The sequence below is a fragment of the Erythrolamprus reginae genome, chromosome 10, assembly GCF_031021105.1.
Source record: "Erythrolamprus reginae isolate rEryReg1 chromosome 10, rEryReg1.hap1, whole genome shotgun sequence".
Taxonomy (NCBI): Eukaryota; Metazoa; Chordata; class Lepidosauria; order Squamata; family Dipsadidae; genus Erythrolamprus; species Erythrolamprus reginae.
Genome location: NC_091959.1, coordinates 1,286,279 through 1,357,251, shown reverse-complemented (window position 1 = coordinate 1,357,251; position 70,973 = coordinate 1,286,279). Strand labels below are relative to the sequence as shown.

General features: G+C 44.1%; 3 protein-coding genes across 7 annotated transcripts; 1 reads left to right on the top strand and 2 right to left on the bottom strand.

Moving 5' to 3' along the window:
- The first annotated feature begins 30,271 nt into the window (after positions 1–30,271).
- GCNT3 (glucosaminyl (N-acetyl) transferase 3, mucin type) lies at positions 30,272–35,169 on the top strand. Its single transcript, XM_070762156.1, has one exon. It carries the CDS (start codon positions 30,377–30,379, stop codon positions 31,724–31,726), a length of 1,350 nt encoding a protein of 449 aa, XP_070618257.1. The 5' UTR covers positions 30,272–30,376; the 3' UTR covers positions 31,727–35,169.
- A 6,886-nt stretch (positions 35,170–42,055) lies between these two features.
- Positions 42,056–49,867, bottom strand: GTF2A2 (general transcription factor IIA subunit 2). The gene is made up of 5 exons (XM_070763330.1): positions 49,674–49,867; positions 48,131–48,267; positions 47,654–47,758; positions 45,103–45,229; positions 42,056–42,389 (listed from the first exon to the last, which is right to left on the bottom strand). Exons 2-5 carry the CDS (start codon positions 48,200–48,202, stop codon positions 42,364–42,366), a joined length of 330 nt encoding a protein of 109 aa, XP_070619431.1. The 5' UTR covers positions 48,203–48,267; positions 49,674–49,867; the 3' UTR covers positions 42,056–42,363.
- Positions 49,868–51,095: 1,228 nt separating this feature from the next.
- BNIP2 (BCL2 interacting protein 2) lies at positions 51,096–65,957 on the bottom strand. 5 transcript variants are annotated; one of them, XM_070763590.1, is made up of 11 exons: positions 65,893–65,957; positions 62,430–62,570; positions 61,908–61,966; positions 59,906–60,073; positions 58,773–58,949; positions 58,570–58,672; positions 57,402–57,533; positions 57,105–57,191; positions 56,905–57,003; positions 55,230–55,265; positions 51,096–52,898 (listed from the first exon to the last, which is right to left on the bottom strand). In XM_070763590.1, exons 2-11 carry the CDS (start codon positions 62,522–62,524, stop codon positions 52,850–52,852), a joined length of 1,005 nt encoding a protein of 334 aa, XP_070619691.1. In that variant the 5' UTR covers positions 62,525–62,570; positions 65,893–65,957; the 3' UTR covers positions 51,096–52,849. The 5 variants fall into 5 exon arrangements, with proteins under 5 accessions (XP_070619691.1, XP_070619690.1, XP_070619692.1 ...); XM_070763589.1 differs by having other exon boundaries at positions 65,880–65,956; XM_070763591.1 differs by having other exon boundaries at positions 62,430–62,555; positions 65,880–65,956.
- Positions 65,958–70,973: the final 5,016 nt, after the last annotated feature.

Here is a 70,973-nt window from a genome sequence, read left to right as displayed (position 1 = left end):
AATATCAAAATGGGTGAACAGAGCGGTCAGGCGGGATGGAAAGCAAGTAGGATGCTTGGCTGCATAGCTAGAGGTATAACAAGCAGGAAGAGGGAGATTGTGATCCCGCTATATAGATTGCTGGCGAGACCCCCATTTGGAATAATACTGTGTCCAGTTCTGGAAGCCTCACCTACAAAAAGTGATGGAACAAATTGAAGGGGTCCAAAGATGGGCTACAAAAATGGTGGAAGGTCTTAAGCATAAAACGTATCAGGAAAGACTTCATGAACTCAATCTGTAGAGTTTGGAGGACAGAAGGAAAAGGGGGGACATGATCGAAACATTTAAATATACTAAATGGTTAAATAAGGTTCAGGAGGGAAGTGTTTTTAATAGGAAAGTGAAGACAAGAACAAGGGGGCACAATCTGAGGTTAGTTGGGGAAAAGATCAGAAGCAACATGAGAAAATATTATTTTACTGAAAGAGTAGTAGATGCTTGGAACAAACTTCCAGCAGACATGGTTGGTCAGTCCTCAGGAACTGAATTCAAACACGCCTGGGATAAACATAGATCCATTGTAAGATAAAATACAAGAAATAGTAGAAGGGCAGACTAGATGGACCAGGAGGTCTTTTTCTGCTGTCCATCTTCTGTGTTTCTATGTTTCTAAGATGTTTGCGTCTCTATGGCCAATGTTCTCTAGGCTTCGACTCTGGTTGCTTCAGAAGCAGAGGGGGTCAATTATTAATTATATTATTAACACCATCATGTATTCTACCAAGTCCCTGAGAATTGACCAATGGGGCTATTATTCCTTCCCTCCCTCCCTCCCTTGCGCTGTGCATTTGAATGCCATAATTTTCCATAGATTAGGAGACAATGCTCTTAGTATGCATTGATTTTTCTTTTGACTAAGTGCATGGTGCTCCCTACTCAGCAGGTTGGGTGCCCCTCCCCCCTTCCACCAACCATCATTAGAAGCCTGGAATTTAGTGATTGATCCTCCTGGGCTCCTTTTTCCTCTCTCGTTCAAGGAGCAAATGACTATTGATGGAACGTTCCAGAAAATGCTTTGCTCTAACAGAGAAAGTAAATTGCCGCCGTTCTGTCTTTTAGGCTTCTGTTTGCTTTGGGGGATGTCGCCCCTGTTTAAAAACCACGCATGGGGCTCTTGGCTCTTAGGTATCGTTTCCATCCCATGCAGTTGTCCAGTCTCTGATATCTTAGGGCTAATTCTAGGGAAGGTCCTTCTCTGAAACCTTGCACGACTTTTGCACTCCCTGTGGAGCATTGGAATTTATTTATTTATTTATTTATTCATTTATTTATTTATTTATTTATTTTATCAGATTTGTATGCCGCCCCTCTCCGTAGACTCGGGGCGTCTAACAACAATAAGAAGACAATATAAACAAATCTAATATTTAAGTTAATTTAAAAACCCTAATTTATGAAACCAATCATACATACAGACACACCATGCATAAAATTTATAAGCCTAGGGGGAGGGAAAGTCTCAATTCCCCCATGCCTGACGACAGAGGTGGGTTTTAAGGAGCTTACGAAAGGCAAGGAGGGTGGGGGCAACTCTGATATCTGGGGGGAGTTGGTTCCAAAGGGTCGGGGCCGCCATGGAGAAAGCTCTTCCCTTGGGTCCCGCCAAATGACATTGCTTAGTCGACAGGACCCGGAGAAGGCCAACTCTGTGAGACCTAACTGGTTGCTGGGATTCGTTAAGACAACTGAATATATATATATATATATTCAGCAAAAACATGTGATACATACAGTAAATATATTGCTATCCTAGTCTCCCTTAATTTTAAAAAAGTCAGCAAAAATATGTGATACAGATAGATAGACAGACAGACAGACAGATATAAAAATATAGGAATTTGGTTTTAAGGAATTAAAACAATAAATATAGGAAAAATTATGGAATTAGGATTAGGCAAAGTATTTTGCAAAATATCTGTTGTTCAACAACTTTGAATATTTATTATTTCCCTTTCCTTCTTTCAGAATTAAAAAAAGATCCTCCTAAACAATGAAATATTTGGTAGGCAGGGTGTTTTTTCCCTCTGGAAGGGAGGGGGCGTTGAAAGGGAGCTGTCCAGCAATGATTGCTGATTAATCGTTTACTGGATGGATTTTGGAAAGTGGTTCAGATATAAAATCTATTCTTTAGCAGACTTAGAAGATCCAACATTTGAACTTGGAAAAAGAAGGAATGTAGGTCTATTCCTGCTACTAGATTGCATGCTGACCCTTAGTCTCTTGTTGCTTTGGCCAATAATATTTATTTGATCTGGGGTGTATGGGATGTGGAGGGAGGGGTATCACTCCTGGGGTGTGTCGTGTCCTTTTACAGCAGCTCTTTTAGGGCAGCTTGTTCACCTATGGTCCCCACCTGTCACTCAGCTCTCACCTGTGGCTCCTAGCAGCTGTAGCATGCACGGCGGCCACACCCTGGGAAATAATTCAATTCAATTCAATTTATTAGATTTGTATGCCGCCCCTCTCCGAAGACTCGGGGCGGCTCACAACAATAATAAAAACAATATTCCAGCGAAAACAAATCTAATATTAAAAAGCACATAAAACCCTATCATATTTTAAAAAAGCAAACAACATATACATACCCAAACATAAATATAAAAAAGCCTGGGGGAAAGGTGTCTCAACTCCCCCATGCCTGGTGGTATAGATGGGTCTTGAGTAATTTACGAAAGACAAGGAGTGTGGGGGCAGGTCTAATCTCTGGGGGGAGTTGAGGGCCGGGGCTGCCACAGAGAAGGCTCTTCCCCTGGGGCCCACCAAACGACATTGTTTGGTTGACGGGACCCAGAGAAGGCCAACTCTGTGGGACCTTAATTTTGACAGGTTGGCCAAAACAGCTTGAGAGTAGCTGATGGGTCATTGACGAGATAGGGACTTGTCTATGCTGAGCATGTGGAGACAGATTCTGGTGGACTGAGCGGATGAAACCTACTAGAATAGGTCAACAGTCATGAAGGCGGTCTCTGCAAGCGATGTGGTACACTAAGAGCATGGAAAGACATGAAAGATGCCCTGGTCAACCACTAGAAGTAGGTGAGCTCTGACTGCCACCCTCCACTGCTTTGTGACTATGTCCATCATTGGAAAAGGTTTCAGGAGTAAACCTACCCAAGCTTCATGCTCTGGGGAGTCCAGAGCATGATGCCAGGGTCTTTCAAGACTGAAAGATGCCAATACCAGGCTGACAACAGTTCATTTAGCGAATGTTCAGAGTTAGAAAACTGCCTTTCGTTCCGTCCACTCTGCGGCTGTGGGCTACGACGTCTCTTATCTGACTGTTCCCAAGGGAGCATCTCTTTGCTCCAGTCTCCCAAAGCCTTTCCCATGCACCACTCCACATCCCCAAGGTCAATTCTTCCCCTCCTGATGATTTTCAAGGCATCTAAGAACGTTCTGTGTAATGTTACACCTGAGCAGTCCAAACCTTTGTTCCCTAAATCACTTTTCTTTGGAGAGGTTCCCAAACTGGATCTCAAGAGTTGGGAACAAGGAATCAGCCTTCGCCCATTATAAACAGGGATGAGCAGCCCAGAAGGTCTAAACAAGGAACAACCCAAAGAGGTTAATAATGACCAATGCCGTTGAATTAGGGTTTATCAGATGAGGGCATGGTGGTGACTGGTTTGGGCAAAACTCAGAAGCAGTTTTTCATGCAGCTGTTGATAAAAATAGGAGCACCAACATAGTCACCCATGTCTGGTGACAGATATGGAAGGAGGAGGAGGAGAAGAAGAAGGAGAACAGGAAGAGGAAGGAGAAGAAGGAGGAGGAGGAGGCAAAGAAGAAGAAGAGGAAGAAGAGGAAGGAGAAGGAGGAGGAGGAGAAGAGGAGGAAGAGGAAGAGGAAGGAGGAGGAGGAGGAGGAGGAGGAGGAGGAGGAGGAAAAGAAGAAGAAGAAGAAGAGCAAGAAGAACAGGAAGAGGAAGGAGGAGGAGAAGAAGGAGAACAGGAAGAGGAAGGAGAAGGAGAAGAAGGAGGAGGAGGAGGCGAAGAAGAAGAAGAAGAACAGGAAGAGGAAGAGGAAGGAGAAGGAGGAGAAGGAGAAGAAGAAGAACAGGAAGAGGGAGGAGGAGGAGGAGAAGAAGAAGAAGAAGAAGAAGAAGAAGAAGAAGAAGAAGAAGAACAGGAGGAGGAAGGAGGAGGAGGAGAAGGAGAAGGAGAAGAAGAAGAGCAAGAAAAACAGGAAGAGGATGGAGGAGGAGGAGGAGGAGAAGGAATAGGAGGAGGAGAAGAAGAAGAAGAAGAAGAAGAAGAAGAAGAAGAAGAAGAAGAAGAAGAAGAAGAAGAAGAAATCAGCATCACGTATCACAACCATCCACGTATTACCTTTGCAACATGTACTAACTGCTTAGCCCCTTGTACTAAAATGTCACTTTGGTAATCAACTAAAAGATATGCAAACAAAAAATGAAGGGCAAAATCTACAAGCCAAGAATCACCATCTGCTTTCATGCTGAAAGGCTGTTGCAGCTAGAAGGATTATCTAATAAATTTTCCTGCAAACACAAAGTCCCTTTGCAGCTGGAACACCTGGGCATCAGCTGGTGAAGAGAAGGCGTCTTCTCAGCCTGTGTTGGCTTCCCCTAAGAACAGAGGGTGAACTTTAAGGCTTGTGGACTTCAACTCTCAGAATTCCTCGACCAGCTAGTTGAGGAATTCTAGGAGTTGAAGTCCACAACTCTTAAAAACTCACAAGGCTTGAGACGCCTGCCTTAGAAAAACACATACTGTAAAGCTAATGTGCTTTATGTTAATCACCCCTCACTTTTTCTTCTACAGTTCAAATATAAATTGTAGGAGATTTGTGGGGTTTATTTTTATTTTGTACTCATTTTATCACCCAGGGAACAACTTTATCAACACTGCAATAGAGCAGTGGGTTTTATATTCTATGATTGATACTGATAGTTATTAGTATATTATTGCATTTATTTGCTTCGCTTTATTTTTGTTCTTGTGAATTGTTGCTGATGATTGACCAAGTGCTGGTCATTGACCACAACAACACAAGAGCACACAACAGATTTAAACTTAATATTAACCACTCCAAACTTGACTGTAAAAAATATGACTTCAGTAACCGAGTTGTCGAAGCGTGGAACTCATTACCGGACTCCATAGTGTCATCCCCAAACCCCAACACTTCACCCTTAGACTATCTATGGTTGACCTCTCCAGATTCCTAAGAGGTCAGTAAGGGGCGAGTACAAGTGCACTAGAGTGCCTTCCGTCCCCTGTCCTATTGCTCTCCTATATCTCCTATCCCTTTCTTCTATTCTTATATCTCTTCTTCTATTCTTTCATTGATATGTTCTATTACTATATCTTCTTTTCTATTCTTTCTTAGATATATTTTACTATGAGTATCTCCTCTATAACCTTCATCATGTATTTTACTATGTGTATACCACTAAAACCCTCATTGTGTATTGGACAAAAATAAATATAAATAAATAAATAAAAACAAATAAATATTATTGATTGATTGACTGAGAGTTCAAATAAGCCCTTCTCTTTTTTGAAGATTTCAATGCAGAATCTAAGCAAAACAACCCAAGGGAAATTTTGCTGTCCACACACACATACAAATTGCTGGTCTTCAGGTGACACATTTCTAAGCTTTGTGAAACATTTCTCAATTGTTGGCCAAGATCCCAAAAGGGGATATTTTGCAAGGGGGAAAGGTCTGTTTGGGATTTTTTTGCAAGAGGAAAAAAATTGAAATACTCAGAAAAGAAAGAAACGACCTCTTTGAAAAGAAGAGCTAAACATCTACAAATAATTCCTTTCTTCTGATTTCCACTCTTCAACATTCGTCCACAAACTTCTACATTCAAATCTAGTCAACCCTATCACCACATAAAGAAAGGGGTCAACCTATTCTCCAAAGCCTCTGAAGGCACAATAAGAAGCAATGGGTGGAAACTGATCAAGGAGAGAAGTAACCTGGCACTAAGGAGACATTTCCTGACAGTGAGAACAATTAATCAGTGGAACTACCTGCCTCCAGAAGTTGTGGGTTGGACTAGTCCAAAGTCCCTTCCAACTCTTTCATTCTGCTAACACATTTTCTTCCTCACTAGCCTCCAATAACTTATTTTGATGTGTTTGTTTCTGTGAAAGAAAAATAGAAATGAAGGCAGGGGAGATGTACGAGTTCTAGAAGCTAAGGAGGAATCAAACTCCTAGGTTGGTAGTCACTGAGGTCAACCTCTTCAGAAAGTCATAAATATTTATGTTTTTCATGGACCTCTAGTGCCCTTTTTGGACAAGAATCTTTTGGCACATGCATCCTCTTGGACCAGCTATGACCTGAGGTGGTGGTCATCTTCAACTGGTCAACGTTCCTCCAGCTGCTAAGCATGTGACTTTTTAGCTTGGTTTTCAAAAACTAAAGAATTTCAACATAGTCTTCTGAAGCCTGTAGGAAGCGATTAACAGCATAGAAACATAGAACCATAGAAGACGGACGGCAGAAAAAGACCTCATGATCCATCTAGTCTGCCCTTATACTATTTTTTGTATTTTATCTTAGGATGGATAGATGTTTATCCCAGGTATATTTAAACTCAGTTACTGTGGATTTACCAACCACGTCTGCTGGAAGTTTGTTCCAAGGATCTACTATTCTTTCAGTAAAATAATATTTTCTCATGTTGCTTTTGATCTATCCCCCAGCTAACAGAGGAGTCAAAATTTCATTGTACCATTTGGCTGCTCAGAAAGTGAACGTTTTTCTTGGAGATTGTTGAGAAAGTCTTGAGAAATCTTGAGAAACAAAATAAAAAGGATGCCAACGCAAACATACTAGCAGCAACACTACAAGTTATCTAAAGCAGGGTTTCCCAACCTTGGCGACTTGAAGATATCTGGACTTCAACTCCCAGAATCCCCCAGGCTCTAAAGGACATTCACAACTTATTTTCAGATGGTCTTTCTCATATATTTTCTATTGAAAATATAGTTATCGGCATCAACAAACTCACTAATACAACTCCCGAAAACGGACAACTGAAAAAAAAAATACATAAAGCAATTCCTTATCTTCAAAGAATTAATTTCACTTCCCTGTAGAGCGTCTTTGACTTAAAATGTCTGTCATCAATTTTTACACCTGGAATCATCTCATAAATAATGTTCAGAAATTATGAACTCCTCCGAAAATCTAGGTTATCCACCAGCAAATATGCAAGAGAAAACAACCTTCATCATTTGATATCTTCCTCCGAGGAGACTCCGAAAAATCCAAATATAATTGGAAATATTGGTATCAAGAACAACAGATGTTTGTCTAGGTTCAACTAAATGTCTATTTTTTTTAAATAAAAAAAAGGCTGCTTGGAGTGATCTCCAAATGCCCCTTTTTGCATAGTGGAAAATACAGCCTAATTTGTTTTATTAACTCCTTCCATAGAAACATAGAAGACTGATGGCAGAAAAAGACCTCATGGTCCATCTAGTCTGCCCTTATACTATTTCCTGTATTTTATCTTACAATGGATATATGTTTATCCCAGGCATGTTTAAATTCAGTTACTGTGGATTCACCAACCACGTCTGCTGGAAGTTTGTTCCAAGGATCTACTACTCTTTCAGTAAAATAATGTTTTCTCATGTTGCTTTTGATCTTTCCCCCAACTGACCTCAGATTGTGCCCCCTTGTTCTTGGGTTCACTTTCCTATCAAAAACACTTCCCTCCTGGACCTTATTTAACCCTTTAATATATTTAAATGTTTCGATCATGTCCCCCCTTTTCCTTCTGTCCTCCAGACTCTACAGATTGAGTTCATGAAGTCTTTCCTGATACGTTTTATGCTTAAGACCTTCCACCATTCTTGTAGCCCGTCTTTGGACCCATTCAATTTTGTCAATATCTTTTGGTAGGTGAGGTCTCCAGAACTGAACACAGTATTCCATATGTGGTCTCACCAGTGCTCTATATAAGGGGATCACAATCTCCCTCTTCCTGCTTGTTATACCTCTAACTATGTAGCCAAGCATCCTACTTGCTTTCCCTACTGCCTGACCACACTGCTCACCCATTTTGAGACTGTCAAAAATCACTACCCCTAAATCCTTCTCTTCTGAAGTTTTTGCTAACACAGAACTGCCAATGCAATACTTAGATTGAGGATTCCTTTTCCCCAAGTGCATTATTTTACATTTGGAAACATTAAACTGCAGTTTCCATTGCTTTGACCACTTATCTAGTAAAGCTAAATCGTTTACCATATTACAGACCCCTCCAGGAATATCAACCCTATTGCACACTTTAGAGTCATCGGCAAATAGGCAAACCTTCCCTACCAAACCATGTTAATTGGACATCACAACACAAAACACAACACAAAACATACAGTTTTCCTTCACAAGAAAAAGAAATACTTGGGTAAGCTATTCTGCTAGCACAGTGTTTTTGAAACATCTGAAGCCATTTTGAAATGGGTGAAGTTCAACTCCCAGAAAACCCCCGCCACCCATCTTAAACATGGCTAAAGTTAGAGACCACCAAGCTTTTAAAGCCAATAGGATTTAGAATATAAGAACATCTGATTGAATCTGATTAAAATGGAGCCTTGGGCAAAATGGAGTCCCGATTTTAATGTTTTTCAGCATCAGATACACTTACAATCCACTATGCCACAGGTCAACCAGCCCTTTATAATTCTGGCATGCGGGACTTCAAGGAGGTTGACTCGGAAATCTCCCAAAACCAAATCTGTTAATTTAGCAAACTTTCAATCAGCGTGAAAACTCTTTAAAGCTCTGGTGCTCCTCGGCCATAAACTAGGCTTCCGGAATGGTCCATCATACTGTCCAGAAGATCCTAAGCCTGGAAGACAAAATCTGGAGCCATTGATGGTAGGAAGTGGGTGTGAACTCAGGTATTCTACATCATAGCTACTCAATTGAGCCTGGACAAGGAATAGACACTTTATCCTAGATATAAATTACCCCAACTAACCTACCTCTGAGGTTAGTTGGGGGGAAAGATCAGAAGCAACGTGAGAAAATATTATTTGACTGAAAGAGTAGTAGATGCTTGGAACAAACTTCCAGCAGACAGGGTTGGTAAATCCACAGGAACTGAATTGAAACATGCCTGGGATCAACATAGATCCATCCTAAGATAAAATTCAGGAAATAGCATAAGGGCAGACTAGATGGAACAGGAGGTCTTCTTTTGCCGGTGACCTTGTTTATATTTGTCTAGCAAGATCTACATAGATTTGATAGATTTGTCTAGCAAATATCTAATACTTAAGGGGAAGTAATCTGGGAAATTATATGGATTTATATAACCTTTCAAACTTTGTAATCTTAAAATGAATGGACTTCAACTCTCAGAATTCCCTGGCTGAGGAATTCTGGGAGTTGAACCCTGCACTTCTCAAAACTGCCAAGTTTGAAAAAGACTGCTTTAAATGCATAGATGATCATTTTCCTTTTATGGTACTAGAGCACTCCATGCAAAGAAATTAAACAAGGCACTTTACTGAATACTTCCATAAATAATATCCAACAAATAATGTCCATTTTTTTTCTTTAAAAAAAAAAAATCTCCATCCTGCCTGCCAGCATCACAGTCTCATTCAATCTCTGCTAGAGTGTTATTGGAGCTTTAATTGAAGCATTATTTATTCTGGGCTTCCCAGCCTTAAAAATATTTGCTATCAGAAGCCTGTTTGCATTAGGTGCTGCCAAAGCAAACGCAGGTTAACTGGTTTAAATGTTGACTATTCCTAAATCAACCTGGCAGAGAGAAAATCGAGAGGATAAAATAGAGAGGAATTAGAAAGACAATTTCTGTTGCTTTTTTTCCCCATCAGAATCTTGAACGGCAAGAAAACTGCTGCCATCATCAGAGTTCATTACATTTTATAGAGAAATCTGATTCAGTTATGCAATGTTAATAGCTAGTCCTCTTATTTGCATACCTAGGTGATATAAAACAGCCATAAATATGTATAGGCAGGGACCCAAAAATTTTTTAAAAAAAAGATTCATGGTTAGAAAAATAAAATTATCCTACCTTTCCCTTGACCATTTTGGATTTCTTTTGAAAAGTTAAATGCTTCAGGAAAAAACAATACAATCATTTTATGGACATAAATTGACATAAATGATTGAAACATTTAAATATGTTAAAGGGTTAAATAAGGTTCAGGAGGGAAGTGTTTTTAATAGGAAAGTGAACACAAGAACAAGGGGACACAATCTGAAGTTAGTTGGGGGGGAGATCAAAGGCAACATGAGAAAATATTATTTTACTGAAAGAGTAGTAGATCCTTGGAACAAACTTCCAGCAGACGTGGTTTGTAAATCCACAGTCACTGAATTTAAACATGCCTGGGATAAACATAGATCCATCCTAAGATAAAATACAGGAAATAGTATAAGGGCAGACTAGATGGACCATGAGGTCTTTTTCTGCCGTCAGTCTTCTATGTTTCTATGTTTCTATAAATTTACAGCCTGGCCAAGAATTCGTGTGAGATGCAAAATACTTTCCCATAGACCTGTTTACCTACAAAGAAGCAACTTAACTGTTTCTGGCACGCTTCGGATTTAACGATTGTGCTACTGAAACCTTTGACATAAAACACGTCCTGTGGCCAAGATTTTAAACATTTATAGCTGTGGTGCTTCCTTTAGACCTGACCAATTTAAGCTACCGTTTCCTGCAATCATTTCAGGGCTGCGTTTCATTAGGAAATCCTCCTGGTAGGCTTAAAGAGAATTTAAAATACTTCCCAACCGTCTTTTATTTATTTATTTATTTATTATTTATTTATTTTGTCCAATACACAATGAGGGTTTTAGTGGGTATATATCTATATACACATAGTAAAATATATGATGAAGGTTATAGAGGAGATACTCATAGTAAAATATATCTAAGAAAGAATAGAAAAGAAGGTATAGTAATAGAACATATCAATGAAAGAATAGACAAGATATACTCATGTGCAGAAATGGACGAGATGACAAACTTACTTAAGGGAAATAGAATTAACGAATTTAAAAGTATGTGGTGTAATTGGCACGAATGGATTCAGAAGAAATTTCTTGTATAATATGATACAAAATTGCAGTACAAATTGTAAATAACAAATACCTTTTGAATGTTTTTATTCTGTTCTTTATTGCGTAGTATTAAGATAGTGTTACTTATAAGACCTAACTTAACTAAGAACGATTGTAATAGGTAAAAAAGTTGGACAAGATCTGTATACTGAATAAACAACATGTGATATATGTATTTAATGAAAACAAGGAATTTTTTTTTTTTTAAAGAGAGAATAGAAGAAGAGATATAGGAACAGAAGAAAGGTATAGGAGATGTAGGAGAGCAATAGGACAGGGGACGGAAGGCACTCTAGGGCACTTGTATTTGTCTTCTCTGAAATGCCATTCGCTCTTATCCGAACTATCCCGAGGAAGTCCTTTTTTATACGGTATTAATTATAACAAGACAACAAAACTTTCCTATTTATTTTCTCTTTACATGACCATACTTGTCTAGTATATTTCCAAAATAACTGATCAATGAGACACTAGTAAGCAATACACAGGATTCAAGGAGATTTAATTCCCAACTAAGCAGACATGGGGTTGCAGCATTTAATAACTCCTAATTTATCAGTATGACGGTGGGACACCTTAAAACCCTTGGATAATCTGAAATTTACCAGCAAAGCGATTATATAAGTACACCGACGGAGAGTGATGAATGCCCGTGCGCATAAAGGTTCTAAGGTAAGCATTATTTGAAAAGGCACAAACTTTTGTCTTGTTTTTTCCAGATTGCAGCGTGATCACATATCGTGGAAGAGAGAAGCACATTAGCAAATATTTCTGGAATTCATCACCTCTGTTTCTGATGACCAGCCTGTATCCTTGCTTAAGTAGCCGGAAGGATAACACCCATGGTGTTATCGCGTGGAAATTTCAGCCAGTCACTTTGAGATTTGCAAAAGGGCGTGTGGGGTGGTGGGGGTAATTTTTAGCTATCCTTTAAAAAATGGAAGGGAATCTTTGCTGTCTGGAAGGACAAATTGTACTTAGCAGTCTGCAAATGCTGACGGTTAAGAATGGAAAACAGCTGGGGCAAGAATTGTACTTAGAGAATGGAAGGAAAGTCTTGCAGGGTTTTCCATGCCATTAGCAACCCCCGCAATTATATTTTTGGGAAGGGAGACTTGATCAATACGGCAAGCATCAATCAAGCCCTCTCAGGCCTGTCTCCTTAGTGCCAGGAAGCCATGTTTGAAAACACACACACACACAATTGTCAGAATCAACATTGGGTGGGAGGGAGAAAAGGAGACCTCAAATCAACTGTTTTGAACAAGTACTAACAAGACACCAAGACTTCTCTCCCCCCCACCCCCACCCCAAAAAACGATGCATAGATTTGTCATTTCAAAATGAACTTAGGTTGACCAATGGGTGGAAAGGATGCTCCTGAATAATTCCCTAAAAACAACCCTCTTTTTTGTTTTGTTTCAATGCATCTGAGCTACAGACCGACTTCAACCCCTTGGTGCCCCCTCCTCAAAAACTGCAATTTGCGGGGGATTGTTCTATGTCTTCAACCAAAGTTTCTCAACCTTGGAGACTTGAAGGCGGGCGGACCTCAACTCCCAGAATCCCCCAGCCAGCATATTCTGGAAGTTGGGGGTCCCCCCACCTTCAAGTCTCCAAGGTTGACAAATGATGTCTTAGAACATCTGCCCAATAATGTAGAGTTTAATGTATTTTAAGGTATGCAGTTGATAGACAATTACAGCCTTAAGGTGCATTCTATGCTTCACTTACTGACAACAAGGCCTTTAAGCATTCTGCAATAATATGTTATTTAAGTTCAGGTGTTCTCCATCCTATATCCATCCTAAGATAAAATACAGAAAATAGTATAAGGGCAGACTAGATGGACCAGGAGGTCTTTTTCTGCCATCAGACTTCGATGTTTCTATGTTTCTCCCCTTCCCATCGAAGGATTTAAAAACTCACCTCTCTGGCCTAGCCTTTATTTCGTGAGTAAGAAATGCATTTAGAGGTCATTTTCTCTTGCAAGGGAATATTAAAAGCACACAAACACACGCACCTCCCATCCCTGCCTGGCTGCTATTTTTTTTCCCCTCCAGGGTTCTGATTTATCTCTCTGTGATCACCTTCAGAACACCTTTCCTTCACAGGCCGCGAAAGGAAGGCTGAGAAACTGCTTTGACACCAGGGCTTGCAAATCAAAATCTCGCCACTCCCGGCTCAATTCGGGTCAGTGGGATTCTCATCTAAAGTCCCCCAGAAAATGTTTCTCAAAAGAAGAGAGAGAGAGATTCTTTGCCTCCAAGGCAGGAAGGAAGCGTCGTACTGGGATGAACTAGGAACGGTCCCCCACCAAAAATTAAAAATAAAAATTGCAAGGGAGACGGAGATGAAGATGGGCCCTGTTAATGCCTGACACTGAACATCGGCTTCTCTTTGTGGCTTAAAAATCCAGCATTTCTTGCAAGGGATGCCTGCAAACCCAAACTCCTCACATTGATCTAAAATTGCCACTTATTTATTTATTAGATTATCTATTTATTAGATAGATAGATAGATAGATAGATAGATAGATAGATAGATAGATAGATAGATAGATAGATGTAGGTAGGTAGGTAGGTAGGTAGATAGATAGATAGATAGATAGATAGATAGATAGATAGATAGATAGATAGATAGATAGATAGATAGATAGATAGATAGATAGATTTAATTGATTGATTTATAAATGACCATGTAGTCATTTAGGGCCTTTTTTAAGGGCTCTTTAAATGCATCTTCCCATTTTGGGCCTATTTGCATCCTTCCATCTCTGCACTGCCCTGAAGGGGGGGGAGAGAAAGAAGGGGGGCGATGACGTAGCAGGAGGTTCTTGTTTTATGACGTCACCGCCATAGGTCAGAGCAAAGGGCCTTTATTCAAAATTAAAAGGGGTGGGGGAGGTTTCAAGGAAGGCAACCTTCCGGGGGAGCCCCCACCCCTTCCCCCTCCAAACCCCAGGCAAACCCTCAGCCGCATCCTAGAGGCGGCCTGGTCCTTCTCACCTGGTCGCCATAGCAACGGGGGCAGCCAGGTGGGGCCTGTGGGCCCTCAACCAGCGGGGCAAGGAAGGGAGGGGGCTGGGATGCTCCCGGAGCCCCAATACGCCCCCCATCCCAGGCAACCGGGCCCCTCCTGCGGCATCCCGGGGATGGGGGAGCTGTCCGGGAGCTGCCCAAGGCGGCCGGCCGAGGATGCTGGCGGGGGTCCGGCCGGTGGGAGCCGCCTCCAGCCCACCCGCAGCGCTCAGGCCCGGGGGCGTCGGGGCGAGAGGGACCCCCGGGCTCCCCCCTCCCCGCCCCCGTTCCCTTCCGAAGCCCCCTTCCCCCCCGCCGGAGGCGCCTTACCTGCCGCGGGGATGCGCAGCGCCGGCATCCTTCCTTCCTTCCTTCCGTTCCGGCTGCTGCGGTGCCGGCGGGCGGCTTCTGCAATGCAGGCGCTGCTGCTCCGGCTCCGGGCCCGAGCCTGCCCCCCTCCCGCCGCCCTTCAGCCCCGGCTGGGCAGGAAGCACAAGGGCGGCCGCCGCCGCCGCCGCCTCGGAGCAGCCCCGGGACGGGAGCGGCCGGCCGGCGGGCGGGGGAGGAAAGCGGCCGCGGCCCCCGCCCAGCCCCCGCCCTCGCCTGCACGCGCGCCCGGAGGAGGAGGAGGAGGAGGAAAGAGGGAGGGAGGAGTGGAAAGAGGGGAGGGGGATAGAAGAGGAGGAGAGAGAAAAGGGGGAGAGTGGTGGAGCAGAGAGAGAGAGAGGAGGAAGAAGGGAGGAGGAGGAGGGAGGAGTGGAAAGAGGGGAGGAGGAAGAGAACAGAAAAAAGAGGGAGGAAGTGGTGGAGCAGAGAGAGAGGAGGAAGAAGGGAGGAGGAGGAGAGAAAGAATGGAGGAGGAGGAGGGAGGGAAGAGGTGGAAAGGGGGAATGAGGAAGAGAAGAGAGGAGGAAAGAAAAAAGAGGGGTGAAGTAGTGGAGGAAAGAGCAGAGAGAGAGAGGTAGAAGAGGAAGAGAGGGAGGGGGAGGAAGAAGAGGAGGAGGAGGAAGGAAAAAAGAAGGTGAGCAGAGGGAAGAGTGGAGGGAGGGAAGAGGAGAGAAAAGAAAAGAGAAGAGGCAATGAGGAAGTGGTGGAGAGAGAGAGGGAGAAGAGGAAGAGGGGGAGGAAATGGTGAGAGTTCCGTCTCCTTGGAGTCAGAACTAAAAACTGATGAATGCTGGCTGGGGAATTCTGGGAGTTGAAGTCCAGATATCTCCAAGTGGCCATGGTTGGGAAACACTGCTCTAAGGAAAGCGACAATGTCAGCTGTTCTTTAGGAGTTGTTTACAGTTCACACTAAAATACAGAGGAAATCCCATTGCCAATGAAAATTAAACTAGGATTAGGGCAGATATAGGGATAATTATGCCCATATTTATTTTTCCAAGTCCACTGAGATCATCCAACTGCTTGATACCAGTAGCCAAATGTTGTGTTCCCACCTAAACCCAGAAACGACAAGACCTTCTAGGAATCCAATTCTTGTGTCACCAGCCAAAGGGCCTGTTGCTCCGGGTGGAAGTAGGTTCCTGTTGAAATGAGCCACCGGGACAAATACTATGTTGCCTGAATTTCATGGCTGAGCCCCATATTACTTATGGGACCACCTCCTACCGCGTGAATCCCAGCAACGGGTCAGGTCCCACAGAGTTGGCCTTCTCCAGCTCCCATCAGCTAGACAATGTCATTTGGAAGGACATAGGGGAAGAGCCTTCTCTGTGGGGGCCCCAATCCTCTGGAATCAGCTCCCTCTGGAGATTCATACTGCCCCCACCCTTTCATAAGAGTCACTTATGGCACCAAACTTGGGGGTCATTAGATTCTGCCCCCCTGGCCAATGAATGTATAGTAAGTTTGTTGAATGGGATGTAGGCTTTTTAGTTTCTTTTTAAAATGTAATTCTTAATTTTAACTAATTATTATCTCTCCTGCTTTTGTATGTTGTGAGCCAACCCAAGTCTTCAGAGAGGGGCGGCATATAAATTTAATAAATAATAGTTATAAATAATATCGCCCAGCTTGCAGGCTATGTGAGGTCCTTGGTTCTCCATGGAGCTGGTTGGCTTCCTTGTAGATGTTTCATTACCCAACCAGGAAGCGTCTTCTGATGGATTGTGAAAGATCTGCTAGGAAAGCCACGAAGCTCACAGAGATCCAAGGACCGCACAGTCTTCTCTTCTGATGATTCAAGGTGTCACGGTAAGTCCAGAGAGAGCCAACTTTAAAACAAACCTCCCACTTGCGTCAAGAAACGTCCCCAAAGAATTGCCTTCTTCAAGAGTTGGGCTGTTTGTCTTCCCTTCTGGGTGTCCCAGGAGAGAGACCTAGTCAATGGCAAGGACATCTCTGGGGTCATGTGCTGAGCCAATACATGGATTTGTTGGCTGATCATCTGTTGGTTTGTTTACTTGGCTAGGCATGACGTTCTAAGGAGTCTTCTCCAAGATCCAAGTTGAACAGCACTGTCCTCTTCTATCCTGCTTCTCTGAAGCCCAGATGAACCCAAGTGTAGAGCACTGGTGAGACCACATTTGGAATATTGTGTCCAGTTCTGGAGACCTCACTTCCCTCTTGAACCTTATTTAACCCTTGAACATGTTTTGATCATGTCCCCCCTTTCCCTTCTGTCCTCCAGACTATACAGATGGAGTTCATGAAGTCTTTCTTGATGAGTTTGATGCTTAAGACCTTCCACCATTTTTGTAGCCCGTCTTTGGACCCGTTCAGTTTGATCTTTTTGTAGGTGAGGTCTCCAGAACTGGACACAGTATTATTCCAAATGGGGTCTCACAATAGCTGGTCGGAAGGTCACAAAAAGGGGACCTTGTGATCTCAGGACTCTGCGACCGCCATAAATATGGACCAGTGGCCAAGCTGAATTTCCACAGGTCTCAAAGTTGCCGAGGTTGGATACTCTTGGGGTAGATTGCGTAAGTCCTTGCTCAAGAGTGTTTGTTGTGCTTACATAACACACCAAGCCCCTTGGGAACTTCGAATTACCTGCCCCAGGGGGAGAGCGGCTGTGTTGCTATGTTTATCCAATGTTGCCAGTGTACAAGGGTCGCCCAGAAAGTAATGCACCACTTTTTTTTTCTCGGACTGCAGTAATGGTACGAGTGCGAAACTTTAGATATACATGACTTGAATTGTCAGGAGTGCGTGGTGTAAATTTTGCATTTCTTCAGACAGAGAGTGTAGTTGCAGCTGTGTTTCGATATGGCATCTGTACATTACAAGCAGCGAGTCTCCGGAGAGGGGCGGCATACAAATCCAATAAATAATAATAATAATAATAATAATAATAATAATAATAATAATAATAATAATAGAGTTTCTCACTGCGGAGAAAGAAACTGTTGGGAACCTTCACAAACATTTGTGTAGAGTTGATGGAGAATCTGCAGTCGACAGAAATACGGTTAGTCGCTGGGCACAGAGTGGGAGGCCATTGCAGGGCAGAAATGGCTTTGTGACCAGAAAAAGGAGTGGTACCGATAGGGCATCCACACCCGTGTGTCTCGCTGGAGGAAGGCCATAGAACGGGACGGAGACTACGTGGAAAAACAGAGAGCGTAGAAGAAGCACAATCCTTTCTTGTGTGTAAGTTTCATTGTGTTCAATAAAGAATTGTTAAAGAAAAAAATGGGGTGCATTACTTTCTGGGCAACCCTTGTATTTATAATTGATTCGTGATACGGTACAGAGATTTCTTGAGTTACAACCACAGTTTAACCCCAAAATTTCCATCGTTAAGCGAGACACTCGTTAAGTGAGCTTTGCCCTCATTTTACGAACTTTCTAGCCCACGTTGTTAAGTGATTCACTGTGGTTGATATAAAGCGAGAAACCCAGGTGCGAAGTCAATCTCCCATTGACTTGGCTTGTCCCAAGGTTGCCAAAGGGGTTCGCAGGTCATAAGTATGAAGCCATTGCTTGGATTCTTTTGAGATTTCTGTGTAACTTTGCACCTTTGCGACCTCTCTGTGGCACTAGACCCCGTAGAGCCCCATGGTTCAACAAGGAGCTCCGGGAGTTGAAACGCCAGAAGAGACGTCTAGAGAAGCGATGGAGGAAGAGTAAGTCCGAATCTGACCGAACACTTGTAAGAGCTTTTATTAAGACCTACAAAGTGGCGCTCAAGATGCGCGTACCATGCTGCCTTGATTGCATCAGCGGAATCCCGCCAGGCCGCTCTTTTTAGGGTGACCCACTCCCTTCTAAATCAGGGGGGAGTTGGGGAGCCCTTACAGGGTAGTGCCGAGGATTTTAATACGTTTTTTGCTGATAAAGTCGCCTTTATGTTTGTGTGTATGTTTGGTTTTTATAATAAGGGTTTTTAGTTGTTTTATTAAATTGGTTTGTTACATGTTGTTTTTTATCATTGTTGTTAGCCGCCCCGAGTCTGCGGAGAGGGGCGGCATACAAATCCAATTAATAATAATAATAATAATAATAATAATAATAATAATAATAATAATAATAATAACAACAACAACAACAACTTTGAAACAGAAAATGTGCAATCCTGAGTACTATTTGCAATGGATTTATGAAAATTGGGCATGTAGAAAACTCTACAGGGGCTTACGCAGCAAACCTGCCCCTTTTATTCAGAAAGTGGGGTTTATTATTTTCATCTGTTCTTCTGTAAACCAACATTTCTGATACCTCCAGCAGGCTAAAAATAACCGCCTTTTTTCTTACCCAAAAGTGCTAAGGCTGGCTGTTAAATTCCACAGCGCTTCCTGACAAGTTGATGATTCACCTCCGTGGCTTTATTTCATCTTAATCTCTTTTCCTTGGAACTAAAACCCTGATGTTTTCTCATTCCTCCAAGTCCATTCGCTCAGACAGAAGGTGCGACTGGGTCTCTCAGGCGGCATTTGAGAAATCCTGAGATTAGGAATTTACATTTCAGGCTGGCGTGAAGATCAAGGCAGGGAAACAAGCATTTGGGCAGCAAAGTTTGCTCCAGGGAAGGAAAGTTCTTGAAAGGAAAATGGTTCCCTGAGAATTTGTCCAGAAACCTTCCTTTCTAAGGCAACGTTTCTCAATCTCAGCCACATTAAGGTAGGATGCTTGGCTGCATAGCTAGAGGTATAACAAGCAGGAAGAGGGAGATTATGATCCCCTTATATAGAGCGCTGGTGAGACCCCATTTGGAATAATACTATGTTCAGTTCTGGAGACCTCACCTACAAAAAGATATGGACGAAATTGAACAGGTCCAAAGAGGGGCCACAAGAATGGTGGAAGGTCTTAAGCATAAAACGTATCAGGAAAGACTTCATGAACTCAGTCTGTATAGTCTGGAGGACAGAAGGAAAAGGGGGGACAGGATTGAAACATTTAAATATGTTAAAGGGTTAAATAAGGTTCAGGAAGGAAGTGTTTTTAATAGGAAAGTGAAGACAAGAACAAGGGGACACAATCTGAAGTTAGTTGGGGGAAAGATCAAAAGCAACATGAGAAAATATTATTTCACTGAAAGAGTAGTAGAGCCTTGGAACAAACTTCCAGCAGACGTGGTAGATAAATCCACAGTAACTGAATGTAAACATGCCTGGGATAAACATAGATCCATCCTAAGATAAAATACAGGAAATAGTATAAGGGCAGACTAGATGGACCATGGGGTCTTTTTCTGCCATCAGTCTTCTATGTTTCTATGTTTCTAAGGTGGGTGGACTTTTAACTCCCAGAATTCCCCCCACCAGCCAACACTCATCTGCCATGGTTAATACGTCTGCATTCAAATATATTCTTCATATGACAAAGACAACTAATTGGCTAATTTGGTGATATGGTGAGATATTATTTGGCTCCCCCCCCCCCTTGATTTAGTTATTGGAAGTTTTGGTTTTTCTTTCTTTTATAGATTCTTTTTTAATGGGCATGTACGATTAAAAAAGGTTAATAAATATAAATGAAAATCGATATGGAGGCGATATGGAGAAATTTGAATGACTATAGCCTAATCAATGCAAGGTGATTTAAATTTGGAATAGCTTAAAAGGTGTATTAGCTAATGGTGTGTTAGTATAATATAAGAAACTGGAGCAGCTATTTTTTGTGGAGATGTCAAAAGTAAAGGAGGCCGTATTGGATCTGTGTACCGTAATCTTAAAATTGACTTATTGTGAAGCAATTTGATTTTGTTGGTATTTTATATTGTATTGTGATTAGAGAGAAAAAAATAAAAGAAATCATTGCCGGAGAAAATATATTCTTCATAGAGCATCTGCAGCCGAAAGACATTGCAAGAACGAAGCGAAGAATCCGCTCCTCCCAAGGAAAACAATTGCTCTGGCCAGAGAAGCACCTCACCTGTTCACCTGCTTCTGGGTGCCATGCCGAATGGGCTCACCTGCCACCAGGTGGCGCCATTCCCATAGCATGCATTTCAGGTAGGTTGGTGTAGAGCCCTGAAAGCACATTTCAAAAACAGGACAGGACAGAATGAAAAAGAAGGAAGGAGAGAAAGAAAAAAGAGAAAGAAAAAAGAGAAAGAAAGAAAGAAAAAGAAAGAAAGAAAGAGTACAGTATACTTGTACAGGACAGGAAGGAAGGAGAGAGAGAGAAAAAGAAAAAAGAGAAAGAAAGAAAGAAAAAGAAAGAAAGAAAGAGAGAGAGAGAGAAAGAAAAAGAAACAAAAAGAAAGAGAAAGAAGACAAAAGAAAAAGAGAGCAAGCTGCCTGGGAGACCAAAGAGCTCAAACATGATCTCTGCTCGAATCACCCAGCCTCTGAATTCATACCCCATGAGGACTACTCTCTTTATTTCCCTTCAGATTGTAACTTGTGCCAACCGCAGGTGGTGTTCCAACACAATTTCTGAATTTTCACGCCAAAATTCCTTCGGGTCTCAAGTTGCAATGAGTAACATGGAGACCTCTTTCTCTTGGAGGAGCCAATTTGTCAGGCCATGGAAGGTCTTCAGCATGAAACTGATCAGGAAAGACTTCATGGACTCCATCTGTAGAGTCTGGAGGACAGAAGGGAAAGGGGGGACACGATTGAAACTGCCCCGAGTCTACGGAGAGGGGCGGTATACAAATCTAATAAATTATTATTATTATTATTATTATTATTATTATTATTATTATTATTATTATTATTATTAAAATACGTTAAAGGGCTAAATAAGGTCCAGGAGGGAAGTGTTTTTAATAGGAAAGTGAACCCAAGAACAAGGAGGCACAATCTGAGGTCAGTTGGGGGAAAGATCAGAAGCAACGTGAGAAAATATTATTTTACCAAAAAAGTAGTAGATGCTTTGAACAAACTCCAGGCAGACGTGGTTGGTAAATCTACAGTAACTGTAACACTTCTATTCTACTAGTTTTTCTCATCATTCCTATCACCCATTTCCTCCCATGTTGACTGTATGACTGTAACTTGTTGCGTATATCCTAAGATTTTTATTAATATTGCTTCTTCATTGCTTATTTGACCCCTATGACAATCATTAAGTGTTGTATCACATGATTCTTGACAAATGTATATTTTATTTTATGTACGTTGAGAGCATATGCACCAAGACAAATTCCTTGTGTGTCCAATCACACTTGGCCAATAAAAATTCTATTCTATTCTAAACTGAATTTAAACCTGCCTGGGATAAACATAGATCCATCCTAAGATAAAATACAGGAAATAGTATAAGGGCAGACTAGATGGATCAGGAGGTCTTTTTCTGCCGTCAATCTTCTATGTGAAACGGTCATTTGACCACCAAAGGGTCTCGATCCCCAAGTTGAGAACCACTGAAGTAGAGGGCAACCCTTTTGATGAGGACAGAAGACACTCAAAAAACCTGAGGGCAATCAATCTTAGCTTATTCTATCCGCCAACAACTTCTGCAAATTTGGCTGGGATAAACCTAGATCCATCCTAAGATAAAATACAGGAAATAGTACAAGGGCAGGCGAGATGGACCAGGAGGTCTTTTTCTGCCCTCAGTCTTCTAGGTTTCTATGCCATCATCAAACCACAGAATGACGCTCCTTATTCCAGACCTACATTCATTTTGGGGGAATTGGAAGGAACCCCTGGGTTGCAACGTGTCTCTGCTGGCAGTCCTCCGCGGTGTAGCTGCCAAGACACGGTTAAGGTCAACAGCAAAGTTGGCTTTGCCTCTCAGCAGGCTGACAATGAACAATGGGAAGCGATGTTTGGAGAGGGTGATGCGTGGCAGGGTTGATTGATGGCAAACCACCACTGTCTTTGTGATGACAAGAGTGGGCACGTGTCAACTTTTAGGATGGGTTTTTTTCTTAATTGTTTCTTGGTGGGATTCGAAAAGGACTCTTTGCATTTGCATCCTCCTGATTTTGGCTTTCCTGGGGGTTTTTTTTGGGGGGGGGATGCTAGTGGCGCCATAATAATAATACAAGTCTTGGTGGGGTGCCCGGCTTAGGCTACCCATTTGGTCAATGGGTCAAACTGGAAGGGGAGGGCTACATTGGGATGGTGGCCTTTGAATTGTGCATCTTGTCCAGAAGCGATTGCTTCTTGTCTTGAAGTCCTGGTGACAGCTGCTCATCCACGTTGAAATTCCGTCAGATCTCCTCCTCCTCTTCCTCTTCACACCTGCTGAATGTCCAAACTCTCTTTCCACCTACAAGCCAAAACAGGGATGGAATCCAGCACCTTCTGGAGAGCTGGTAGCAGAAATTTTGAGTAGTTCGGAGAACCAGCAAATACCACTTCTTTCTTTCTTTCTTTCTTTCTTCCTTCCTTTCTTTCTTTCATCTTTTTTCTTTCTTCCTTTCTTCTTTTCTCCCTTTAATTGGATTTCTATGCCACCCCTCTCCAAAGACACAGGGCATCTCACAACATATAATAAAAAAATCCAGAATGGCCCCAGAATGGGGGGGGATGGGGATTTTAATTTAAAGTTAATTTAACTTAACTTAATTTCTTTGACTTCTATGCTGCCCAATCCCATAGGACTCAGGGCTGCTTACAACAATAAAAAAAATAGTACAGTTCAATAATACACTAATAAACTAAGTCAAATATAACAATAGTTAAAAAAACCCAGAATGGCCCCAGAATGGGGGAGGGGAATGGGGATTTTAATTTAACTTAATTTAATTTAACTTAACTTAATTTCTTTGACTTCTATACTGCCCAATCCCATAGGACTCAGACCTACTTACAACAATAAAAAAAACCAGTACAATACAATAACACAATAATAAACAAAGTCAAATATAACAATAGTTTTTTTAAAAAAACAGTTATAACCCAACTAAAAAACCCCATTGGAAAACCCAAAATACAATCAACAACAACAACACACATACCAGTCAACCATAATTTGGGTGCATCAGAGGTTGAGATTTACAATACCCTCCCCCCAGGAGTGGGGAGGGAATGGGGATTTTGCAGGATCTTTCCCACCAAGCCACGCCCACAGAACCAGTAGTAAAGAAAATTGGGCTTTGCCACTGCAATCCGCCCTACGTCCATAGTTCCCTCTAAGCCGAGCAGTGAGCAATCGCTCACTTAAAAATCACCATCAACTCAGAGTTTTCCAAACCTGCCCAGAAGCCGAGAGGGAAAGAGTGAGAGGGAAGGAGAGAGAGAGGAAGAGAGGAAGAGAGAGAAACAGATAGAAAAAAGAGAGGAAGGAAAAGAGAAAGAAAAAGAATGGGAGTAAGGAAGAGAGAAAGAAAATCAAAATCTAGTTTGAAACTAGCTCAACTATTTAAGTGGCATTTTGATATTGATAGAGTTGCCCTATTATGAGCTCACTGTTATAGACACACAGGACAGTATTTTATTTTGAAATTCTATTTATTTATTTATTTGTTTGTTTGTTTGTTTGTTTGTTTATTTGTTTGTTTATTTGTTTATTTGTTTATTTGTTTATTTGTTTATTTGTTTATTTGTTTATTTGTTTATTTGTTTATTTGTTTATTTGTTTATTTGTTTATTTGTTTGTTTCTTTGTTTGTTTATTTATTTATTTATTTATTTATTTATTTATTTAATATTTCTGTGCCGCCCAGTCCCGAAGGGACTGCCGCTCAGACACTATACTTTTCCACCCACCCCCCAAAAAAATTAGAGGGAACACTGCCTACGTCCCACTCTCGCTCTTTCACAGTTCTCCTTTCTCACCTTTCTCAACCTTGGCAGCTTCAGGTGTGTTGAACGTCACCTCCCAGAATCCTGCACCCATCAAGTCCGGGAGTCAAAGTCCATATATCTTCAAGCTGCCAAAGTTGAGAAATGTCAGGATTCCGTGCCGCTCCCGTCTCCAAGCTGGGGAGCTGAGCCAGGGCCTCCGTTCTGTTCTTTGGCTTCTCCAGGATCCACTTTGCACACATCCTTCCGAAAGGCAGGCAATAAAAGTGTAAAACCACCAACATTCCGTGCAGGAAGGGAAACCCGGTGCCCAGATGCTGATGGACACCTGGCTAGCCAGGTCAGTTGGAAAGTGCGTCCACCTCCAGCATTGGTTCTTCTACAGGAGTTGAATGCATCCCAGAAGGTCAGGAGACCTCCACAACTTTAAGCCCACAATCTGCCATTACTGAATGGGGGTGTTCGCTTCCCAATCGGAACAGCTGGTAACTCAGGCCCTTTTCTCAAAAAAGTTAAAAACCAAGACCCTCTTCTCTTCATCAGCTGGTGGGTGAGACCCTTACCCTCCTAGAAACCTAAGAAGAGCCCTGCTGAATCAGGCCAAAGCCCATCGAGTCCAGCCTTCTGTGTCACACCAATTGTCCATGGAGATCTTGAGCAGAAAGAGAAGGCAAAACCCTCCCTTTCCCTTGACCCCCAACAAGTGGGACTCAAGGGAACCCTGCCTGCCTCAACCAGCCTAGAGGCAGCACATGGACATCCGTTTCAATAACCAGATGATACACTTGGCATCCCTGAATCTGTCTAATCCTGCCTTGAAGCTCTCCAGGCTGACAGCTGTCACGACCTCTTCTGGAAGGGAATCCCATCAACCAAGGACCCTCTGGGTGAAGAAATATCTCCCTTGATTTGTCCTCGCTTTCTTACCTATGAGCTTTAGGGAGGGCCCCCTAGTCCTAGTATTGTGTGATAGAGGAAATAATTTTTTTCTATCCACCTTTTCCATCCCATGCAGGATTTTATACCCTTCGATCAAGTCCCCCCTTCAACGCCGTCTTTCAAGGCTGAAGAGACCGAGGCGTTGCGACCTGGTTTCACAAGGGAGGGGCTCCATTTCCTTGGTCATTCTTCCATTATATCCTCCTTGAGGTGCGGTGACCGGAACTGTACACAGGACTCCAAGTGCAGTGAAGGGCTACCAAAATTTTTACTACCACACTGTGGCCGTGGCTTATGCATTTTCTTCCAACATCTTTCAGTGCCAATTGGGGGCTATTGGGTGGAGCTCCATTTTTGCTACCCCATAGCACCACCACCCCTGTCCAAGTGTCTCCTAAGGTTTCTTCCCTAGAGGCCAATTGTGGGTGAAAGGTATCTCTCCCAGGATCATCATAAAACCTGCTTCAGCATCCTTGTCCCCTTGTAGGTTATCTCCGTGTCAATAAAGAAGAATGTCAATAATGAATCACGGCTTTTTACTGTGCAAGGTTTACGGCTGGAATTCTCCCATAAACTCTGTTTGGAGTCCTGCTTAAAGAGGATGTTTCCTTGTAAAGGCTCATCAGAATGTGGTTGGTACACATAGCTCTAGCCTCTCGCGATGCCCCCAGGACTCCACACCTCCCACAGTGGTTCTCAACCTGGAGGTTGGGACCCCTTTGGGGGGTCGAACGGCCATTTCACAAGAGTCGCCGAAGACCTTCATGGGAAAGGACAAATTTCCCATGATGTTAGGAATTAAAGCTTCTTAGTTGCTTGTATCCTAAGATTTTTATTAATATTGTCTCTTCATTGCTTATTTGACCCCTGTGACAATCATTAAGTGTTGTACCACATCATAGAAACATAGAAACATAGAAGACTGACGGCAGAAAAAGACCTCATGGTCCATCTAGTCTGCCCTTATACTATTTCCTGTGTTTTATCTTAGGATGGATCTATGTTTATCCCAGGCATGTTTAAATTCAATTACTGTGGATTTATCAACCACGTCTGCTGGAAGTTTGTTCCAAGGATCTACTGCTCTTTCAGTGAAATGATTCTTGACAAATGTCTCTTTTTCTTTTATGTACGTTGAGAGCATCTGCACCAAAGACAAATTCCTTGTGTGTCCAATGATGGTTGGCCAATAAAGAATTCTTTTCTATTCTGTTCTGTTCTATTCTAGCGCCTTGGAACATATTTTTACAATCCGACCAATCAGGCATTGACAGTGGTTTGTCCCTCTGACTTTTCTGCCAATCGGCTTCAAGCTCTGAAGAATTGGTACTAGAAATGTGGTTGGGGGCCACCCCAACAGGAGGAATTGTATTAAGGGGTCGTGGCCATAGTTCCCTCTAAGCCGAGCAGTGAGCAATCGCTCACTTAAAAATCATCATCAACTCAGAGTTTTCCAAACCTGCCCAGAAGCCGAGAGGGAAAGAGTGAGAGGGAAGGAGAGAGAGAGGAAGAGAGGAAGAGAGAGAAACAGATAGAAAAAAGAGAGGAAGGAAAAGAGAAAGAAAAAGAATGGGAGTAAGGAAGAGAGAAAGAAAATCAAAATCTAGTTTGAAACTAGCTCCACTATTTAAGTGGCATTTTGATATTGATAGAGTTGCCCTATTATGAGCTCACTGTTATAGACACACAGTACAGTATTTTATTTTGAAATTCTATTTATTTATTTATTTATTTGTTTGTTTGTTTGTTTATTATTTCTGTGCCGCCCAGTCCCAAAGGGACTGCCGCTCAGACACTATACTTTTCCGCCCACCCCCCAAAAAAATTAGAGGGAACACTGGTCGTGGCATTAGAAATTCCCGGGGCAAAGCTTCCGATGAGAGCCTGCAACTTTCTTGTCTAGACTAACCAGCAATGGGAACAACATTTCCCATCTTTGCAAGCTGTGACCCCTCGCTTGAACCCCCTCGCTTGCATTTGGTTTTAATTTTTCAACATACACATCCAATCTGGCTGCAAGAGAAACAATGAATCTCACGTCTCAGTGGAAGGTGGTTAAGGGGTTAAAATACAGAGCTACTACAGGTTGGCCAAGATTCTCTGCCGTGTATCAGTTGGGCCATTGACGGAAGGTTCTTGAGGTCGTTGGCCTTTGTGGATGGTTTCCTGCTCAGGAAATTTCTGATAATTCCATCCAGGTACATTCTTCGCAGGCCGCCAATTCCTGTTGAGCTAAAATAGGAAGGTGGATTTTTCCCCTGGCCGGAGTAAACTGCTTCGAAGTAAGTGGCCCTTGTAAAAACACCAGAGATTCGAATCAGATAGTCATGGCTGGTAATTTATTAATAGGAGAGAACAGGTGGTGTCATTAAAACATCATCTGAATAGCAGTTCATGTGCAATTTCGCTGTCAGGGCAGGGACGGTTTCTGGCCTGGCCAACATTTCTACACACTCCGTGGCTTGCATTGGCTGCCGATCAGTTTCCGGTCACAATTCAAAGTGTTGGTCATGACCTTTAAAGCCCTACATGGCATGGGACCAGATTACCTCCGGAACCGCCTGCTACCGCACGAATCCCAGCGACCGATAAGGTCCCACAAAGTTGGCCTTCTCCGGGTCCCGTCGACTAAACAATGTCGCTTGGCGGGCCCCAGGGGGAAGAGCCTTCTCTGTGGCGGCCCCGGCCCTCTGGAACCAACTCCCCCCGGAGATTAGAACTGTCCCCACCCTCCCTGTCTTTCGTAAACTACTCAAGACTCATTTATGCCGCCAGGCATGGGGGAGTTAAGATATTCCTTCCCCCTAGGCCATTACAAGTTGTGCATGGTATGTTTGTGTGTATGTTTGTTTTATTATAAGGGTTTTTAGTTGTTTTATTAATTGGATTTCTACATACTGTTTTTATCATTGTTGTTAGCCGCCCCGAGTCTGCGGAGAGGGGCGGCATACAAATCCAATAAATAATAAAATAATAAAATAATAAAATAATAAAATAATAATAATAATAATAATAATAATAATAATAATAATAATAATAATTCCAGGAGGCCACAGTTGGCACTGTTTGCTCCATCTGCCTTGATTCTGGGAGGATCAGAGAGGAGGGGGAATTGGGGGGTCCACCTTCTACGACGCAACCGGTTTTGCAGCTTCAAAGTCTGTAGGAAAACTCTGCCCAGCTGCAGCCACAATGTTCCTCTACAGGCCCCAGGGGAGAAGCAGCTATGGGAAGACTTTAAAAGAGTTGGACAGAGTTGGAAGGGACCTTGGAGGTCATCTAGACACCCCCCACCCAAGCAGGAGACCCTGCACCATTTCTGGACAGAGGGCTGCCCAGTCTCTTCCAGTGATGAAGCCCCCATAACTTCCAGAGGCAGCTTCTGTTCCAATGGTTGACGGACATTTTAGCCAAAACTGCAGGAGTCCTGCACTTACAACAAGATTCCCCCCCCCTGAAAGTTTCACTTTATTGGAGTTACCATATCCAAAGGAAAGTGAAAGTCCCTTCCCCTGACCCCCACATGTCTATCCCATAGTCCAATCTCTTGGGACGAAACCATTGTTTTGACTTAGAGACTTTGGCCCACAAGTATTACCGGACTCCATAGTGTCATCCCCAAACCCCCAACGCTTTACCCTTACATTCTCCACGGTTGACCTCTCCAGATTCCTAAGAGGTCAGTAAGGGACGAGTACAAGTGCACTAGAGTGCCTTCCGTCCCCTGTCCTATTGCTCTCCCATATCTCCTATTCCTTCTATCTCTTCTTCTGTTCTTTCACTGATATGTTCTATTACTATATCTTCTTTTCTATTCTTTCTTAGATATATTTTACTATGAGTATCTCCTCTATAACCTTCATCATGTATTTTACTATGTGTATATAGATATATACCCACTAAAACCCTCATTGTGTTTTGGAATAAATAAACAAACAAACAAACAAACAAACAAATATAAGTAAGTAAGTAAGTAAGTAAGTAAGTAAGTAAGTAAGTAAGTAAGTAGAATAGTACTGTGGGAATTGGGGAGGGGTGATTGCATGAGAGGGAAAAATATTAGCCACCACAAATTCCTTCCAGAGATTCAAGGTCATCTTTTGTTCAGCATCAGCCGGAAGTACAGGGGAGGATTGTGGACCTCTTAAGAGAACCAGAGTGGTCCACATGATGAACTTATAGGATGTGGGGACGAGGGGTGAACCTTAACCTGGGTGCAGAGATGTAGGGAAAGTTAACATTGGTTTGACTACAGTTCGTAACCCACATCACTCTGTTAATAAACTGGAACTTGGAAGAAGGCCAAGGTTTGGACTCTTGATTTATTTCTCGGATGTAAATTGAGACGCTGACATCACCCTCCTAACTGGAGTTGCTTCCCAGTCACGCCTCTCCATGTGGGTGGGAGTGAGTGGCATCGAGTTGGTCACGCCCACCCAGGTTTTATTATTATTATTATTTTATTATTTATTACATTTGTGTGCCGCCTCTCTCCGAAGACTCCTTTTGTGGCTCCCGGTGTTTTCTTTTCTGTGGGAAAGGGGTCCAGACGTCTTTTGTTTAAGGTAACCCTAACCCCAGCCCCTGCTCTAGGTCAACTCACCTGCCTGACCCATTAATCAGGCTCTTCTCTGCTTGCGTAATCTATTGAATGCAGTGAGATCTGCTCCCAGGTAGGCACGCTTGCAACCGAACCCTGAGTTGAGTTTCGTTCCAAAAACTACTCACTTCCTGATTCCTCTACCCTGGGAACCTTTTGTCCCCACCCGTCCAGGGGTTTGTCTTTCTGAAGCACAAAGCATGCCGCCCATAGCCTCCACCTAGACATCTAATCCACAACTCCTTTGTGAAGCTGCTAGAGCCTCACAATGCTTCTAAAAAGGTCAGCCAGAGAAGCTAAGAGCTCGGCTCGGCTTCTTCCTGCGGCTTCCTGGCTTGATATGGATGGCCACACCTCTGGAGGGAAGCGATCTTGGAGACCCTGGGCAAATGGGGAGGCGATGTTCTCTCGCTCGGCCCCACCCCACCTGAACTCTACCTGCAATTCACCAGAGCTCTCAGGTTACACTTCCCAGCCAGCCAGATATGAGGAAGGACTTTCCTTCAGAGCTCAGGTATAAACCACCTGTTCTCAGGAGATGCTGACCACGGCACAAGAGCTTTGAATCTCTGGACACCAGAGGTTTGGATGTTCAGGAGTTGCTCCCTGAAGGCCTGGAAGATGTATTTGGTGGATAAGAGGTCCCTGTGTCAGATTCCACCCCTGCTGGCCCTGGGGACTCTCATGCTGCTGGCCACAGCCATGCTGAAGTACAGCCGTTGGCAGTGTGACCCTAGCTATCTGGAGAGAGACACCACGGATCCCAGAGGTCAGTTCTGCAAGGACCAGTTCTACCACTCCGTGAGACTCTCCCCCGTGGAGAACATCAGTTGCTCTGGGATCATCAGAGGGGACGCAAGGGCTGCAGGGGACGCTCTAGTGAGCAAGTTGCGATGGAAGCACAAGCGGTTGGTCTTGGACGAGACCTTCTACTTGAACCTAACCAAGGATTGCCGAAACTTCAAAGAAAGGAGAAGATTCATTGGGTTCCCCCTCAGTGAAGAGGAAGAAAACTTCCCTATCGCTTACTCCATGGTGATCCACGAGAACATTGAGATGTTTGAAAGGTTGCTGAGATCCATCTTCGCTCCTCAGAATGTCTACTGTGTCCACGTGGACAGAAAGTCTCCTGAACTTTTCCAAAGAGCCGTCCAGGCCATCGCCTCCTGCTTCGACAATGTGTTCCTGGCTTCTAAGCAAGAGAGTGTGGTCTATGCCTCATGGTTGAGGGTCCAAGCTGACTTGAACTGCATGAAGGACTTGCTTCAAAGCCCAGTGCGTTGGAGGTATCTCCTGAACACCTGCGGGGCCGATTTCCCTATCAAGACCAACACGGAGATCGTCCGAGCTTTAAAACTGCTGAACGGGAAAAACAACATGGAGTCGGAGAAGCCTTCAGACCACAAAAGGAACCGCTGGAAATACCACCACGAAGTGACCGACACCATCGTCCAGACCAGCGTGATAAAGAGCCCCCCTCCGCAAAACTCCCCCATGTTCACTGGCAACGCCTACATCGTGGTCACCAGGGAGTTTGTCGAGCACATCTTCAAGGACCCCGTCGCAAGGCGTTTGATCGAATGGGCCAAGGACACCTACAGCCCCGACGAACATCTATGGGCCACCTTGCATCGCATGCCGGACGTACCGGGCTCAATGCCTTTTAACGACAAATTTGACCTCACGGACATGAATGCCATTGCGCGGCTGGTGAAGTGGGCCTACAGCGAAGGGGACGTCAGTAAGGGAGCCCCTTACTCGCAGTGTACCGGAGTCTACCGACGGGCGGTCTGCGTCTACGGATTTGGAGACCTCCGCTGGGTGCTCTCGCAGCACCACCTGTTCGCCAACAAGTTTGATCCTGGTGTGGATGATTACGCCATCCAGTGCCTGGAAGAGTATCTACGCTACAAGTCCATCTACCAAAGGCCCCTTTGAGGGTGGCCCAAGAGAGACAGCAGGAGAGACAAAGTAGGGGTCAGTCCAATGGGCCGGACACTTCACGCCCTAGGAGGTCATTCAGCATCCTGAAGGCCTTCACGCTCCTGGGCCTGACGTTCAGGGACATTGAAAACCACCAGGTAGGGAAATAGTTTTTGCCTCCAGGTCAGAGGGGGGAAGGGGCCTTGCGCAACCCCACTCGTTCGGTTCCAGCCAAACTGGCCGTGTGAGTTAGATTTATGAGTCACTCTCCTGTTGCGCTGTGTTTCCTTGTGGGGAAAATGTGTATCTGGTGAACACATGGGACACTAAACGGGCAGGGATGTCTAGCACCCTAGAACAGTGATGGCGAACTTATGGCACGGGTGCCACAGGCGGCACGCAGAGCCACATCTGCTGGCACGCAAACTGTTGCCCTAGCTCAGCTCCAACATGCATGGGTGTGCCGGCCAGCTGGTTTTTGGCTCACGAGGAGGGTGTTTTTGGCTTCCAGAGAGCTGTTTTTGCCCTCCCATGCATTGAATTTTGGGTGTGGGCACTTGCGCATGTGCGATAGCGAACGCCCACGCTCTCTTGGCACCTGAGTTAAAAAAAGGGTTGCCATCACTGCCCTGGAAGGATCCGGGTGGATCTTGAGAGACGTGAACATTGGGCCCTACTAGGTAACAAAATGAAATTCAAGGTAGAGAAAAGTAAAGTCCTACACTTAGGTAAGAAAAACCAAACATCTACCTGTAAACGGGGTGAAACCAGGCTTAATAGCAGTGAGAGGGATTTTGAAGTCCTAGTGGACATGAGCCAGCAATGCGCAGCAGCAGCCAAAAAAGCCAATGCAATTCTAAATTGCATTAAGATACAACCTAGATTAGATTAGATTAGATTTATTGGATTTATATGCCGCCCCTCTACGCAAACTCGGGGCGGCTCACAACAAAGTAAAAACAATACATAATAACAAATCCAATACCCACCAATCCAATTACAATTTTAAGCTAAAAAATTCATAAAAAACAACCCCAGAATATTAAAAAACAAGCACACAATCAATCAAACACCAAAACAACATGGGCAAGGGGGAGATGTTTCAGTTCCCCCATGCCTGATGGCAAAGGTGGGTTTTAAGGAGTTTGCTAAAGGCAAGGAGGGTGGGGGCAATCCTAATCTCAGGGGGGAGCTGGTTCCAGAGGGTCGGAGCCACCACAGAGAAGGCTCTTCCCCTGGGTCCCGCCAAACGACATTGTTTAGTCGATGGGACCCGGAGAAGGCCAACTCTGTGGGACCGAACCGGTTGCTGGGATTCGTGCGGCAGAAGGCGGTCCCGGAGTTCAAGTGAGGTACTCATACAAGTATACACCCTTAGTTAGACCACACCTGGAGTATTGCATCCGGTTTTGTCATTGCACTATACAAAAGATGTTGAGACTCTAGAAAAAGTGGGGAGGAGAGCAACCAGGATGACCAAAGGACTGGAGACCAAAACGTATGAAGAGTGTTTGCAGGAACTGGGCATGGAAAGTCTAGCGAAGGACCAGGGGAGACAAGATAGCAGCCTTCCAATGTTTGAGGGGCTGCCACAGAGAGAAGGGGCCAAGCTATTTCCCAAGGCGCCCGAAGGCCAGACAAGGAATAATGGATGGAAACTGAACCATGAAAGAGATTTAACCTGGAAATGAGGATAAATTTCCTGACAGTGAGAACAATCAACCCATGGAACAGAAGTTGCCTTCGGACGTTGTGGGAGTTTCATCACTTGGGACTTTCAAGAGGGAATTGGACTTCCATTTGTCAAAATTGGTGTACGGTCTCCTGCTTGGAACAGATGATCTACAAGATCCCTTCCAAGTCTGTTAATCTGTATAACATCTGTAAGTCATCACTGAGTCATGTATATTCGGACAATGTCCTTTCACGTTTTTAAGGGATGGGGCAAGGAGAAGGTGGCATTTGATCAATCACTTCCGTTGGTCTGTTTTCCAGATGTGATACTTGTGCCTTGCTGATTGGATAAGAGGGATTGTTTGGGAAGGCCTTCCTCATTGGGACCCCCTCTTCTACCTCCTCCTTCTCCCCCCCCCACAGCCTTCATCCATCTTACTGTGTAAGCAAATTGACGTGTCATTTCCCAACACCACTAAGTCTTTCACCCAATTTTCATTTCCAGGTGGCATCAAGTGTCAAATGAAAATATTTTTATATATTCTCTAGGAAGCCCCTGGGCTGCCTGCCTCCCCTTGATAAGGGTCTGCCCAAGCCAGGATGCTTTCTTATGTTTTAATTAAAAGTTTTTTATTTATAAAACATTAAAAAAATGTAACATATACATAACAACGTAACACAATACAGACGGATGACAAAAAGAAAAGAAAAGGTACATGAGGGTCCATTCAATATATTGATTATTCCCTTCTCCCCCCTATTAATTTTCCAATATCTGCTTAAGTTACAATACTTTCTAGCCTTTAATCTTGGTTTCTCTCTCTATCCAATTACATAATTTATTCCAGGTTTCAAAGTAACCTGTATCTGATTTGTCCTTTAACTCTAACATCAGTCTGTCCATCTCTATGCGTGTTAAAATTTATTTTTTTTTAAATTTGCCAGCTTCTAATGCCAGAGCATTCTTGCTAGGGTTGCCCAATCCCTCCCCTTGGCCAAAACGTCCGTCTTTCAGCAAATGCTTTTCTGATTCGAATGAGTTCCTTTAGCTATCTGGGGAAACTTTTAAAAGGCCACTCTTTTTAAAGCATGCTTCTGAGAATTGGTTAGGTGGGGACTAACCAAGGAGAGAAACAACCTAGAACTAAGGAGACTGAACAATTGATCAGTGGAACTACTTGCCTCCAGAAGTTGTGGGTGCTCCAACACTGGAGGTTTTTAAGAAGAGATTGGACAATCATTTCTCTGGAGTGGTACAGGGGTTGGGCTAGAAGACCTCTAGGGTCCCTTCCAAGTCTATGTATTCTGTATTCTGCATCAAAATCCGCCTCTTAAAGCAGGCTGGCTGGGAAATTCAGTTTAAAAACACGGAGCTAAATGTCTAGCTTTTTAAACCAGCTTCCACATTCAGATTGTCCTCACACAAGCCAAGAAGAGCTAGTTGGGGGGGGGGGGGGAGAACAGTTTGTAGGGAGGAAGGGAATTGTCGTCCAATACATCCGGTGGGCACCAGATCAAAGAGGATCGCCACAGAGTCCTTTGTTGAAATTCTGCTCTTTGTTTCTGTGCGTTTTCTCAGCAGTGTTTATATGTGCTACAATGTGCCATGATGTACTCAAATATGTTTTAGGATCATCAATGGAGCCCTACCTATTCCATGTATGTAAATCCAGGCTCTAATGTCACACACCATGTTTCTGGGGGGTTTGGATGTGCCAAAGTTTGTCTTTCTACACCCAAAAAGGCCACACTGAAAAAGAAATCAGAATAAACTATTTAATTTTTTTGGTTTTTGTGGTAACTTTGACTCTTATCCTAAATCCAGGAGGTGGAGAACTGTTTGATGATCATCCAGGGCGATTGGCAGGCATTTTTTTAACGGGGTGGGGAGGAAGGATCAGGTGGCACAGTGGTTAGAGTGCAGCATAGCTAGCTGTAGTTCAGCAGTTCAAATCTCACCACAGGCTCCAGGTTGATTCCATCCTTCCGAGGGGGATGGAAATGAGGACCCAGATTATTGGGGGCAAATACGTTTGTTCTGTAAAGCACTTAGAGAGGGGTGGAAAAGCACTACGAAGCGGTATATAAGTCTAAAGTTGGCCTTCTCCGGGTCCCGTCGACTAAACAGTGTCGTTTGGCGGGCCCCAGGGGAAGAGCCTTCTCTGTGGCGGCCCCAGCCCTCTGGAATCAACTCCCCCCGGAGATTAGAACTGCTCCCACCCTCCTTGTCTTCCGTAAACTACTTAAGACCCACCTATACCGCCAGGCATGGGGGATTTGAGACATCTTTCCCCCAGGCTTATTATAATTTATGTTTGGTATGTATGTGCTGTTTGGTTTTTAATTATGATAGGGTTTTTAGGGTTTTTTTTAAATATTAGATTTGTGCCTGTATAATACTGTTTTTATTGTGTTGTGAGCCGCCCCGAGTCTTCGGAGAGGGGCGGCATACAAATCTAATAAATAATAATAATAATTAATATTATTATTATTGCTATGTCCATGGAGATTCTCAATTATCCAGGTCACGGTTGTTCCCAGAACTGAAGAAGCTTCCAAGATGAGAAGTGAAATGTTTTCAAGCAAACAAACAAGAAAGTCCAGTGGCCTTTTGGGCAAAAACACCTGCGGGAATTTTCTGACTGTCACCTTGAAAATTGGCATTAAACCAAAGCAGTTGAAAAGCTGAGCTCCTCTCCCCATCGGCCTCAGCGGGTCAGAAACAGGTAAATGCCAACCTGCAACCTCCGCCCCTCCTCGCCTTCTCTCCAAGAGTCTTGAACCACCTCTGTTGTGGCAACAGCTTCATTTCCATAGCTGCTGCTGTTGCGCAATGCCAAGTCCAACGAGCGCCCTTCTTACACAAAGGATCTTTATTGCTTTTTTCTTTTCTGTCTTTTGTTTTTTTGCACTTCATGATGCAAAAGAAGCCTCGCTTGCAAAACCCGTTTTAGGGCAGGCTCCTGCTGGGTCCCCTTTGCCCAGCGTCCAAAGGGCAGACCCGACCGTGGGACTCTTGGGAAGAGTTGTCTTCTACCTATGAGACTGTGAAGGGAACCCTAGATTTGTTAGGAACGTGAGTGAGAGAATGCAGGGTGGCTGGGTTTTATTAACGGGTTTATTAATTCTGTTTTAATGTATTGTTCTTACTCATTGGGAGCCGCCCAGAGTCCTTTGGGAGTTGGGTGTGTACAAGAATGAACAAACAAACAAACACATACATTTCTCTTCTGTCTGAAGTAGTGTAGGGTTTCCTGCCGAGGCAGGGGGTTGGACTAGAAGACCTCCAAGGTCCCTTCCAACTCTGTTGTTTATTTATTTCATTTATTCAATTTTGTTTTTATGCCACCCTTTTCCTTGGACTCAGGACGACTTACATGTTAACAGAGCCAGCCTATTGCCACCCCCCCCCAAACAATCTGAGTCCTCATTTGACCCACCTTGGAAGGATGGAAGGCTGAGTCAACCTGGAGCCGGTGATGAGATTTGAACTGCTGAACTACAGTAGTAGTTAGCTAAAGTAGCCTGCAGTACTGCACTCTAACCACTGCACCACCTTGGCCCTTTGTTGTTCTTGTTGTGGTCCCAGTGGTACTTGGCACGCTGGGCGCAGGGCCAAAGGATCTCAGCGGACATTTGAAAACCATCGGAATTGACAAAATCTCCATCTGTCAATTGCAAAAGGCCGCTTTACTGGGATCGGCAAACATAATTCGCTGCTACATCCCGCAGTCCTAGGTGCTTGGGAAGCGCCCGACTGGTGATGAAATACGGAATCCAGTATAGTGATCTCGTTTGCTGTGTTGCACAGACATAATAATAATAATAATAATAATAATAATAATAATAATAATAATAATAATAATACATCACGCAGTCCTAGGTGCTTGGGAAGCGCCCGACTGGTGATGAAATACGAAATCCAGCAGTGATCTCGTTTGCTGTGTTGTACTGACATAATAATAATAATAATAATAATAATAATAATAATAATAATGAGAAGAAGCAGCTCTATACTTGGATTTACTTTACTGACTCACCTGCTGATGGGTAAACTGCAAAGGACAATGCTTGGGCCTAAATATACCAGCACCACCTCAAACCACTGCAGCATCTTTCATTGTAGCCAACGCAAAAGCCTTTTGTGTAGAAAGGACGCATAACCAGATGGCAAATACGTTAGTCAAATAATTATTAATCTCAATCCTCAAATTGTATTTTGCAAGATAACACGGCGTGACATAGAAAGTTTGCTCTCTCCGCCCTTCCAACAAAAGCAAACAAGCCCAGCCTGTCCCTGGAGGAAATTACTCAAGAGGGTCATCAAAGGTGTGATTGTTTTGAGTAAAGGTTTGCCACCAATCTTGGAATGAAAGTGACATGGAAACCCTGAGCCAACAAGCCCAAAGAAGCACAACTAAGCTGGTCAATCAGGTCAGGATTAGATACGTTTTGCCGACTCTGGTTTCTTTTTTACTCTAGGCTCATAAACTACACGCACACACGTTTGGTCAAGGGCTGGCGATCCAGCTGACCGGTCCAGGATTCCCTTCTTGACAACTTCAACCATCTCCAACTCTTGGCTCAGTTAAACATAGAAACATAGAAGACTGACGGCAGAAAAAGACCTCATGGTCCATCTCGTCTGCCCTTATACTATTTCCTGTGTTTTATCTTAGGATGGATCTATGTTTATCCCAGGCATGTTTACATTCAGTGACTGTGGATTGACCCACCATGTCTGCTGGAAGTTTGTTCCAACGATCTACTACTCTTTCAGTCAAATAATATTTTCTCACGTTGCTTTTGATCTTTCCCCCAACTAACTTCAGATTGTCCCCTTGTTCTTGTGTTCACTTTCCTATTAAAAACACTTTCCTCCTGAACCTTATTTAACCCTTTAACATATTTAAATGTTTCTATCATGTCCCCCCTTTTCCTTCTGTCCTCCAGACTCTACAGATGGAGTCCACGAAGTCTTTCCTGATACGTTTTATGCTTAAGACCTTCCACCATTTTTGTAGCCCGTCTTTGGACCCGTTCAATTTTGTCAATATCTTTTTGTAGGTGAGGTCTCCAGAACTGAACACAGTATTCCAAATGTGGTCTCACCAGTGCTCTATATAAGGGGATCACAATCTCCCTCTTCCTGCTTGTTATACCTCTAGCTATGCAGCCAAGCATCCTACTTGCTTTCCCTACTGCCCGACCACACTGCTCACCCATTTTGAGACTGTCAGAAATCACTACCCCTAAATCCTTCTCTTCTGAAATTTTTGCTAACACAGAACTGCCAATGCAATACTCAGATTGAGGATTCCTTTTCCCCAAGTGCATTATTTTACATTTACTCATAAACTACACGCACACACGTTTGGTCAAGGGTTGGCGATCCAGCTGACCGGTCCAGGATTCCCTTCTTGACAACTTCAACCATCTCCAACTCTTAGCTCAATTAAACCTCCCTTTGCACCTACATCCTCACCATACAATTGTAAAGTAGCAGTCTATTATGGATGGATGTCACAACTTTCGAATGCTTGGTCACGTGACCACAGAAGGGGCACAACTATCAATCAAATCCAGACCATCTTTTTCAGGTCAGTCTTTGCTGCAACCGGTCAAGGGCTATCTATGCAAGCAGCTCTTTTTGTTATCTGGACCCAGCTGGTACCTTGGGTCATCCCAATGTAAGCTTTAGAGCAGGTTGTGTCCACCCTTAGCCACTTTAAGGCTTGTGGACTCCAACTCCCATAATTCCACACGCTGACTGGGGAATCCTGGGAGTTGAAGTCCACACGGTTTACAGGAGCCGGAGCTGGAATTTAAATGCTTGGAAGACCCCAACCAAGTAGACCCAGGGGTTCTCAACCTTTCTAATGCCGCGAGCCCTTAATACAGTTCCTCATGTTGTGGTGACCCCCAACCATAAGTCGAGCACCAATTCTCCCAACAGAGCTTGAAGCTGATTGGTAGGAAACATAGAGGGTTTGTTCCTAACACCAGGAGAAATTTGTCTTTTCCCTGGGTCTTTTTGTAGATGACCTCATCTACAAAAAGATACTGATAAAATTGAATGGGTCCAAAGACGGGCTACAAGAATGGTGGAAGGTCTTAAGCATAAAACGTATCAGGAAAGACTTCATGAACTCCACCTGTATAGCCCGGAGGACAGAAGGGAAAGGAGGGACATGATTGAAACATTTAAATATATTAAAAGGTTAAATAAAGTTCAGGAGGGAAGTGTTTTCAATAGGAAAGTGAACACAAGAACAAGGGGACACAATCTGAGGTTAGTTGGGGGAAAGATCAGAAGCAACGTGAGAAAATATTATTTGACTGAAAGAGTAGTAGATGCTTGGAACAAAGTTCCAGCAGACGTGGTCGGTAAATCCAGTCACTGAATTGAAACATGCCTGGGATAAACACAGATCCATCTCAAGATAAAATACAGGAAATAGTATAAGGGCAGACTAGATGGACCGTGAGGTCTTTTTCTGCCATCAATCTTCTATGTGAAACGGTCATTTGACCACCAAAGGGTCCCGACTCCCAAGTTGAGAACCACTGAAGTAGAGGGCAACCCTCTTGATAAGGACAGAAGGCACCCAAAAACAAACGAGGGCAATCAATCGTAGCTTATCCTATCCGCCACCAACTTCTGCAAATGTGGTTTATTAGATGTACGGATTTTGTCAACTTCCTTCTGAAGCAGGGCAACCTGTTCTCACATCCTCCTTCACATGCCTGTCACAGCACACTCCCCCCCTCCCCAAGAAATTTCCACTTGGCCAAATTGTTTCTTTAAAAAGTCATTAATCTGTGATATCCGGCAGCCATCAGATCCCCTGCTTTGTTTCACTGAAGCGCGGCTAAGTTTCTAAGCATTGCGTGCAGGAAACCAGCGCCCGGTTTGAAGCGTTTTGTAAAAGACTCCGCTGCTGCCCAACCCACCCACCCCCTTCAGGGAAAAACCAGTCCTAGAAGCCAACGAGGGAAACGGACAGGCCTGGCCTTGAAGCCCATCTCCTTCTGAAGAGGGCACAAAGGATAGTCACCTTTGAAAATTAAGAATAGCAATAGTATTTAATACTTATATCACTTCCCATTGCTTGTATAGCTCTCTCTAAGCAGTTTACAGAATCAGCCTCTTGACCCACCCAGAAGGATGGAGGGAGGGAGGGAGGGAGGGAGGGAAGGAAGGAAGGAAGGAAGGAAGGAAGGAAGGAAGGAAGGAAGGAAGGAAGGAAGGGACAATAGCAATAGTATTTAGATTTATATACCACTTCCTAGTGCTTTACAGCCCTAAGCGGTTTACAGAATCAGCCTTTTGCCCCCAACAATCTGGGTTCTCATTTGACTGAACTTGGAAGGATGGAAGGCTGAGTCAACTAGAAGGAAGAAAAGAAGGAAGGAAGGAAGGAAGGAAGGATAGGAGATAGCAAGAGCATTTAGACTTATATGCCACTTCCTAGTGCTTTTTCCAGCCCTCTCTAAGCGGTTTACAGAATCAGCCTCTTGTCCCCAACAATCTGGGTCTTCATTTGACCCACCAAGGAAGGATGGAAGGCTGAGTCAACCTGGAGTCGGTGGTGAGATTTGAACTGCTGAACTACAGCTAGCAGTTGGCTGAAGGAGCCTGCACTGCTGCACTCTAACCACTGCACCATGTTGCTATGCCCACAATCAAGCCGTTACCTTATGGCACAAGAAGTAGATATTTCTAAATAGCAATAAAAACAGAAACCAGCCAAGGAAAAAACTTATCTAAGAAATCGCAGTTGAGAACAAGGAACATTCTCATTGGCCGCAGAAAAATGTTCAGCTCCAGGGAGCAATGCTCACTTTCCATTGCAAACATACAAGTCCAATCCTTCATCGCTACTCACACGCTTGGAGGAGTCCACGATGGCAGAATTCAGGCTGCTAAACTCCCAGCTGGGGATTCAAAACTAAACTTGGGTTATTGATTCTCTCTAGATTCAATAATATTGATTTTTAAAAAGGGGATGAGGTGTGTAAGGATCCCGACACTGAATAAATACAGATGGCTGGATAAATACAGAACCCGATATTGTCTACAACCAAAATTAAATATATACAGTGGTCCCTCGATTTTCGCGGGTTCGAATTTCGCGAAAAGTCTATACCACGGTTTTTCAAAAATATTTATTTAAAAAATACTTTGCGGGTTTTTTTCCCTATACCATGTTTTTTCCCACCCGATGACATCATATGTCATCGCCAAACTTTCGTCTGCCTTTAATAAATATTTTTTTTAATAAACTTTAATAAATAAACATGGTGAGTAATAATCTGAATGGTTGCTAAGGGAATGGAAAATGGCAATTTAGGGGTTTAAAGTGTTAAGGGAAGGTTTGTGATACTGTTCATAGCCAAAAATAGTGTATTTACTTCCGCATCTCTACTTCGCGGAAATTCGACTTTTGCGGGCGGTCTCGGAACGCATCCCCCGCGAAAATCGAGGGAACCCTGTATATACAGAATCATGTTTGAACATTTTTGGAAGGACGAAAATAAGCCATTCTTAAATTTGGGTTTAAAGCATATCAGAGAGATTGGCTACGTTTTCCCGGCAAAATAATGAGATTTTAAGGGGAGGAAAAACAGGCCGTACACAGGAAGAGGATTCAACACTTATCACGCCACTAAAAGTTTTAAATAAAATATTTATTGGTGACCTTGATGAGCCCAAAAGGAGCTGTGTATATTTCATCCTCATTTTTGATCCTCTGGTTTGTTTGTTTCGTTTAAAAAAAGGCAAGAGTTTGCTTATCTTCGCCACCGAGCCAACGCCCGGCGGTGCCTTATGGGACCTAGCTAAGAGAGTTCCACAAGGCCTCCCCACAGAAAAGGGGAGCCTGCGTTATTAAAACAACTCCCGACAGAGTCCTTCTCGGTCCAGGCTGCTCCCCTGCCCATCCAGTCCGCGTGGGCCCGGAGGGCCCGGCCCCACTTCACTCCGCGGCGTTGGAACCTGTATCTGGAGGCAAAGGAAACACACGGTGAGAAGCACGGCTCAAAACCCAAAGCTGCACGGAAGGAAGGGAAGACTTGTTTTATTCCTAATAATAAGCCAGGCTGGTCTCGTGATTAAGACTCCAGGCTAGAAACTGGAGGAGACCTGGGTTTTATAGGTTTCGTTTTTGATTTTGGTTCCCCTAATTTCAGCATTATTTTGAATTTGATTGAGCAGTATTTCAACTGAGAGAATGAATAAGAGAGGGGGTAAGGGGCAGCCTTGCCTTACTCCTTTTCTGATGTTGAATTCATCGGTCATATCTCCGTTTATCATCACTCTGGCCTTTTAAAATAGAATAGAATAGAATTTTATTGGCCAAGTGTGATTGGACACACAAGGAATTTGTCTTGGTGCAGATGCTCTCAGCATACATAAAAGAAAAAGAGACATTTGTCAAGAATCGTGTGGTACGACACTTAGTGATTGTCATAGGGGTCAACTAAGCAATGAAGAAGCAATATTAATAAAAATCTTAGGATTTTGCTTTGTATATTATTGAAACGGACGTCCATGTGCTGCCTCTATGTTGGTTGAGGCAGGCAGGGTTCCCTTGAGTACCATTTGTTGGGGGTCAAGGGAAAAAGAGGGTCTTGCGTTCTCTTTCGGCTCAAGATCCCCATGGACAATTGGAAGGGGGGCACTGGGTGACACAGAATGCTGGACTGGGTGGGCTTTGGCCCAATTAGTATGGCTCTTCTTAGGTTGTGTTCCTTCCTTCCTTCCTTCCTTCCTTCCTTCCTTCCTTCCTTCCTTCTTCTCTCTCTCTCTGAGTTGAGTCAGGCAGGATTCCCTTGAGTACCATTTGTTGGGGGTCAAGGGAAAGGGAGGGTCTTGCCTTCTCTTTTGGCTCAAGATCCCCATCAACAATTTGGTGGGCTACTGTGGGACACAGAATGCTGGACTCGATGGGCTTTGGCCCGATTCAGCAGGGCTCCTCTTAGGTTCTTATGTATAGATGGCACTAATCACATTTTAAAATATGGATCCGTATTTCATATTTAAATTTGATGTTTTAGAAAGTCCCAATTTAAGTTATCAAACGCTTTTTGTGCGTCGAAGGACGGTTGAGTTCCAGTCAGCCCCAAAGACAGCTGGGTGAAATCTGGGCCCATCACACTCACCTAGGAAGGAGATCAGGGCAAACCACTTCCCAAAACCTTGCCAAGGAAACAGCAGGGATAAATCCAGGCAGTGTTGGTTTATATCTCCCCTTATTTTTACAAATAACTCAAGGCAGCAGACATATTCAACAAAGCTTCCCCCTTATATTTTCCCCACAACAGCCCTGTGAATGGGAGGGAGGGAGGAGGAGGAAGCGATAGCAGAGACTTACGTACCCCTTCATACTGCTTTTGCAGCCCTCTCTAAGCGGTTTACAGAGAGTCAGCCTCTTGCCCCCAACAATCTGGGTCTTCATTTGACCCACCTCGGAAGGATCGAAAGCAGGCTGAGTCAACCTTGATCTAGAGATAGAAGGCGTGGAAATATCTGATTTGGGCCCCTGCTCTCAACAGACTCATTGCAAAAGAATAGAAACTGTCGTAGGAGAGGGAGGGTTTGCTGTCACGGCTCAAGAGAAACAACTCAGGTAAGAAGAAGAGTTTCTGCCAGAAGGAAGGAAACACTTCTGCAAACACACAGCTCAACAGGTCCGTGTGTCCTTAATGCAGGGACATCACCTCGTGTGCTGAATGTTGTGTTCAACAACTGCCGTCAGGTGAGGGAAATGAGCCGGTGCGTTTACACAATGAGGCTCTGTATTAACAGGCGATAGAGAGCGTCTTCGTACCGGGACACCTGTCCCTTTGTGGACTTTGGCAGGCCGAAGCCTGAGCAAACAAATCGCCTTCTGCAAATGCCAGGTATCTTCAAGATACGAGGAAGGGAAACGGCCCGTTCCTGGAGCTGCAATTTTAAGATCCACTTTCCAAGAGGGGAGAAATCGTGGATCTGCCTGGTTCTGGTATCCTTAGAGCGGAGTTTGGTTAAGTGGCGCAGTGGTTAGAGTGCAGGACTGCAAGCTACGTCTTCTGCTGATTACTGGCTGCCAGGAGTTTGGCAGATCGAATCTCAGTAGGCTCAAGGTGGACCCGGCCTTCCATCCTTTCTTTCTTTCTTTCTTTCTCTATTTATCTATCTATCTATCTATCTATCTATCTATCTATCTATCTATCTATCTATCTATCTATCTCTCTCTCTCTCTCTCTCTATCTATCTCTCTATCTCTCTCTCTCTCTATCTATCTATCTATCTATCATATCTCTCTCTCTCTCTCTCTCTCTCTCTCTCTCTCTCTCTCTCTCTCTCTCTCTATCTATCAAATTTGTATGCCGCCCCTCTCCACAGACTCAGGGCGGCTAACAATAGTAATAAAACAATATAAACGAATCTGATATTTAAGTTAATTTTAAAAAGAAACCCCAATTTAAGAGACCAATCATCCATACATCCTTCCGAGGTGGGTCAAATGAGGACCCAGACTGTTGGGGGCAATATATGCTGACTCTCTGTAAACTGTTTAGAGGGGGCTGTAAAATCCCTGTGAAGCGGTATATAAATCTAAATGCTATTGCTAAATGGTATAAGCTGGGTGCCCACCGATTCTGGGAGTTGCAGTCCCCCCTCAGCTTAAAGGTTGAGAAACGCAGACATCACCCCCCCCCCACAAACTTACTTTTCCCATCGCAGGCCACAATTTTGACTTTATCCACTTTCACCACCTCGGTGACCTCTCGGAACTCCACGTCGTTCAGTACGAAGGTCCAGACGTTGTCGCAAAACCTGTACGTGTTTAGAGAGCCCTTTGGGAGAAAGAAGAGAGGGAGAGAAGGGGGGGCTAAGGAAAAGGGTCTTAAAAGGTCTGGACTAAGGTTATTTCCCTTTTTCTTTTGAGGAAGAACAACAAGGCCTCTCAAGCAACGATGACCAGGATGACATGAGAATCTCCATAAATAGGGGAAAAACATTGAATCTGCCTTGAACGCCTGGAGCCCCCTTCGCTTCCTGATAAGAGCAGCAGTTTTTCCCCAAACTTGGCAACTTTTAAGACTTGCCTGGAGAATTCTGGGAGTTGAAGTCCACAAGTCTTGAAAGTTGCCAAGTTTGAAGCCCTCTGTGATGGAGACAGGCAGCCATTCTGGAAACAGTTCTGTCTCCCCCTTGTGGCCATCAAAGGAACAACCGTGAGCCAGGAGGATTTGGGGGAATTTTTTAAAAGGGCCTGAATACTTTCGCTTTTAACTTAATGCTCCTCAACCATCCATCCCAGGGCTGTCAAACTCACCTCATTACATCATGTGACATACCATGACTTTCCCCTCTCTTGGCTAAACTGGGCATGGGTGTGGCCAGTGCGTGACACATTTGTATTTTGAGCTGTGCGATGTGGTATGATTCTATGGATTAGATTTAAGGGCTTGATATTATTATTAATGTTGTAAACTGATTTTATATTACCTATAAAGCCCTTTATGGCACTGGACCAGGGTATCTACGAGACCGCCTTCTGCCGCACGAATCCCAGCGACCAGTGAGGTCCCACAGAGTGGGCCTTCTCCGGGTCCCGTCAACAAAACAGTGTCGATTGGCGGGACCCAGGGGAAGAGCCTTCTCTGTGGCGGCCCCGGCCCTCTAGAACCAACTCCTCCCAGAGATTAGAATTGCCCCCACCCTCCTTGCCTTTCGTAAGCTCCTTAAAACCCACCTCTGCTGTCAGGCATGGGGGAACTGAGATATTCTTTCCCCCTAGGCCTTTACAATTTATGCATGGTATGTTTGTATGTATGTTTGGTTTTACAAATAAGGGTTTTTTAGCTGTTTTAGTATTGGATTTACATGCTGTTTTGTACTACTGTTGTTCGCCGCCCAGAGTCTGCGGAGAGGGGTGGCATACAAATCCAATAAATAATAATAATAAAAAAATAATAATAATATTGTTTTATTATTGTAAGCCGCCCTGAGTGCTTCGGGATTGGGCAGCATACAAATCAAATAAATAAATATTGTGTTTGTAAGTGGAGCGTAGTTGTTGTATGCTAACTGACCTCATCACTAAGCCATGGATGTTCCCTCCTCAACCATGTTCCTAAGTGAAAGCACTTCCTGTTACCTGTTCACTGGTGCTCAGCCTTCTAAACTACAGCATGAAACACTGAGCCATCTGAAGGGTTTTTGCTTTTGCTCATCGCTTTTCCTGCATTTTAAGCAGCCGTTTTTCTACAGACTTTTGACTTACAACAGTTTGTTTAGTAAACATTCCAAGTTACGAAATCACTGAAAAATGAGACTCCTGGCCGTTTTTCCACACTTATGACCATTGGGTCATGTGATCAAAATTCAGACACTTGGCAAAGGACTCATGTTTATGACCATTGCAACGTCCCAGATCAGGTTCCTAACTTTAACAACCCCAAAGCCACTTTAACTACTGTGGCAAGAAAGGTTCTAAAATGGGGCAAACCTCACTAACAAACAACATAGCAATAGCAATATTGGGCTCAATTGCAGTTGTAAATCAAGGACTCTCTGTATTCCTTCAGAGCCTTATGTTTGAATGGAAAACTAGAAGGAACAGATTTATTTATTTTTATTTATTTTATTTTATTTATTGGATTTGTATGCCGCCCCTCTCCGTAGACTCGGGGCGGCTAACAACAATGATAAAAACAACATGTAACAATCCAATACTAAAATAACTAAAAAAACCCTATTATAAAACCAGACATACCATGCATAAATTGTAAAGGCCTAGGGGGAAAGCGTATCTCAGTCCCCCCATGCCTGACGGCAGAGGTGGGTTTTAAGAAGTTTACGAAAGGCGAGGAGGGTGAGGGCAATTCTAATCTCTGGGGGGAGTTGGTTCCAAAGGGCCGGGGTCGCCACAGAGAAGGCTCTTCTCCTGGGGCCCGCCAAGCGGCATTGTTTAGTTGACGGGACCCGGAGAAGATCCACTCTGTGGGACCTAACTGGTCGCTGGGATTCGTGCAGCAGAAGGCGGTCCCTGAGATAATCTGCACTGGCATCCTTCAGTCTTGAAAGACCATGGTATCATGCTCTGGATTCCCCAGAGCATGAAGCCTGGGTAGCTTTAAAGATTTAAACTATGGCAGAAAAAATACCCCTATATTTTGGTACCATTTTAGACGCTTCTGGAGAAGAGAGCTGCAATCTGATGTCTGTAGGAAAACTTAGCCAATGCCAGCTGATTTCCAATTAGCATTTCTTACCCTGAAATTGACTCTGTTTCTGACCCGCTGGGCTAACGCAGCATTGATAGCTTTGTCAAACTGTAGGAGGACTTGGAGAGCGAGCTGAGGCGTAATCTGCTGAGACTGAAAGATTGAAGGAGAAAACTTTAGAAACTCCTAACAGTTTTTGGACTCACCTGTCCACAATCAGAACTTTGTCTTTTGATATTCACACTCTGATTGGCATACCACGTTTGTCCAAACAGCCAAAACTTTTACAGCACAGGGTATAATTTACAATTTCAACCTGCATGACTTGACTGGATTTTCTCATTCCCTCCAACCACCGTACAACTGCAGAACTCTAAAGATGCTTAAATCAATATAAATGTGATTCCGCCCACTTACAACTCCAGGAGACTAGCAAATACTGTCCATCAGACTGCAAAACTAATATGTCCCTACTTAACTTGCGTTTCTTTTCTTAATGGGAAGAAAAAGGAGCTTCTATCTCACCTGAATGAGCTCATCCAGGCTCTCCTGAAGGCTGTTTCCCAGGGTGGTGTTTCTGTACAGTTGGTAAGCCATGGTTCAAAGAGTCACTGGCTGATGATCATCCACAAATCTCAAAGCACCCGGCTTTCACCAAAGTCCTGGAAAATCCAGAAGAGTTATGGTGGGCGAGGGAAGGAGAATGCACACAACGCAGAGACTGAGCCACTTCAAGACCAGTTCCCTCTTTCTCACAAAATAGACATTAATAACAGAAACGCCATTTAACTTCCCGGCTCAGTGAGACATTTGCAAAGTGAGGTTTGTTTATTTATTTATTTATTAGATTTGTATGCCGCCCCTCTCTGTAGACTCGGGGCGGCATACAAAAGGTTTGCCCTGTTTCACCCCGTTTTGTGCCATGATTCTTAGGTGAATCACCAAAGTCGACACACAAATCTTCAGAGAGGGGCAGCATACAAATCTAATAAATTATTATTATTATTATTAACATGAAATTTGAAGCGCGTCTGGCTTCCTGGTTGACTTTGCTTGTTGGAAGGTCACAAAAGGTTAATCACGTGACCCTTTCGGACACGGCAACTGTCATATAAATGAGTCGGTTGGCCAAACGTCTGAATTGTGATCACGTGACCCAAGAGAGACTGCAAAGGGCCGTAAGTTACGTAAGTGTACGATTGATTTTTAAAATATTGGGGATTTTAGGGTAGTTATCTAGTTTAATGAATTGGATTTGCCGTTGTATTTTATTGTTTTTGATTATATGTTGTAAGCTGGCTCGAGTCTTCGGAGGGGACGGCATATAAATCCAATCAATCAATCAATCAATCAGTTGAAAAGCGGCCCGAAGTCATTTTCTCCAGTTCCAATCAATCAATCAATCAATCAATCAATCAATCAATCAATCAATCAATCAATCAATCGAAAAGCCGCCCGAAGTCATTTTCTCCAGTTACTGTTGTAACTCCAAACTGTGGCTAAACGAACCGTCGTTAAGTGGAGGACCGCCTGTTCCTCTCTGGTTGCAAGAAGGGGCTTTGAAGGGCGGCGATTCGCCCCCCCCCCAAGTCCTGCTGCAAAGAGGCCTCGTCCCCCCCCCACACTGATTCTCCCTCCCCCCCAGGCATCCCCGCCCCCGTGTGTGTGTCGTGCCAGCCCAGCCAGGGGGAGGCCGAGAGGGGCCTGCAGGCGCTTCCTTGGCTATGGGGGTCGGGGGTCCCAACCAGCCCCAAACATGAGGGGCCCCCACCCCCACTCCTATGCGCATGCGCGCTCGTCCTGCGTGTGTGGCCAGAGGGGGGCGCCCTGCCCGGCTTTAGAGGGGGGCGCCCTGCCCGGCTTTGCAGGAGGGCACTGAGCGACACACACCCCCGCCCGCCGGCCCACCCACGCCAGGCAGGTTTAGGCTCCGGGAGAAGCGAGCTGCGGGGCTTGCGCTGACCGGGGGCGGAGGATGGGCCAGGGGGCGCGCAGCGGCTGATGGGCCACGGAGTCTGAGGCGGGAAGTGGGGGGCGGGGTAGGAGGGAGCGGCTCCCCCGGCGCTACCTCGGCGAGGAGGGCTCCCTCGCCCGCAGGGGGCCCGCCGGGCTCCTCCAGACCTCCGACGCGGAGAAATAGGGACGCCGGCTCCGATCCCCGCCTCTTTCCGACACCACCGAGAGCAAGACCCGGAAGCGGAAGTCGACGCACGCTGCGGACGCGACCATAGAGCCCGTGCGTCGCCGATAGACGCACGCGCTCCTCAGAAGGTTGGGGCGGGGCCAGGTGTTGGAGCGTTTGGCAGTGGGCGCCCGGCGCATGCGCGGGAAAAGCAGCCGGGAGGGTTATGGGTAAGGTTCTTCCGCGGTCTGCGTGCGGCGGGGTCCGATCGGTGGGCATCGCCTTGAACGGTTCGGCGAGGTCGGAGGGGCTGGCCCGTTAGGAATGCAAGGGGAAGGCACTGTGTTCGTGGGCAGAGGAGCTCCGGCGGCCCACTTGGCAGGGCTCGTTGGGTGGTGCTTGGATGGGAGGCCACCAGGAGATCCTCGGCTGCAACTCCAACTGGAGAAACGGGGCAAAAGCTGCCGGGTATCCCGTGAATTCAGTGCCCTCAGCTCTCCCCACCCGCTTTGAAACTGGACACCCACACAAATGCAGGGATTTTGACCAACCTCCACCCAAGGAAGCAAGAATAACCCCCGTGCTCCATTCACACTTGGAATACGGTGTCCAGTTCTGGAGACCTCGCCGACAAAAAGAGATGGATAAAATTGAAGGGGTCCAAAGACGGGCTACAAAAAGGGTGGAAGGTCTCAAGCATAAAACCTATCAGGAAAGACTTCATGGACTCCATCTGTCTAGTCGCCCCGAGTCTTCAGAGTCCCCGAGTCCAGAGAGGGGCAGCATACAAATCTAATAAATAATAATAATAATAATAATAATAATAATTATTATTATTATTATTATTAGTCTGGAGGACAGAAGGGAAAAGGGGGGACACGATCTAAACATTTGAATATGTTCAAGGGTTAAATAAGGTTCAGGAGGGAAGTGTTTTTAATAGGAAAGTGACCCCAAGAACAAGGGGGCACAATCTGAGGCTAGTTGGAGAAAGATCAGAAGCAATGGGAGAAAATATTTGACTTGAAAGAGTAGTAGATGCTTGGAACAAACTTCCAGCAGACATGGTCAATCCACAGGAACTGAATGTAAACTTGCCTGGGATAAACAGATCCATCCTAAGATAAAATGCAGGAAATAGTATAAGGGCAGGGTAGATGGACCAGGAGGTCTTTTTCTGCCATCAATCTTCTAGGTTTCTATTCCAATGAAAAAGGGGCAACGAAGACAATGTTTTTTTTTCTTTTTGCTGCCTAAACAACCATTTCCACTCCAGCTATGTGAAGATTTAGGTTTATTAAGCAAGGCAAATAGGATTTCTTCCCCCATCTTCAAGCACTTATGACAAATACCCAATGAAAGCCATTCTTTATTTAAAAACATTTTATTGACTGGGTTATGAACCGACACACATGGGCAGTATCCCCCTGCCCCCATGAACACTGGGATCAAAACAACCCACTGTGTTGCTAACAACACACACAAATTTTAAATACAAATGAAAATAGAGCGACGCCCAAACTTTCCAAAAACTTAACCTTTCTGCTACAATCCAGGATGGTAGCAATCCACCACGATGTAGCATTTCTCCTACAATCCACGGTGGTTACTGAGAAGGCCGCTCTTAAAGCGGCCATTATAAAACAGGTCAAACACGCAACAAACAAACACACACACACACAGAGTCCTGTTTGTGTATAAAGTGAAGCGAGTGCTGGTGGAAAATGCCATTTCAAGAGCCTGGCTTTCCAAAGTAGGAAATCACCACATCGTTCTTCCACCTTGGCGAGAGATGCAGGTGAACAGCCTCCGTAGGCTAAGCTGCCCTTGGCCCTAACTCTGCGTGCACTTTCTCTACTCCTTGAGTGCCACATCCTGAGACCATGTTCTGCAACTCCGTTGCACATTAAGGGTGGGTGGCAAACTTCAGATCGTGCAGAATGCAGCTGCGAGAGCAATCATGGGCTTTCCCAAATATGCCCATGTTACACCAACTCTCCCCAGTCTGCATTGGTTGCCGACCAATTTCCGGTCACAATTCAAAGTGTTGGTTATGACCTATAAAGCCCTTCATGGCATCGGACCAGAATATCTCCGGGAACGCCTTCTGCCGCACGAATCCCAGCGACCGGTTAGGTCTCACAGAGTGGGCCTTCTCCGGGTCCCGTCAACTAAACAATGTCATTTGGTGGGACCCAGGAGAAGAGCCTTCTCTGTGGCGGCCCCGACCCTCTGGAACCAGCTCCCCCCAGAGATTAGAACTGCCCCTACCCTCCTTGCCTTTAGCAAACTCCTTAAAACCCACCTCTGTCCTCAGGCATGGGGGAATTGAAATTTCCCTTCTCCCTAGGCTTATAGAATTTATTAAGCTGGACCGACACCTCCTCCGTAGTAGCAAGGAGAAGGCAGATCCCCATCAGTTCTGGAATGTCCCCCAAATTCCCAAATCAATCAATCAATCGCTCCCTGGTTATCCAGAGCCGGGCAGCCTCCACCAGCCCCCAACATTCAAACAGTCGTAGTATCTTCAATTACGGGGTCTTTCTATTCAGGGGCGGGGGAGTTAGAAACCTTGGGCTTTTGACCCAGAAGGGCTTGGACTGAGCCGCGTTTGTGGTGTGGACACCCAACTCGAGGGTCAGGTGCATCCCACCGTAGCAGACAACCAAAGTTACATTTCTCTCTTCTTCAGCCAAGAAGCATTTCACCATATGTAAGAAATTCTCATGCATTTTATTCCTAAATAAACAACAACCGTCATCGGTGGGTTTTCCCCGCAGACGAACATTATAAAATATGTGTCGAAGAGTCATAAAAATATATATATATATTATCTCTCCCCCTTAACATTGAAGCATATAAATACTTACTGAAATAAGCATGGCGGTATAACAATGGGTGCCCTTCCTAAGATGCCTTGGTGACACTGCAGTGGGAAAGTTTATAATGAAGGCAACTACGAAGTGCCAGGGCCACCTGGGCTGTGCAAACCCACTCGGCGCGTCGCTCAACAGGCCAAGTCTGGACGCAGAGGACTAGTGTGTTTTTCAGGACCTCAAATCTCCCAGCGTGGTCTTCACTCTCGGCTTGAATTCAGAAATACTTTTTTTCTTTTTCCGGTTTCACTGTTCAGGCTTTTGCTCCTGTTTCCCATTAAGTTCTGGATCAATTCTGCTCATCGGAGAGAAGAAAAAATACGTTGTATTTTGCAAATGTTTGCATGGAAAAAAAACCCTTATCATTCAGAAATTGCGGTGCAAGTTAAAGCAGGAAGCTTCCTACAGATTTCAGGGGAACTTTGAGCGCTGATGGAACCGACTGGGAGACGTTTCCTCTGCTTGGGTCAGGTGCAAACACCTGGGCTCACCTGTGCAGAGGTCAAGCTAATTGTAATGCGTTCTGCCTACAGCACAGGAATTCCCCAAGTCTGGCAGCTTAACTTCCTGGGAGCAATTCAATCAGATCCTAAGACACAGGGGGAGTTGGCCCATAGCCCTTTGGGGGCTGAAGATGGGATCGGCTTTGGGGGGGACTTGCCATGTTGGCAGTATTCTGAGCAGTCCCTCCAAAGGGGGGAAAAAAGGAGGGGGATTTGAAGCCATTGTATAAAACCAGCACTTTCTGGATCAAATGGATTTGTTAATCAGCCACAGCCATGAGTACAGTAGATTAGATTAGTGTGGTCAAAATAAACTGCTCAAGAAATAAATAAAGGGAACCTTTAAACAACAGAATATATAAATATAAATCCAATAGATAGATAGATAGATAGATAGATAGATAGATAGATAGATAGATAGATAGATAGATAGATAGATAGAACTCCAAGGAAATCAAACTTCTGTGAAATCAAACTGCCCACTTAAATAGCAACACTGACAATAAATCTCACATGTTGTCAGTACATTCAACTTTGTACAGAAAAAAAAGTATTAAATGAGAATATTTCATTCATTCAGATCTAGGATATGTTCTCTGAGTGCTCCCTTTATTTTTTTTTGAGCAGTGTATATTTATTAATATATTTTATTAGCCGGCCGCTCTTGTTAAAAGCCCCATCAGAAATGTTCCGCATGCATTGAAAAATAGTGGGGTGGGGTGCGGGGGGGGGGAGAGAAGGGGGAAGGAGGGATTGCAAACACGAAGAGCAGAAGGTGGGAAAAAGAAAAGAAGTAATTCCCTCAGCTTTTAGGGGAGATGGACAAAGGTTGTTGACCGAGTCACAGCCACCCTCAGCCCGAAAATTAAGGAAGTGGTTTTTTTTACAGCCACGGCTGCCCAATTTTAACCACTGGCAGCTCTGGATCGGAAGGTTAGGGTTAATATAGGTAGTCCTCGACTTACAACTGTTCATTTAGTGACCATTCAAAGTTACAATGGCACTGAAGGAAAAAAAAGTGAGTTACGAGCCATTTTTCACACTTATGGCTGTAGTCACACTACAGTCATCACTGTAGTTTTCACACTATCACTGTAGTCATATGATGAAAATTCAGGACGCTTGGCCCGGGACTTGTTATTTGTTTTTATTTATTTATGTTTATTGTTATTTATGACGGTCACATGGTCTCTTTTGCAACCTTCCAATGAGCTAAGTCGAGCCAAGGTGGCACAGCAGGTATTTATTTATTTATTTATTAGATTTGTATGCAACCCCTGTCCACAGACTCGGGGCGGCTAACAACAACAATAGAACAACATGAAACAAATCTAATATTAAAAATGACTAAAAACCCTTATTATAACGAAACATACATACAAACAAACATACCATGCATAAATTGTATAGGCCTGAGAGGGGGAAGGAATATCTCAGTTCCCCCATGCCTGACGACAAAGGTGGGTTTCAAGGAGTTTACGAAAGGCAAGGAGGGTGGGGGCCATTCTGATCTCTGGGGGGAGCTGCAGCCCAATAAAGCTGACTGCTAGATCTGCAGTTCAGCGGTTCAAATCTCATCACCAGCTCAAGGTTCACTCAGCCTCCCATCCTTCCGAGGTGAATCAAATGAGGATTCGGATGGTGGCGGGCAATACGCTGGCTCTGTTTTTAAAAAGAGTGCTATGGCTAACGTGTTGTAAGCCGCCCTGAGTCTAAGAAGGGCAGCATTAAAAAAAAAATCGAATAAATAAAGTCAACGGGGAATCCAGACTCACTCAACAACCCTGTTACTGATTTAACCACTGCAGTGATTCTATTAACAATGGAAGCCAGGAAGGTCGTACGTTTAACCAATGTCTCACTTAGCGACAAAAACCGGGGGGGCTCCATTTGCAGTTGTAAGTCGAGTGCCACCTGCAGTTAGACAGCCAGGACTCAACCTCGGGAATTACTTTCCCTTCTTGGAAACAAGACGCGGTGTCGGGCAGTCCCGCAGGAGTCCAAGAACCGCGCAGGCTCTTTGCCAGGGGGAAAAACGGCCGCCCCCAGGCGCTGCCTCCCCCCCCAAAGCCAGCCCAGAGCAGAAAAGGCGACAGGCATTCCTGATCAAGAAGTGCAGATACCTTGCGAGTTTCTTTTTAAATCTTTCTTCTTCATACCTTAGTAGGGAAAATTCAATTTTTAGTGCAGCCATTGCAGATTTTTGAAACGCACCAAACCCAAAGCCAACCGCTTCCCAGCATCGACGTATAAAAAGGACATTAAGCGAAAGGGCATTTTTCTTTTTGTTTTCGCCTCCATAGGAAGGACTGTTGTTGTGTGTCTCCCTCCAGTGTCCAGAGCAGCCGGGCATCTCGGATTAGGAGCCCAGGCAGCAACTGGCTGAGACTTAGTTAGAAGGAATGGACTCGGAGACTCCATAATAATGGCCTAGACATCAAAATAATAATAGAGTATGCAGGGGGAAAGCATTTTAAAATTCCCTGATATTTCCCTGACATTTCCCTGTAACTTGTGGTCTAGTTAAGGCAGCGGTTGTAGACGACATCGTACCAAATGGCTAAGCCGTGGAGAAATATCGGTAGCTGAGGATGCAAGTTGTTGCCACAGTCATTGTTGTGTTTAGCTCTGGCCCAGCTCCTGCCCCAAGGACTGTGGATGTGGGAGAGACATCGACACGCTGCAGGCCTGTTTTGCCCCCCTCCCCCGGTGGAATCTGCTGATGAAGGCTCCTCTGACCAAGAAGACATGACTGACAGGGAGGAGGAGAGTGTGGCAGACAGCTCAGAAGGAGATCAATTCTCCAGCTCCTCCTTGGATTCAGAACAAGAGAGTTAATAATACAGCCACGCATGTGGAGAGTGATGCATAGACAGCAACAACTGAGAGATTATTATCAAAGAAAATGAGGCCACCTGTGGTTGGGTGGGGCTGTGGTCATTAGTGAGGCTGCTATAAAGAGCAGCCTGTGGGTTTGGCCATTGTGGAGGATTATCTGATCGTGGTGTTTCATGACTGCTTTGCTGACTTTGACCTTTTGTGTGCTGATTTTTCCCCGCTTTGAAACTAAACCAGAGCAAAGTGTGTTTCACTTTGTGAAAGAAGAAGGACTGTGAATTGCCTCACAGCTGCAAACTAAGTATCACAGAACTGATAAGGGACTTATACAAATTACCAGTTTGTTTGGAGACGAGGGCTCTTTGCTATCCCAAAAGGGGGCTTGGTTTAAGTAAATTTTCATTATAAAGAACATTGTTTTGAATTTTCAAACGTGTGTGTGTCTGAAATTTGTACCTGTGAATTTTTGGGAGGAGTCTACCAGAGAGCCCCACAGAACAGTCATGCTCATTTTTGCTTGACTCTGCCAGGCAGCACAATCCATTTTTTTTAACATGACTTTTCTCTGACTTTTAAACATTTTAATAGTTTGGTTTTTTCCCTGATTTATTCCAGTTTTTGCACAAATTCCCTGATAATTGACTGATATTTCCCGAACCACCAATTTCCCTGATAATCCCCTGTTTCCCAGGTTTGCTGGACACCCTGAATAAATAATAAATAATCCCTGAAGGCAGTTGGAATCCCTTGGCACGAATGTGGGTAGGGCAGGTGTCTTCCTCTGAGATAGCTCCCAAGAGCACCAGCAATTCCTTTGGATTTTCACCAACCCATTCCTGGGAGAAGCCACACTTGGGGGAGTGCTACTGGTCACTACTGCTCTCCCTCAATTCTGCCCTTCGGACCTAAACATCCAGGCGCTCTTTGGGGGCCCGCGGACACAAGAGAAAGGCGACCTACTGTTTTATGCATTCGGGGATGGTGACGCTGTCCATGGGGATGAGCTCTGCCAGCTCGGCCAAAGTAAAGACGTATCGGATCTTCTGGCTGAATTTTGAGCTGAAAAAGACATTGGAGGGAAACGGTCACCGCTGCAACAAGGCACGATGCGTAGCTTCACAACACTAACAGCAAAAGGATGATAAATATTGTGTGGTTACCTAATAAAAGGCTTTGTGATTGCCAGAAGTGTCCTAATGAACCAGGAAGGATGGACTATGATCAAGGACTTCAGGTTTTTCCTTAGCCTAAGGTCAATAAAAGCCACAGACGTTGGCAACGGAAGACAACAGGATGGCAACACCACTCTTCCTGAAAAATTACACGGTGTTCCCAGTCCCTTATGAGACAGACCCTTCCCCAATTCCCACCCTTTCAAAAAAAACCACACCCCACTGTATTGCTGCACCAACTGGCTTTGCCTCTTCCTGTCTCCCCCTCCTCGTATTCAATCTTACCTCCTGTCAATTTGCTGGTAACACTTCCTGAGCCAACCTAAACTGGGCATCTTCCGCCGAGTGGTGGCCCCGTTGAGATAAACAATCATGTAGCTCTCCGCTATTAATAATTCTAGGGAGCCGATAACGTATCTGCGGGAAGGGAAAGGGGGAGAAACAGCTGAGATGGCAGCTTGATTTACCCGAAGACAATATAGGTAGCATTGATTTACCAGTCCAACATTTCTGTTGTTAAACGAGGCAGTTGTTAAGTGAGTTTGGACCACATTTTGCAATCTCTGTGTGTGTCAAGAGAAGCTCCCGATCCAATTTGATCCCTTACTTCTGACAATGGGGGAATGGTCAGAAATAAGTTTATTTCTTGAGGTGGTATTACCATGCAAGAAAATGGTCCGTAACCATAGGAAAGGCCAATGGAAGCCATAAGAGCCGGGGTGGGGCAGCAGGTAGAGTGCAGTACTGCAGGCCACTGAAGCTGACTATAGATCTGTAGGTCAGCGGTTCAAATCTCATCACCGGCTCAAGGTTGACTTCCATCCTTCCGAGGTGGGTCAAATGAGGACCCGGATTGTGGGGGCAATAGGCTGACTCTGTTAGAAAGTGCTTTTGCTAACATGTTGTAAGCCGCCCTGAGTCTAAGGAGAAGGGCGGCATAAACATTGAATGAATGAATGAATGAATGAATGAATGAATGAATGAATGAATAAATAATCAGTATGTAATCATGGGTTTGCTAATTGTGTTGCAACCTGATTGGCTGTAACCTATATATAAAGAGTAACGCCCTTGCATGGGTGTGGTTTGTACTTAGTAGTTAGTGGTTTGTGCTGGGTGGTTTGTTATAGTGGTTTGAGATTTAGTGGTTTGTGAGTCGGTGGCTTAGTGCTTAGCAGTTTGTGGGCAGTTGCAGTGTTTGATAGTATTGTGATACTTTATTTAGAGAAACATTTTGCGAAGAAGAAAAGTAAAATATATATATTTTTACAAGAAAGCCTGCTGCAGAGTGCTTCATTGGAGACTTCAATTAGGTATCGTTGTGAACTGTGGCTAGTTGGTGGGGTGTGACCTTCCCCATGTGCAAAACTCTCCCCCAACAGGAATCTAATCTCTATAGCAGGGGCATCAAAATCACGTGAAAGCAGGGTTACCTGTTTGCTCCACCACTTACTTAAACAGATTATCCATTAAGTATCGATAGTTTGGCTGACTGCTTTCTGGCATGAAGCAAACCGCAAAGACGATAATGGCATTTAGCCCGTCCCCGTAATAGCCTAGAGGGGGGGGAGAGAGAAATAATAATCACAATGATGCTTTTTTTATGAGGTTTGCTGGCTTGATGAACCGAGCATTATAATAAGTCAGCTCACTCACCTCCATGACTAATTACTTTCTTGTAGGGCTCGATGGCCTTCATGTCCACTCGGTGACCCTGGTCACCAATCTGGTACATTCGCCACCGCCGCTCCTCCTCCTTCTCTTCCGAGGCCGTGTATTCCAGCAGGGAGCCCTTCCGAGCAGCGTGGGGGCTTTTCTGCTTCGGGAGGTCATCTGGTCACCGTGGAAACAGAGCGGTGGGAGAGGTATTACATTATCAGACCAAGGCTTCCCACCTTGGGCAACTGTGTGGACTCCAACTCCCAGAATCCCCCAGGCCGTATGGGTGGGTTGGTCAGTTAAGTCTTTCAAAGTGACAGGCTCGGTTTTTGAAGGGTCAACATTCGCTTACGGAAACTGAACAAGAAATGGAGGAATTAAATGAGCAGAATGGTTTTAAAGTCGAGATATGTTACCCTTTTCTTTGAAAACGTGGAATCTCTTGCAGATTTTTAAAATCAACGCATGCTAGTCTCATTCTGATTAATTTTCTCTACATCGGAGTAATCAGCATTTAAATTGGGCGCGCCCAAATTCCAAAAGCAAGGCCTTGTAAAAAGTATTTAGGGTGATGCAGACACAAGCTGAAAACTCTTTGAGAAGTTGACAGCTCTGGATGGTTATCATTTCCCCCCCTGATTTCTTAGCTTCGGTGCAAAATCATGGTCCCTGCCCTGATTGGCAGCAGTCATGCAAATAGACAAATCTTTTCAATCAAAGCCACGCCTGATATTGAAGAGGGGAGGGGGTGCTAGCAAGGACTAAATCACCCTCCTGGTTTTGTAACAGGGGTTTCAGTAGCGCAAGCCTTACCACACAGTGGGGAAAACTACTTCAGCAAGTTAGTAGTTTGTTTCCAAGGACAGAAGGCTGGGTTAAGGGGAACTATCCTTCCAGGGAAACGCAGACAGCGGCATTAAAAAGAGAAGAGATAGAAACCTTATTGCAATTATAGTCCACCGGACCCACCTCTCACCCACAGTAAAAAAAAAGGGCCAAGCATTTGTGGAGTGGGGGGCTCTGCACCCCCAGTTTCAACGCATGTGAAACATCCATACCCAGGAGCAAGCTCAGGGAACAACACCTAAGGATAAAACGTCGTTGCTATTGTTTTTAAAACAACAACTTACCTTCCCACTCAAACTCATTATTGCTGTTCTCGGAGGGGGTGTCTATATCATCCAAGTCAATATCTCCACTTGTCTCTAAGCCGGATAAAATGGACTCTTCACTCTGGTCCAAATTCAAGTTTATATTTGGAACTTTTAGTTTCTTCTTAACTCTGTTTCCATTTATTTCTAATAGGTTGAAAGGTAGGGGAAGACAACAAGTGATTTCGTGATAAATGTCGAAGCTAGAAAAAGAAAGAACTTCAAAGCTAGAAAAGAGAATATTTTAACAGGAGTGGGGGCTAGACATAAGTTACTTTACTTGGGGTTGAGAAGTAGGGCTAATTGAAGGCCCACCGGACGTTACAGTCTTTCTTTAAAAGCGAGATCAAAGGGGGACCTCACCCAGCAAAGAAATTAGTTATATACTGTACTCAACAGTTCTAGAATTAAACACAAGACTTATTTCTATTGTTTGAAATCCGTTTTGACATTTCTGCAGCAATCATACGCGTAACTTTAGTCATTCTAACAAAGTGAACACTTGTCTTTCATAAAAATACTCTCTTTATTCTGTGTCCATTTTGATCCTTCAGAAGCAAGCACAATGTTTTGAATTCACAATGCTATTGGTCTTCAAAACTCCAGTCCATTTTTATTGAACTGTTCTGACCTTAGTCTGGTTTCATGCCATTTTCTTAATTATGATAGAGAAATTCCAGGTTAGACCACTCCTGGGAAGGCTGCCTCAGTCTTCTCCAAGGTAGGGAAACCTGGAGACCAGGAGAGTCCAATCTTGGCCAACTCCTAGAGCTCTCCAGCAGCTGAAGTTCACAAGTCTTAAAGTGGCCTAGGTTAGACACCCCTGCTCTGCAGAAACCCGTGTTTTTTAAATTACAGTGGTACCTCGAGATACGAGTTTAATTCGTTCCGGACCTGGGCTCTTAAGTCGAGCAGCTCTTATCTCGAACGACTTTTCCCCATAGGAATTAATGTAAATAATTTTAATTGGTTCCAGCCCTCAAAAAACTCACAAAGTTAGTCTAAATTATGCAGAAAGACATGTTTTTAATGAAGAAATGTACATGTACATATAAATGAATAATGAAGTTTCTTTCACTTAACTTGTAAACTTTCTTAAACTTTTAAATTTACATATGTTCAACTTCTCTGCCACCCAATCCTGTAGGACAGAGGTCCCCAACCCTTTTTGCACCAGGGACCGGCTTTAAGCGATCAAGAGAGGAATGGGTGAATGAATGGACGGAGGGTGGGAAGGAAGGAAGGAAAGAGGGAAGGGACAGGAACAGAGGAAGGAAGCAAGGAAACTTATGAAAGGGGAGAGTAAGAGAGGAATGAGTGAAGGGAGGGAGGGAGGGAAGAAGGTGGGAAGGAGAAAGAAAAGAAGAAATAGAGGAAGGGAAGGTAAAAGAGAGAAAGAAAAAGAGCAAGAAAGAAAGAAAGAAAGAAAGAAAGAAAGAAAGAAAGAAAGAAAGAAAGGGGGAAGGGACAGGAACAGAGGAAGGAAGCAAGGAAACTTATGAAAGGGGAGAGTAAGAGAGGAATGAGTGAAGGGAGGGAGGGAGGGAAGAAGGTGGGAAGGAGAAAGAAAAGAAGAAATAGAGGAAGGGAAGGTAAAAGAGAGAAAGAAAAAGAGCAAGAAAGAAAGCTGCAAGCACCCCCCCGACCCCCCCAGGCCGGCTGCAACCTTTTAAAACACGCGCGCCGCTTCGCAGCTGTCTCCTGAAGCCGAACGCGGAAGTTAGCGTTTGGCTTCAGGAGACAGCTCCTTGGCGCTTGTATCTCGAATTTGGGCTTGTAAGTAGAACAAAAATATCTCTCCCCTCCCAGCTCTTATCTCGAGTTGCTCTTAAGTAGAGCAGCTCTTATGTCGGGGTTCCACTGTAATTGGATTATGATGTTGCATTGGTTTTTTAATATGTTGTAAGCTGCCCCGAGTCCTCGGAGAGGGGCGACATATAAATCCAATTAAACATTTTTTTTAAAAAAACCATAAACTTACCAGACTGGTCTTCTCCTTCAGATGGCCCAGTTTCCATGTGGTCATCTTCTGGCAAAGGTCTGGAACAGAGGGAAGACATTACATGGAGTCGAGATCAGAGCAGCTTCCTTTCCATGATAGAAAAAAACCCTGCTCTTTCTAATGAAAGAAAAATGAAGATGATTGAAGGTGAGAAAACAGAGAGCTCCGTTCCATCACCGTCAATCATCTTCATTAGAAAGAGCACATGTTTTTTCCTATCGCCCTCTGTTATCTCACCTTCAATCGTCTTCATTTTTATTTCATTAGAAAGAGCACTTTTTTTTCTTATCATATATGTTGTTTTTGTGATGGTTTCTTTTCAAATAAAGCTTCAATTTCACCTGGTCCATTTGATAAAGAATGGCCCCTTTGCTAATCAGGACTGCTACCGCCTGTTCTGTCCCTTTATTACACAAATTGCAAATGTGCACATACAATCACCAGCTTCATTTTCCAGTCAAAGGAGCCCCCCCCCCCAAAAAAAAGCCAGCTGTGCCTTACCTGGGGAAGTCTTCATCCTGCCACTCCTCCTTAACTTCCACTCCTTCCATCCTCAGCTTTGCCTCGAGGGATAACGCAGCTCCGTCCTGATCCATTGCTCCGTATTGTTGTTGGAGATGTCAGGAACTGCAAAATATGTTTCTGTTGAAGAGGTGCTTAGTCAGGCCAGAAGTGGCTTCCTAGGAAGTCCTAATTTAGCATCTGGATTAATCCACAGAAGAAACTGGGGCAGTGCATTCATTCATAGAAACATAGAAGACTGACGGCAGAAAAAGACCTCCTGGTTCATCTGGTCTGCCCTCATACTATTTCCTCTATTTTATCTTAGGATGGATCTATGTTTATCCCAGGCAGGTTTAAATTCAGTTCCTGTGGATTGACCAACTATGTCTGCTGGAAGTTTGTTCCAAGGATCTACTAGTCTTTCAGTAAAATAATATTTTCTCACGTTGCTTCTAATGTTTCCCTCAACTAACCTCAGATTGTGTCCCCTTGTTCTTGTGTTCACTTTCCTATTAAAAACACTTCCCTCCTGGACCTTATTTAACCCTTTAACATATTTAAATGTTTCGATCATGTCCCCCCTTTCCCTTCTGTCCTCCAGACTAGACAGATGGAGTTCATTCATTCATTCATTTGATTTTTATGCCGCCCTTCTCCTTAGACTCAGGGCGGCTTACAACTTGTTAGCCATAGCACCTTTTAATAGAGCCAGTATATTGCCCCACAATCCAGGTCCTCATTTGACCCACCTCAGGAAAATGAAAGGCTGAGTCTGAACTGCTGACCTACAGACCTACAGTCACCTTCAGTGACTACAGGCACCTACAGGCACTCATTTATGCCAAAGCAGCAGCCATTTTTCCATTTCTGCTGAAATATTCCTCAACCGACCTACTGAAACCTATGCATTTTCTCAGAGAGTGCCTTTACATAACTGTTTGGAAATAGATCTCATCACACAAAGACCCTGATCAACATCCAGGGGTTTGTAGGTATGAAGGCAAAGAACTGCTGCACATTGCCAATTCCAAACAAAAAAAAGGTACACCAAGCAACAAAGCTTCTGAGTCAAGACTTCCTTTTTCCCACAGTCAATGTTACTACTGTGTATGTAACTGGTTGGGTTTGGCAATACAGTACTGTATATAAACAAACTATCAGTGTATGTTTAAATGAATTATAACACTGTAACTTTAAGAGTTAGTGTTGCCAGAAGCCTCTCTCTCTGATTACTCTCTGCTATTTCTAGTTTGTCTGTGTGACTATGATGTAGAACTGTGTGTTCAAATGAGGGTTTAATACATTTTGTTAAGTAAGGCTTATAGTATTGTTTAATGTATTGACAAGGAGGCAGGTCAAAACCAAGGAAAAAAACCAACCAAACTTGATTGCAGAAAATACAACTTCTGCAACAGAGCTATCAATGCTTGGAATGATCTACCTGACTCTGTAGTTTCTTCCCCAAACCCCAAAAACTTTAACCTTAGACCAGTGATGGTCTCCTACGGGTACGGTCAGGAATACAGTACCGGTAGCAAAATTTAGAGCTCCACCCATGAGCACCCAATTTGCACTGAAAGATGTTGAAACCAAATGCATAAGCCACGCCCACAGTGTGGTAGTAAAAATTTTGGTAGCCCATCACTGCCTTAGACTGTCTACAGTTGACCTCTCCCCATTCCTAAGAGGTCTGTAAGGGGCGTGCATAAGTGCACCTTTGTGCCTACAATCCCTGCCCTACTGACCTATTGCCGCACGAATCCCAGCGACCGATCAGGTCCCACAGAGTGGGCCTTCTCCGGGTCCCGTCAACTAAACAATGTCGGTTGGCGGTCCCCAGGGGAAGAGCCTTCTCTGTGGCGGCCCCGACTCTCTGGAACCAGCTCCCCCCAGAGATTAGAACTGGGACTAGCCTCCTCGCCTTTCGCAAACTCCTTAAAACCCACCTTTGTCATCAGGCATGGGGGAACTGAGATATCTCCCCCGGGCCTATACAATTTATGTATGGTATGCTTGTGTATATGTCTGTTTAATAATGGGGGTTTTAAATATTTTATATTGTAAATTATTAGATTTGTTATAAACTGTTTTTATTGTGTTGTGAGCCACCCCGAGTCTACGGAAAGGGGCGGCATACAAATCTAATAAATAAATAAATAAATAAATAAATAAATAAATAAATCAATAAATAATCCTCTTTTTATTTTTACTTTTTACTTATGTTTATACAAATTGCTACTATTCTATAAACGTTTGACAAATAAATAAAAATAAATAAATTTGCTAGAGGAATCATTAATAGTGATGCTTGGAAGAACAATAAGAAGAAAACTGGTAGGAGAGGCAACCACAATTTTGGGTGTATCCAGCAACAGCTATAGGGCAAGTTTTAAAAGGATATTAATCATAGTTCCTTGAAAGTGAGTCTTCTGCCTGCACAAGCACCGGAGGAAACAAAATTTGAGTACTGTAATTCCACTTCCCACTATGAGGGTGAAGCAGGAAACCAAACTGCAGATTTCAAAATAGCCGAGCTCCATCCAGTAGAGCTGCAGTTATTGTAGGAGTCAGTCACCACATTATTTTAAAAACTGTTTTAATTGTTAATTGTTGGTTTCAAATTGTTTTGTACTGTTTTTCAGGGGATTTTATATTGCATTTTGTGTGTATTTTGTTGTAAGCCACCTAAAGTCCTTTGGGACTTTATAAGTCTGTCTGTCTGTCTGTCTAAATAGATAAATAATAAACAAACAAATTTTGATCATGTGGCCATGTGGATGCTGCCATGGCAACAACAACAACAACAACAACAATAATAATAAATACTTTATTGTCATTGTGTGTATATACACACTACTGTATACCCATGCAACGAAATTCATGATAAGCGTGAAGAACGGTCCTAAGCCGCTTTTTTCAATGCCATTGCAACTTAGAATGGTCACTAAATAAACTTTCATGAGTGGAGGACTACCTGTAAGGCTCTATAGAGCAGGGGGTCTGCTTTTAAGACTTGTGGACTTCAACTCCCAGAATTCCCCAGCATAACAAAAGTTGGAACTCTTCCCCATTCTGTCACTCCAAGGAGCCCCTGCCCAATCACATTCAGAGGGGCCCAAACGAACCAATCAGTTGGGCGGGGTGCTTCCTGGCCCCTCACCCGAAAGGGCTAGCCCCGCCCTCCTATGAAATCGACACAGGGGGCTTTGACGAGGACCTGAGGGCGAATTACGAGCAGTTAAAAGAGTAAATATGGAGGGTTTTTTCACCTCAGGACACCACCCACCAAGAAAGAAAACAGCACAGGCTCCCTGCAGGTAGAAATCTAGCTGGCCAAAGGTCTTGTGGGGGGGTAGGGGAGAGGCTGAGGGCCCCCACCCCGCTCCATTGCCCCTCCCCGAGACCCCCTCCCCGCATCCCATAATAATCCCTGAAGTCAGGCCTCACCTCAGTGCCTCACCTCTATCGCTGACAGCCGGCCGGAACGACCCCTCCCGAAGGTGGCGTCCCTGCCCCGGAAGGACACGTGAACAAACAGGAAGCAGGGCGCAGCCCTGCTCCTTCCCTCAGAAAACAGAGCGGGCCGCTATTTTGCGCCTGCGTACTCTGAGGCGGCTGAAAGGGCGCGGCAGGGAGGGGCCGAGAGCGCATGCGCTGAGCTTTGCTTGATTCTCGGCGACTAAGCCCGGCGGGTAAATTGCGCGTGCGCCTGGGTTTTGTCGCTGTGCTGCCTTGTCTCCCGATGGGCGTGGTCTACAAGGCGGTGGGAGCGGTTTATGCAAATGGAGCTAATTAGGGCTATGATTTTCTGCAGCGGCGGGCGCCAGGTTGCAAATGGGCGAGGAGGGAAAGATTGCATGACCCTGCAAACTTTGCAGACGATTATGATGATTGCAGAATAAGTGACTGCCTGCACGCATGCAGTCCGACCCTGCTTGGGAAATCCTGGGCTGATTCACACAGCATGCTTTGAAGAAAAGCCTTTTCTGTGGCGGCCCCCGCCCTCTGGAATCAATTCCCCCCGGAGATTAGAACCGCCCCCACCCTCCTTGCCTTTCGCAAGCTCCTAAAAGCCCACCTATGTCGCCAGGCTTGGGGAAGTTGATATTCTCCTTAGCTACTATGATTTATGTATGGTTTGCTTGGATCCTGTGATTAATTTTTATGATAAGGGTTTTAATCTGTTTTTTAAATATTGGATTTGTACATTGTGTTTTGTGTTGTGAGCCGCCCCGAGTCTTCGGAGAGGGGTGGCATACAATTATTATTATTATTATTATTATTATTATTATTATTATTATTATTATGTCAATACAACACAGCAAACGAGATCACTGCTGGATTTCGTATTTCATCACCAGTCGGGCGCTTCCCAAGCACCTAGGACTGCGTGATGTAGCGGCGAATTATGTTTGCCGATCCCAGTAAAGTGGCCTTTTGCAATTGACAGATGGAGATTTTGTCAATTTCGATGGTTTTCAAATGTCCGCTGAGATCCTTTGGCCCTGCACCCAGCGTGCCAAGTACCACTGGGACCACTTTCACGGGCTTATGCCAGAGTCGTTGCAGCTCGATTTTTAGATCTTCGTATTTCACTAATTTCTCTCGCTGCTTCTCCTCAATTCTGCTGTCTCCTGGGATTGCGATGTCGATGATCCATACTTTCTTTTTCTCCACGATCACAATGTCTGGTGTGTTATGCTTCAGAATTCGGTCAGTCTGAAGTCGGAAGTCGCACAGTAGTTTTGCTTGCTCATTTTCGACCACTTTTTCGGGCTTATGATCCCACCAGTTCTTTGCCACTGGCAAATGGTAGTTCCGGCACAAGTTCCAGTGGATCATCTGTGCCACAGCATCATGTCATTATTATTATTATTATTATTATTATTATTATTATTATTATTATTAATTATTATTATTATTATTATTATTATTTCAATATGGAACTTGCATAAGCCCTATTTGTCGGCCAGTCAAGTCCTCTTAAGGCCACCCCTTCACGGAACATAAAAAGCACCCGGAGATCTCCCTCCAGCCACTCACAAGCCGAACATCAGGTACACTGCCCCTACAGCTGGAGGTTCCTTGCTTCTTATGATTTTTATGTTTAGAACTGTGTCTATAACTCAAGGTGGTTTATGACCTTTATTTAAGTTTTATTTCCTCATGGCAGGAACGGTAAGATCCTTCTGGGTTTGTCTGTTGAGGTTAGGCGACATTCCGCTTGGATTTGCAAAGCAAGATTTGTTTACAACAATTTTTCACACAGAGCAACAACTTTTTTTGCAACGGGGCTAGTTCTGTATTGCTCTATTTTCCCCTCTCCCTTGGGGAAAAAAGCTGCTGTTTTGTAGCATTTGTCTTTGTCCACAGGATGGCAGGCAGATCCCTGAACATGGCAGAAAGCAGGGAAGGATTTAGAGCAGTGTTTCCCAACCTTGGCAACTTGAAGATATCTGGACTTCAACTCCCAGAATTCCCCAGCCAGCATTTGGTGGCTGGGGAATTCTGGGAGTTGAAGTCCAAGTACCTTCAAGTTGCCAAGGTTGGGAAAGACTGATTTAGAGTGATGGAGAGAACAAACCCAGATAGAAGTGGGGAGGGGAGGGGCTAAAACTACTCTTTCTGGTCTGCAGTACTCTGGATGAACCACAAGGGGCAACGAAGGTTTCCTTGCTGCCCTCTATTGGTGTGGGAGAGCGTTGCAACTCCTTTTTCCCCTCATTTTTGGAAGGTGAGAGGGAAGTTAAGAAAAGTAGATGATCTGCCCAGTTCAAACAAAGTTAGACGTGGGGAAAAAACCTATTTATACCTAGACATGCATGTACATACATACACAGGAATTATCACCCATTTGGCTTGCGGTGGGATGCTCCACCTGTTTGATGGGGTGAAGCTGGGCACGAGCATAAGAGCAGCTGTGCACCCTGGGTCTTGTCAGAAACCTGATATTGAGAGGAGGGGTTAATTGTCCATGCCTGGCTGTTCCAGGGTTCATGTGGCACTCTTAAGTTCCCATCATTAACAAGATGATGGGAACTTAAAAACTTAAAAATTGAAATTTCCCTTCCCCCTAGGCTGATAGAATTTATACATGGTATGCTTGTATGTAGGAGTGGTTCTTTAAATTGGGGTTTTTAAGATTATTTTTAATATTAGATTTGTTTTCATTGTCTTTTCATTGTTGTTAGCCGCCCCGAGTCTTCGGAGAGGGGCAGCATACAAATTAGACAGATAGATAGATAGATAGATAGATAGATAGATAGATAGATAGATAGATAGATAGATAGATAGATAAGATGTTGAGTTGGAAAATATGTGGCTAATTATGGAAGGGCAGCTCAGGACCCCACCCACCAAGAAAGAAAACAGCACAGGCAGCAGAGGGAGGGCGAAAGAACCCCACTTCTCAGGAGCGTTATTTGATTGATTGATTGATTGATTGATTGATTGATTGCTTTTTAAAATATGATAGGGTTTTATGTGCTTTTTAATATTAGATTTGTTTTCGCTGGAATATTGTTTTTATTATTGTTGTGAGCCGCCCCGAGTCTTCGGAGAAGGGGGGAATACAAATCTAATAAATTGAATTGAATTGAATTGATTGATTGATTGGTCTGCCCATCTCGACTTGAGCTGTAACATGAAGCAGCTCAGGGCTGACAACTGAACATTTCAAAATTGGGTTTGATTGAACCCTTTCACATATTTAAATGGGGGGACAGGATCGAAACATTTAAATATGTGAAAGGGTTAAATAAGGTTCAGGAGGGAAGTATCTTTAATAGGAAAGTAAACCCAAGAACAAGGGGGCACAATCTGAGGTCAGTTGGGGGAAAGATAAGAAGTAAAGTGAGAAAATATTTGACTGAAAGTCGTAGATGCTTGGAACAAACTTCCAGCAGACGTGGTTGGTCAATCCACAGTCACTGAATTTAAACCTGCCTGGGATAAACATAGATCCACACTAAGATAAAACAGAGGAAATAGTATAAGGGCAGACGAGATGGACCAGGAGGTCTTTTTCTGCCGTCAATCTTCTATGTTTCTATGGGGAAACTTCTGAAAACAACCCTTGAAGAACACGGAGGGATTTCAAACGGTTTCCCCCAATGCTTTGCTTGATGCTTTTCTCTGGCTTGGGGTTTTTTTTTTAAATGCAGAACATTTCACACTGAATAAATGTCCCATCAAAGGGGGGGGGGAGAAATATTAAAAAATAAGAAGAATAAAAATGGGGACCTCGCCTGAAGTCAAGTCCCTTCCTAATGCGACTTTCTCTATTTGCTGTGATAAGCATTAAAATCCGCACCATGCTTGATTAATCATTGTTTAGCAATGGGCAGGAGGTGGGGGGGGGCGCAGTAAATGGTTTGGAATTGCCGCAGTGTAACAAATGGTTATTTGATAATGAATGAAAATGTTTGAAAATACTGTTAAAATGTCAGCTTTTAACACACAGATCATTACTCAAGAAACGAATGCAAACACAAAAACCACGGTGACATTGTAAATATAGTCCCGGAGATCCCGGCCGGATGGCTGGGGAAACGGGTATAAATTGATATATGAAGTTAATTTCAATCTGTAAAAGTAATTGCATTGGTTTAACTTATTTAACTCTTCTTACAATAATATTTATGGCAGGGGGTGAAAGTAAAGAAATAAATGATGATAAATAGGTAAAAGACATAGGAAATGGGAATTGTTTTCCAATTTAATTACACTGTCACATAAAATTATCACGCAGATACACAACGCCGACAGAGGGAATACATTAAAGGGTCTATTATGCTGTGCACAACCACCGCCGAGTATCTGTTATTGTTGATGCTGTGTGTGTGTGGGGGCGGGGGGTGTTTTCCACTCCTCCAAATTGTCCAGACGCTCGAAGTACGTTTAGGGGGGACAGGTGGACGGCATTTTTATTTATTTTATTTATTTATTTATTAGATTTGTATGCCGCCCCTCTCCGTAGACTCGGGGCGGCTAACAACAGTAAAAAGACAATATGAACAAATCTAATATTTTAAAAAAACCAATTTAAGAAACCAATCATACATACAGACATTCCATGCATAAATTTTATAAGCCTAGGGGGAAGGGAATATCTCAATTCCCCCATGCCTGACGACAGAGGTGGGTTTTAAGGAGCTTACGAAAGGCAAGGAGGGTGGGGGCAACTCTGATCTCCGGGGGGAGCTGGTTCCAGAGGGTCGAGGCCGCCACAGAGAAGGCTCTTCCCCTGGGTCCCGCCAAACGACATTGCTTAGTCGACCGGACCCGGAGAAGGCCAACTCTGTGGGACCTAACTGGTCGCTGGGATTCGTGCGGCAGAAGACGGTCCCGGAGATATTCTGGTCCCAGGTTATGCCCAAGAACCCAAGTCCCAACTGGGCACAAGTGAAATAGGAGGGTCTCCAAAATCTGGAGGTGGTTTTCCTTACAAATATTCACGTTATTCTTAAATGTGAAGTGCTAAAAGCAGAAATAATAATAATAATTTAATAGATTTGTATGCCGCCCCTCTCTGAAGACTCG

Bases quoted from the DNA above. Each gene is read 5' to 3' on its own strand.
- GCNT3 (XM_070762156.1), top strand. From the start codon at position 30,377: ATGTTCAGGAGTTGCTCCCTGAAGGCCTGGAAGATGTATTTGGTGGAT.
- GTF2A2 (XM_070763330.1), bottom strand. From the start codon at position 48,202: ATGGCTTACCAACTGTACAGAAACACCACCCTGGGAAACAGCCTTCAG. The intron at 45,230-47,653 runs GTAAGAAATGCT...TTTCTCCCAAAG, and splicing joins GAAACAGAGTCAATTTCAGG to GGCTCTCTAAACACGTACAG. The intron at 42,390-45,102 runs GTAAGTTTGTGG...CTTTGCCTCCAG, and splicing joins TGTGGCCTGCGATGGGAAAA to ATACAGGTTCCAACGCCGCG.
- BNIP2 (XM_070763590.1), bottom strand. From the start codon at position 62,524: ATGGATCAGGACGGAGCTGCGTTATCCCTCGAGGCAAAGCTGAGGATG. The intron at 58,673-58,772 runs GTGAGTGAGCTG...CCCCCCCTCTAG, and splicing joins GAAAGTAATTAGTCATGGAG to GCTATTACGGGGACGGGCTA. The intron at 57,004-57,104 runs GTAACCACACAA...TGTCTTTTTCAG, and splicing joins ATCACAAAGCCTTTTATTAG to CTCAAAATTCAGCCAGAAGA.